The following is a 72,089-nucleotide window of genomic DNA, read 5'->3' as shown; positions in this document are numbered from 1 at the left end:
ATTTTGCTAGCTATAGGGTTCCTTTTATAGTGTTGTCATAATTAGGGTTTACACATGAATTCCCTTAATTGTCATGACTCTTCATTTATAATGATCCATGGGTTTGTAACTCCCATGAACTATCCATGGAGATCCAAATGGTTATAACCCAACTCCATGAACCGTGGATCATTAATCCACCATAAGAGATTAGATGATTGTCATAATCAATCCTCTATATTTAATTAGTCTCATTTTGATCACCAAATTAATACTAAATTAATACTTGATCAACACTAATGAAATAATGCTATTATTAATAAATAATAAGTTATATTATATTAATAATCACAAGTGTCCTTTCTCTTATTTTGTCTATCCAAGTATTGCAATGCCATGCAACCCAAATGGACCATGCTGAGTCGGGTCAAGTACATACCAAATAAAGTTATGGACTTAGACACTATATCCAACATTTCAGTGGGGCCCCAAGCAGCAGAGGGCATTTGAGACTCTCCGACAGCGATTATGCGAGACTCTAATCTTGACTCTCCCGGAGGGAGTGGAGGATTTTGTGGTTTTTTGTGATGCATCAATCACGGGAATAGGAGTTGTTCTTATATAGAGGGGACGGGTTATAGTGTATGTCTCGTGACAGTTGAAGCCGCATGAGACGAGATACCCTACTCATGATTTAGAGTTGGGAGCAGTGGTATTCGCTCTCAAGATCTGGAGGCATTACCTTTATGGGGTTCCCTGTAGTTTATATATGGACCACAAGAGTTTGAGACACATTGTGGATCACCCACCCTGAATATGAGGCAGCGTAGGTGTCTAGATGTAGTTAAGGACTACAATTGTAAGATCCTTTACCACCTGGGTAAAATGAATGTGGTTGCGGACGCTCTGAGCCGCAAATCAGCAGGACCTTCCTCTGTGGTGGCGTGTGTGGGGATAACAATGGATTCCCCACTTGTGAGTTTGCCAAGGGAATCTCAGGCAGATGGCATGCGTCGGGAAAATTGGAAGATAGAAAGGATTAAGGGTGAGAACACCCGGTTCGTGCAAGATAGTTGAGGGTTGTTGACCCGTTGTAGTCAGGTCTGGGTTCCGATGTCCGGCGGGGTTAGACAGGTTGTTCTGGAGGAGGCTCATAAGTCTCATTTCTCCATTCACCCGGGAGCCACCAAGGTGTATAAAGATTTGCGGTTGAGTTATTGGTGGCCATGTATGAAGCGAGAGATCGCATGGTATGTCGAGAGGTGCTTGACCTGCAGGATGGTCAAGGCCGAGCACCAAAGGTCGCATGGTAGATTGCAGCCTCTAGAGGTTCCCATGTGGAAATAGGAGCAGATCATGATGGATTTCATCACCAAGTTGCCGAGTACGGCCAGGGGTATCGATACTATATGGGTCATTGTGGATCGATTGACCAAAAGTGCCTACATTTTAGCTATATGGGAGAGTTCGTCGGCAGAGAAATTGGCCGAGGTATATATCTCCGAGATCATTGCTCGCCATAGGGTACCATATTCTATCGTTTCAAATCATGATGTTCGCTTCACCTCCCGTTTTTAGCAAAAGTTCCACGAGGAACTGGGCACAGGGCTGCACTTCGGTACAGCCTATCATCCGCAGATTGACGCCAGAGTGAGAGGACTATATAGAATCTCAATGATATGCTGAGGGCCTGCATTATTGACTTTGGTTGGAGCTGGGACTCCTACCTACCGCTTCCAGATTTTTCCTACAACAACAACTTCCACTCCAGCATAGGTGCCCCACCCTTTGAGCTGTTATATGGGTGGAGATGTCGCATCCCATTTTGTTTAGTTAAAGTTGGACATAGGGTGATGGGCCGAACAGAGGTGATTTTGCAGACCACTGAGAGGATTCAGTAGATTAGACAGCAGCTGCAGACCGCACAGAGTCGGCAAAAGAGCTACGCCGACCGGCACTGATCTGAGTTGGAATTTCAAGTTGGTGATATGGTACTCCTGAAGGTTTCACCCTAGAAGGGTGTCATCCGCTTCAGGAAGAGGGGGTAACTGGGTCCCCACTTCATTGGGCCATTCAGGGTTATTGCCAGGGTCGGAAAGGTGGCATATAGGTTGGAGGTCCCAAAGGAGCTTAGTTAGATCCACAACACCTTCCACATTTCACAATTACAGGAGTGCATCCTGGATGAGGATGCGATAGTTTCGTTGGATGACATTCAGGTCGATGAGTGCTTGAATAATGTGGAGAGACCGGTGGCCATTCTTGAGAGGAAGGGGGAGATCCTGCAAAATAAGGGAGTGCCTTTGGTAACGGTACAATGAGAGCAACAGAGGGGATCTGAGTGGACTTGGGAGCAGGAGTCCGAAATGAGAGAGCACTACCCGAATCTTTTCGCTGCATCCGACTTCGGGGACGAAGTCTAGGTCAACTGGGGGAGAGTTGTAACACCCCGAACCTTATAGGTATATCTGAAAACCCATCTTCCTCTTATTAGTTGTTATTATTGGTCCATGGAGTGGTTGTGTTGGGTCGTGAAATGTATAAGGACTAAAGTTGCAACTTTGGGACTGGAAGGAGTACGCCGAGCGTACATAAGGGTACGCTAAGCATACTAGGCGCGCCCTAGTACGTTGGGCGTACACTCATGTACACTGGGCTTACTTATGTCCAATGAAAACCCTAATATTCAGGGTTAGGAACTATATAAGCTTCCTTATGCCTTGTTCATTTGCTTACCCTCAGCCTCCATACCTCAGAAAGACGTCCTAAACCCTAGTGTGTGTGAGAAGTGTGAGTTGGTGTGCATTTTGAACCTAGGGAACTGAAGACATTACACCAAAGAGCTAGAGGAGGAAAGCAAGGCTATAGATCTGAGGTTGTTTTATGCCATTGAAGCTCTAGAAGGTAAAAATCTTGAAACTTTGTGCTTACTAGTTATAGATCTAAACATTTAGCTTTATGAAAGTCTTATTGTCCAAAGAATCCCCAAGATGGTGCATGTGATGTCTTAGACGAAATGAGTTGTCCTTTTAGACCTTAGGAGATCTCTTAAGTGATAAAAATAAGTTGCCAACAGTTAGGCTTGTCCCATGCATGAAGTGAGAAGGTCTTAATGGGTTAAGACCATGATTAAGGACTTTCTAGACGTCCAAAGTGATAATGTGTGGAACTTTATGGGCCCGTGGCATATTTGGTTGATGAATCTGGAAATTGGGCTTAAAAGCTTTAGCCGTTAAGCAATTATTAGAGTTTTGATAAAAGCCTGCGTACGCTCAGCGTATATTCTATATGCCCAGTGTACGGGGTCAACTATCCCGATGGCAGTCAACGTAGAGCAGCATTACGCCCAGCGTAACCAGAGAGGTATGCCCCGCGTACGCTCTATGTTGGGCTCATGGAAAATAGGTTTAGGGTTTATGGGCTGATGGTAATGGGCCTTTGTTGGACTCTTCAAATAGGATACTTTGGGCGAGGTTATGATAGTGGATCATGGGGTTAGGCCCAATAAGGAGTTTGGGCCTAATTTGGTAAATCGGGCCAATAATGGACTCTAGAGTATGGACCTTCTAGATAAGGACTTGGTGTTGGGCCTTGGCTCAACAAAAAGAAATGGACTTTATGAATTACATGGACACTTAGTCAATGGAGTGATGTCGGGTAATAACCTAGTAATTATTATGTATGTTAGCTCGGGATTTCCAGTGAGGCAGCGGATAGAATTTCAGCATTTCAGCACTACTAGTCAGGTGTGTTCTCCTCACTATACTCAAGGGGCTAAGGCACCAAGGCCAGCCCTTTGAATTTTTATTGGTTATGTTATACTAGTATGATCAGTTAGTTAGATATCCTAGAGGGTAGGATAATATTATATGTTATGTGGTATGATCCATTAGATCAGTTTGTTGTCTATAGATTGTTATGTGATTATCTGTTATATATGGACATGTTTGTTTATTGGTTGAGGCTTATCTGCATTGTGCGAAAGCCAATAGACCTGGGCATTCCAACCTGTTGGTTGTGGGCTTGGAATTTTTCATCCCGAGGATGACTGGACTCACAGTATGTGGGCATTCCAACATGTTGGTTGTTGGTCTGGGGTATTCCATCCCGAGGATGATTGGACCCATAGTATGTTGGCCTTCCAACCGAAAGCTTAAGGGCCTAGGGTATTCCAGCCCGATGGTTGATTGGACCCATAGTATGTTTGTCACACCCCGAAAACCGAAGGCGGAAAAACTTCCGGGGTTGACTCCACGTTGAGTATCAAATCCAATGTACATAGTAAGTAAAGTAAAACAACCATTACATTACATATATGAAAGTTTTACAATTGTTTCAAAAGCATAAGTTATACAAGTGATGCATATTATATATGAACAACACGAAACGAGTCTTCTGGGAACTCCATCTTCGTACAAGAGGATCTTCGGGTTCCTGTCTAACGTGGACCTGAGAATACAAGCGGTTTGAAAATCAGCATAAAGCTGGTGAGTTCACAAGCGATTAGTTTTTCTGAAAATGTACGAGTTCCTTTGATTTCCTGAAAAAGTGGTTATCCAAGAAAATCCCATATTTTCTTAAAAGTTGGTTACCAAATCCAAAAATTAATGTAAACGTTGTACAATGAAAACATGATTGTTCTTGTGAAGTGTAAGTTTAGTTATCTAACTTGTTACACTTTTCCGGTTACGTACTACAGTTACTCAGGAAAATCCTATATTTTCCTACATGTGTGTGTGAAATGTTACTGATTCTATGTGTACGAACTGTTACCGGTTTCGATTATGTTCAATGTTATCCCCAGGAAAACCCCATGTTCTCCTGAATGTGTGTGTACCGCTATCGATTCTGATTATATTCAATGTTATCCCTAGGAAAACCCCATGTTCTCCTGAATGTGTATGTGTGTAACATTACCGATTCTGATTATGTTCAATATTATCCCCAGGAAAATCCCATGTTCTCCTGAATGTGTGTGTGTACTGTTACCGATTCTGATTATGTTCAATGTTATCCCCAGGAAAACTTCATGTTCTCCTGAATGCGTGTGTGTGTACTGTTACCGGTTCTGATTATGCTCAATGTTATCCCCGGGAAAACCCCATGTTCTCTTGAATGTGTGTGTGTACTGCTACCGATTCTAATTATGTTCAATGTTATCCCCAGCAAAACCCCATGTTCTCATGAATGTGTGTGTGTGTACCGTTACCGATTCTGATTATGTTCAATGTTATCCCCAGGAAAATCCCATGTTCTCCTGAATGTGTGTGTGTACCGTTACCGATTCTGATTATGTTCAATGTTATCCCCAGGAAAACCCCATGTTCTCCTGAATGTGTGTGTGTACCGTTACCGATTCTGATTATGTTCAATGTTATCCCCAGGAAAACCCCATGTTCTCCTGAATGTGTGTACTGAAAGTTCGGTTATCCTTAAACGTACATTAGTTTTATTATGTACATAAAAATAATAATTATGTGTATAGTATTAATAATCTTGATTGCGAGTCCTTAACCATACTCAGACTAGATATGACTCGGGCCAGGGCCAGTATCCTTTTTATGACTTTCGTCACCCTTGAACCTTTCGGTTCGGCTGTAGCTAGCAGCCAGGTGCGGGATTGTTAGTCCCGTATAGATCTATACACTCAAGTCATGTTCCCATTCCTCGAGATTCTGGTTACAGGGTTAGTCCTCCACTCTCACGTGCCAAGGAAGTGTTACAGAGGACGTGTCTCCAATCTTTAAGATTACTCTTTACTTCTCGCCTAGGGAAGTAGTATCTACGACTAACTAAGTTCTAATGTGCCTGTCCTTTACACTCGAGCCTAGGTGTGTTATTAAGGACATTACAAATGTTCTATGTTATCTAATGATGACTGTCCTTTACACTCGAGCCTAGGTGTATTATTAAGGATGTTACAAATGTTCTATGTGTTATCTTATGGTGACTATCCTTTACACTCGAACCTAGGTGTATTATCAAGGACATTACATTTGATTTGTGCGTTATGATGGTGTTTGTCTTTTACAATCGAACCTATGTGTTTTATTACAGACATTTCAATGTTTTATGTGTTCTATCAATAGAAGTGTGAACAATCATATGTAAAGTATACAACATAACAGTGTATAATAAGAATTGAAAATCGGTTTTAAACAAACAATTCTGCAAGTTAAAATAGTTTGTTAAAAGGTTTTCAATTCTTAAAAATGTACAATTATGAAACCATTTAACTGAAATCATGAGTTTAAGTACAAGATATTCTTGTACTTTTGCTTGTATTCCCCCCCCCCCTGAAAACATTGAAAAACCATTGAAAAAGGGTAGGGGTATGAACTCACCGGACGAGAAATGTGACGATTTCGGATGCTAAACGCCGAATCTAGGCTTGATAACACACGAGGTTCCTATGTAATATGAAATGGCATACAAATATATCTAATTAGATTCACAAACTCTAATTAGATATGAAGTTACGCTCCAACGAACGAAAACACCTCAAAACGGGTGTTTGGAGTGACCCGGGTGACATCTACGGACGGGTATTGATGCGGGGGACATGGGATTTGAGTTTACTCTTCAAGAGTAAACTCCCAAATGAGTTTAAGGCCTTATACAATACTCACACATGAGTTCACGGCCGTGAACTCATTTTGGAAAGGGTTATGGAGCTTAATTGGCCAATAACACTTGGGAGGATTTGGAACAATTTTACCTAAGGCTTGGGATTGATTTAATTCATCAAATAACACCACTTAAGGGAGTTTACAGCCCTAGCATGGAGCTTACGGCCGTAAACTCCTATACCCCCCTTGAATGAGTGATTTAATGTCCCAAAATTAATCACATGTGATTCCAATAATTTTTACAAGTCTTGAAATGAATTTGGAGCACCAACAGACACACAATTAGGAGTTTATGGCCATGAAACACATGCTATGGCCGTAAACTCTCAAATGAAGAGTTTGGTTATGTTTAAGGTCCCCAAACTATTTTTGGTTGATTCTATGATTTATCCTAAGGCTTTTGGTGAAGTTATATGGCTTTCTATCATGTTGGAAATGAGTTTACTCTCATGTTTGAGGGGTTTACGGCCCAAGCACATGCCTTGGCCATAAACTCATGCAAATCCCTCAAAATGCACGTCTAAGGTGTTCTAAGTCCAATACTAATATTCTAGAAGTCATATCTAAGTCTTGTTTGTGTCTTGGAAGGGTTTAAGGGCTTAAAAACCCTTTACATATGTGTTTACGGCCTAAGCACCTTCCAGGGCCGTAAACTCATATACAATGCCCTAAATCATGCTTTAATCTCGAATTTGAAGGTCAAATATGATACACAATGAGTTAAGGAAGGTACCTTGGTGATTTGAAGCCTAATTTTGATGATTTTGGACCTTGAATCTAGTTTGAGGAGAGAGGTTGGAGATATGGTTCTCAAATGAAGCAAAAGCTTCAAATGAAAGCTTGGTTCACTTTAAATAGTGTCCATGTTCGGGACACGGTGGAATTCTACCCGATACCGGCGTTAAATGGGGCTTTTGGTCGCACCCGGCCAAATTGCCGTAACCCGATATGGCTGATTCTAGAAATGTTCCGATCATTAATATGAGATGTTAGAATGAGTTCTAAGGGTATTAGGACACTCATTAAGTCATAAAATAAAATCCACATTAATGACTTAATTAAATGTCGGTATTGGAAACGAAATTGGAAACGGCGATTGGATGATCGAAATGAGTCGCGAAAAGGGTTACAACCAGGGATATGAATTTTGGGTTGTTACATTATCCCCCCGTTAGAGGGAATTTCGTCCTGAAATTCAAAGATTCGAAAACAGATCATGAAGTGAAAAGATATGTGAGGATGAATCTACTGCTTCGGGTCTTCATGCTCCTAAGTGGAATCGGGTCTCCGTTTGACATTCCATCGAACCCTGACTGTCAGGATGTGGATTTGATACGCACGGTTAACCTCTCAATACATGATCTCAATTGACCCATCCATGAAGGTTCGGACTTTTTTTGGTTTTGATCTCATCAAAGGGGTGACTAAGGTTTTCGCCAGGTTAGCACTTCTTACAAACATTGATGTGGAATACCAGATGCTCGCTGCTGAGTTCTGAAGATAGCTCGGAGAGGGCAATGGAATTGATTCCTAACGAGGATCTCGAAGGGTCTAAGGTTCCACAAGTTAAGTTTTCCGCACATCCCAAGGCGTACTATGTCTTTCCAGAGTAAGACCTCCAACAAGTGGGTACATTTTCACATGGCCGAGTAACTAAGGGTCCGATGGTTCTAAGAGAAACTTCGACGTGAGTCTAAGATCATAGCCGGCGGGACCCAAGAATTGACGGGTTTCCATGGGTATTCCCGGTGCCGACTAATTCTTTATTGCCTTAGCTTTTGGAAAGGTTTACGAGTATGACTGCTCTGCTTATCTACATGACCAAGAAAATGGTTTGACCGAAGGGCACCACTACTACCTCGTAGTGATCGTATCAAGTCCTCATTGCTCACTGTCGTTTGGATGCGAGGTAATTCCAGGGATTAGGTCGATGCTAGACTTGACTATGCATTCGGAAAGAATTCTCAACAATTCTTCGGAAACAGTATCGGGAAAAGAATCGTAGACTTCTCGTTTCTCAATGATCACTCGGACGAGGAATACATGGGAAAACTTTTAACCTTTGATGCACGAAGATCATGAGAGTCGGGTCGGAGGAAAGTTAGAACGAATGGCTTTCTCGAAACCAGGCATAACAGCCTGAATGAGGCTCGGCCATTACATGCTAAAGGTGACATCAAAGTATTTCGCGAAAAGTTTTGCCATTAGATCGAACGAAAAAGAATAATTGTTCGGATTGAGGATACAATCTACGGATACGACATAAGCGTTCTCGTTCTCACGTGATAACCATCTCGACGGTATACATTTTCGGTTACTCGTGAATGACAGGGTTAGAAGATGTTCAAATGGATGGTTAACGAATTTCTTTCGGTGCTAGAATCGAAAAGAATCACAGGCATAAAAATTTAACGAGGGGAATTATACCTGTAGCAACGGAGGTATCTGTGGCTGTCTCCTCTTGTCCTATCGCTAGAACTCTTCCGGTGTTGCCAGGTGTTACAGCCTTGGGATAGTTTCGTTTGAGATGCCCAACTTCTCCACAACCATAGCAGGCCCGACCAATGCCAGCTCCGGAAGTTTGACTCGTTGATTGAATTGGTGTCTTACAGTTTTTCGCCATGTGACCCTTTATTCCACATTTTTTGCAAATTACCTATATACATGGACCGGAAGGAAGATAATGATAGTTTCACTTATCACAACTAGGAAGGGTTCTTGCATACCTACTGGTAGGTTTCCGAGTTGAGGATCCAACAACAGAAACAGTTACAGGGGAAGTGGCAGCGTGAACTGCCACCGTTTCCTGTCTCTTCGAAGACTCGTGCGACGTCTGACTTTTCTCTTTCTTCCCAATTCTCCTCTTCTCACCACTCCTCACTGTCGGCTCAGGAGTGGTAGCTGCCTCCTCAAGGTCTTCACTATGATCGATTAGGATTTGTGCTAAGCGTTTGGCGCTGTCGTATGTATCCGGCCTTGCAGCTATGACATTTCCTTTCGTTGGCTGGGTCAGCCCCCAGATGAATCTCTCTATCTTCTTACTCTCCGGGTTAACCATTCCCGGGCAGAGTAATGCCAAGTCATCGAACCTGGAAGTGTAAGCGGTGATATCAGAACCTTTCATCTTTAGGTTCCAAAGTTCGTGTTCTAACTTCTGCATTTCGTCCCGAGGGCAGTACTCAGCCAACAGAAGTTCCTTCATTGCTTCCCAACCTATGGCGTTGGCTACAGGTAAAGTTAGGGATTTGACTCGGCCATTCCACCAAGTCAGAGCTTTGTCGATGAAGGTGCAGGAGGCAAACTTCACCTTGTCTGAATCTGAACAGGCGCAAATTTCAAAGATGGATTCGATCTTCTCGAACCATCGGGTGAGGCAAATGACACCTCTAGTGCCATCAAAGGAAGTGGGTTTTGCGTTCATGGAATCCTTATAGGAACCCTCTTTCCGGTGTCCCTGACTGCTTTCTTGGTTTTGGGTTTGGGTACCACCTCCCGAAACACCGGAACCATCAGAGTTCCATTGAGACATGGCAGCTGCTACCGCGGCTGTAACAGCTGCCTGGAATACTACTGGATCAATTTGGGGAGGAGGTGGTGGCGGAGGGTTGTTGGAGCTGGGTCTTCTTCGGGGGGCATCTTGATCTAATAAGATCAAGAAAAAGAGGATGATAAGTCCTCTGAACTGAATCAAGAGACATGATAGATATATGCTGATTGAGCGATAAAGCAAGAAAATTATCGCTAAGGGAATAATCAAAGAACAATGCATGATCGAGGATTTCTACCAAGGATTAGCTCGAGAAATACTCCCATAGTATTTCATCATTCGATACGACACTGGCTCGATGTTTGTGGTATCAGGGTAAGTTTTAGGCATGCCGCATACCACAGTCACTCCCAAGCACATGTTGGCCATGTCTCGAATGAATATAGTTGGCCAGGCTATATTGATCCTAGACACGACTACATAATTGCCCAGGTTTAAACGCAGTACTCAAAACCCATTTACTTATGTTCTGTTCTACTTGTAGTTACGGATCTCGACGGTTCGGTATACTTATATACTTTCGAAAATACTTATAATTTGAAGGATACTTTTAGTTCAGAGCACTTAGGCCCCTTAATGTTTATAGTTTTATACCATGTAAGGTTTGGTATACTTCATTCACTATAAACAAGGGCTCTGATACCAATCTGTCACACCCCGAAAACCAAAGGAGGAAACATTTCTAGGGTTGACTCCACGTTAAGTATCAAATCCAATGTACATAGTAAGTAAAGTAAAACAACCATTACATTACATATATGAAAGTTTTACAATTGTTTCAAAGGCATAAGTTATACAAGTGATACATATTATATATGAACAACACGAAACGAGTCTTCTGGGAACTCCATCTTCGTACAAGAGGATCTTCGGGTTCCTGTCTAACGTGGACCTGAGAATAAAAGCGGTTTGAAAATCAGCATAAAGCTGGTGAGTTCATAAGTAGTTAGTTTTTCTGAAAATGTACGAGTTCCTTTGATTTCCTGAAAAAGTGGTTATCCAATAAAATCCCATATTTTCTTAAAAGTTGGTTACCAAATCCGAAAAGTAATGTAGACGATGTACAATGAAAACATGATTGTTCTGGTGAATTGTAAGTTTAGTTATCTAACTTGTTACACTTTTCCGGTTACGTACTACAGTTACTTAGGAAAATGCTATATTTTCCTACATGTGTGTGTGAAATGTTACTGATTCTATGTGTACGAGCTGTTACCGGTTCCGATTATGTTCAATGTTATCCCCAGGAAAACACCATGTTCTCCTAAATGTGTGTGTGTGTACCGCTACCGATTCTGATTATATTCAATGTTATCCCCAGGAAAACCCCATGTTCTCCTGAATGTGTGTGTGTGTACCGTTACTGGTTCTGATTATGTTCAATGTTATCCCCAAGAAAATCCCATGTTCTCCTGAATGTGTGTGTACCATTACCGATTCTGATTATGTTCAATGTTATCCCTAGGAAAACCCCATGTTCTCCTGAATGTGTGTGTGTACCGCTACCGATTCTGATTATGTTCAATGTTATCCCCAGGAAAACCCCATGTTCTCCTAAATGTATGTGTGTGTACCGTTACCGATTCTGATTATGTTCAATGTTATCCCCAGGAAAATCCCATGTTCTCCTGAATGTGTGTGTGTACCGTTACCGATTCTGATTATGTTCAATGTTATCCCCAAGAAAACCCCATGTTCTCCTTAATGTCTGTGTGTGTACCGTTACCGATTCTGATTATGTTCAATTTTATCCCCAGGAAAACCCCATGTTCTCCTGAATGTGTGTACTGAAAGTCCGGTTATCCTTAAACGTACATTAGTTTTATTACGTACATAAAACTAATAATTATGTGTATAGTATTAATAATCTTGATTGCGAGTCCTTAACCATACTCAGACTAGATATGACTCGGGCCAGGTCCAGTATCCTTTCTATGAATTTCGCACCCTTGAACCTTTCGGTTCGGCTGTAGCAAGCAGCCAGGTGCGGGATTGTCAGTCTCGTATAGATCTATACACTCAAGTCACGTTCTCCTTCCTCGAGATTCTGGTTACAGGGTTAGTCCTCCACTCTCACGTGCCAAGGAAATGTTACAGAGGACGTGTCTCCAATCTTTAGGATTACTCTTTACTTCTCGCCTAGGTAAGTAGTATCTACGACTAACTAAGTTCTAATGTGCCTGTCCTTTACACTCGAGCCTAGGTGTGTTATTAAGGACATTACAAATGTTCTATGTTATCTAATGATGACTGTCCTTTACACTCGAGCCTAGGTGAATTATTAAGGACGTTACAAATGTTCTATGTGTTATCTTATGGTGACTATCATTTACACTCGAGCCTAAGTGTATTATCAAGGACATTACATTTGATTTTTGCGTTATGATGGTGTTTGTCTTTTACACTCGAACCTAAGTGTTTTATTACAGACATTTCAATGTTTTATGTGTTCTATCAATAGAAGTGTGAACAATCATATGTAAAGTATACAACATAACAGTGTATAATAAGAATTGAAAATCGGTTTTAAACAAACAATTCTGCAAGTTAACACAGTTTTTTAAAAGGTTTTCAATTCTTAAAAATGTACAATTATGAAACCATTTAACTGAAATCATGAGTTTAAGTACAAGATATTCTTGTACTTTTGCTTGTATTCCCCCCCTGAAAACATTGAAAAACCATTGAAAAAGGGTAGGGGTATGAACTCACCGGACGAGAAATGTGACGATTTCGGATGCTAAACATCGAATCGAGGCTTGATAACATGTGAGGTTCCTATGTAATATGAAATGGCATACAAATATATCTAATTAGATTCACAAACTCTAATTAGATATGAAGTTACACTCCAACGAACGAAAACACCTCAAAACGGGTGTTTGGAGTGACCCGAGTGACATCTACGGACGTGTATTGATACAGGGGACTTGGGATTTGAGTTTACTCTTCACGAGTAAACTCCCAAATGAGTTTAAGGCCTTATACAATACTCACACATGATTTCACGGCCTTGAACTCATGTTGGAAAGGGTTATGGAGCTTAATTGGCCAATAACACTTGGGAGGATTTGGAACAATTTTACCTAAGGCTTGGGATTGATTTAATTCATCAAATAACACCACTTAAGGGATTTTACGGCCCTTGCATGGAGCTTACGGCTGTAAACTCCTATACCCCCCTTGAATGAGTGATTTAATGTCCCAAAATTAATCACATGTGATTCCAATAATTTTTACAAGCCTTGAAATGAATTTGGAGCACCAAAAGACACACAATTAGGAGTTTACGGCCATGAAACACATGCTATGGCCGTAAACTCTCAAATGAAGAGTTTGGTTATGTTTAAGGTCCCCAAACTATTTTTGGTTGATTCTATGATTTATCCTAAGGCTTTTGGTGAAGTTATATGGCTTTCTATCATGTTGGAAATGAGTTTACTCTCATGTTTGAGGGGTTTACGGCCCAAGCACATGCATTGGCCGTAAACTCATGCAAATCCCTCAAAATCCATGTCTAAGGTGTTCTAAGTCCAATACCAATATTCTAGAAGTCATATCTAAGTCTTGTTTGTGTCTTGGAAGGGTTTAAGGGCTTAAAAACCCTTTAAATATGTGTTTACGGCCTAAGCACCTTCCAGGGCCGTAAACTCATATACAAGGCCCTAAATCATGCTTTAATCTCGAATTTGAAGGTCAAATATGATACACAATGAGTTAAGGAAGGTACCTTGGTGATTTGAAGCCTAATTTTGATGATTTTGGACCTTGAATCTAGTTTGAGGAGAGAGGTTGGAGAGATGGTTGTCAAATGAAGCAAAAGCTTCAAATGAAAGCTTGGTTCACTTTAAATAGTGTCCATGTTCGGGACACGGTGGAATTCTACCCGATACCGGCGTTAGACGGGGCTTTTGGTCGCACCCGGCCAAATTGCCGTAACCCGATATGGCTGATTCTAGAAATGTTTCGATCATTAATCCGAGATGTTAGAATGAGTTCTAAGGGTATTAGGACACTCATTAAGTCATAAAATAAAATCCACATTAATGACTTAATTAAATGTCGGAATTGGAAACGAAATTGGAAACGGCGATTGGATGATCGAAATGAGTCGCGAAAAGGGTTACAACCAGGGATATGAATTTCGGGTTGTTACAATGTTGTTTATGGTTATATATGTATTGTGTGAGTATGGGTATTTTGGGGGAACTCACTAAGCTTTCGGGCTTACAGTTTCAGTTTATTGTTTCAGGTACATCAGTGGATCGCGGCAAGGCAAAGGCATGATCTTACACCTTCTCACATTTTGCTTATGTTTCTGGGAAAACTCTGATAAAGACTATTTTGAACAAAAAGATATTTAATAACTCTTGGATTTTAAATATTTTGAAAAGTTAAAATTCGGTTTAAATTTTATGGGTGTTACAGAAGCGGTGGGTGAGAGTTGACACCAATTAAACTGCCATTTTATATGCAGTAACCTTATATCCCGCTTATAGATTGGGTTCGTGAATGAGGCCTACTAACGGTAAGACTAGCATTTATCTTATAAATATATAATAATTATTCTTATAATATTATAATAGTATAGGGGTCAATTTTAAACTTGTAAAATTCTAGGGTTTGGAAATTATTTACTTAAAAATTAAGCTTTTAATCAAAATTTTAAATTCCAAAACTTGAGGAAAAGTGTTGAAACATTTCAAAATTTTCTAGATCAAAATTCAAATAATATAATTAAACAATTGATTAGTGATTTTCTAATTTTGACGTAATCCAATTTCATGCAAGATAATTGATCAAATAATTAAGGTTATCAAAATAAGGCAATAATTATCTAATTAATTGATAAATACTTCTATTTTGACTAAGATAAACACATGGAATCAATAAAATTCGGATTTTATTAATCAAAAACATTTTTGGTAATTATCCCAAGTCAAAATAAGCCAAAATCCTGAAATCCATCTGTCTGACAGCCCGACTCGCCGAGTCCCTCACATAACTCGTCGAGTTCATCTTGGGACTCACTGAGTCTGTCAGGCAGATGGCAAAAAAAATGATTTTAAGTAGTGGACAAACATACAATGCATCAAATACAATAGAAACCAAGCAAGGTTCTGATACCACTGATGGGTTTTGAGCAAAAGAACATTCCTATGTGCACATGCAAAACCCTAAAGCTTTAGATCTAGGTTTCTCTATTGTACATGTAAATTTATCCAATGCTTGTAAACCCTAATCTAGGATACTATAAAATCGAAATTTCCAACTAATACAAGTTTAGATGTTTACCTTTTGATAGTAGCAAGAATCTTCAACTTCAAGATCTTAGTATCACAAGTGTAATACCTCTAATGGCTTACAAACACCAAGGCAAGAAGATGATCAAGAAGAGAGGGAATGAAGGCACAATTTCAGCTCTTAGAACTCTAGGGTTTCTTGGGTTAGCCGAAATATGAAGCCCTAGGGGTCATTAAATAGCTGAGCTGTTTGGGTGTCAGTTAAAACCCTAATTGGATGACTTAGGCCTTAAGTAGTCCAAAGAACCTTCTGGAATAAGGCCATGGACGAAATCATAGTGGGCTTCCATTCTAATTTCCGTCCCCCTCAAATACATAAGGATCTACAACCTAAAATCCAATTATCTTATAATTGCAATTCAAGTCCCCTTAGTTCAATTAATCTTTTTTTTATCACCAAATCAATTTCCTAATTAACTCTTGATCAATACTAATAAACTAATATGATATCTCTTTTAATATATTATTCATATAATATATTAATAAATCATGATATCCTCTCTCTCCATAAATAATCCTCTCAAGTTGCTTTGATGAATGTAACCCAAAAGGACCATACTCAAACCGGGTCAAGTACATACCAAACATAGTTATGGACTTAGACACTAATCTAACAAGTATTCCTTTGGAGATTGTTACAAGACAATTCCATGGAGATAAAGTCTCAAATTTGAAGTACATTCCTTTGAACACCCTTCTTGCAAAAAAGTTTCTAACTCCTATTATGGAAAGATTTCTATATTTTCCATATGACAATTGCTTATTAATGGAATCCTATCTATTGATAATAATATCAATATGGTCCATTCATTACTTTACTTCCAGCTACAAGCAAACAATCCTTGGCGAATCTTAGATTATCCTTGACAGTTGTTTAACCACTTTAGTCATATCCGGTTCTAGTCCCTTTTCCCTTTTAATTCCCCATGCATTTGGAAAATTAGAACACATGAACATTATAGCATATGCAATCGATCCTATATCCGAAGCATATGGGATACAATTCATAATGTCTTACATAAACACAGGATACTTGACCAGTCTTTTGCTATAATATTTCCATATAGAATTTCAAATTTTGAAGCATTCCAACATGGTAATTATATATGTCCATGACTAAGTTTAATTAATATTTCAATCTAAGCTTTTAGATTTGAAATGAAGTATGAGTTCCTCACCCTTAATTATAGCAAAACAACTTTTCAATCTCTGCGACTTTGCGAATTGAAACTTTTTTTTCTATAATTAATATTGCTAACTCGCAACACTTAACGTAATAATTGTGCTCCTACTAGCATAATACTTACATTCTTATTAGCATAACACGTATGCTCCCACTAACTTTGATACTCAAAAATCAGCTGGACTTCTAGAAATCAATACTTATTGACTTCCTTACCAAAGTTCTGATTTTAGATACGAGATGCTTTGATAAGCCTTTATCTAAGCTCATATACCTTTTATAATAAAGATCGCATGTGTGTCTAAACTATTTCAGAACTTATAGCAATAAGTTTCGAATGTTTAGACTATTTGCCATTTCTTACAATTCGAACTATGAAGAGGGATGTCATAATCATAATCGAATATGAGAATGCAATTAACACAACTACTATCTTCTCAAAATTTACTTAGTGAAAGCGTTTCATCACAATAATTTTCATGAATTGGATAGAAACCTTATGACACTTAGGTTTTATGGTGTATGTTTTCCTATCCACGTGAATTTTTTATTTCCACCCAATATTATAAGATAAGGTATATGACAAATTCAAACTCATGTGGACTAAACTTTTTCAATCTTAATTTCTTGCCACTGGGTAGCACAAAGGCCTACCATGTCTTCCAGGTTGTTCAGCAGATCACCCTTACTGATAAATGAACTTTCACTGATCAAGGTGCTTTGCCTTATGCAAACAACTGGGAACTCATAGAACTCACATGCATAGCGAACTTCTACTGGAATGGGCACAAAAACAAGAATATGTCAACACGATAGGTTACAAACCTCAAGACCTGTGCTACTGATAAATGATAGGTTTATTCTTGATTAGTCCTTGAAACTATCTAAGACCATTTAGGCTCCTACTGACTTCTTGACGTATAAGATTCTCTGTCAATAAACATTCATTGACAAACAAATATCCAAGAGTTAGTGCGGATTCATATCAAGAATGACACTTCATATAATTGGTCTTAGTTGGTCTTTGTCTTAGCTAAAACATCACAACTACCAATTTGATATATGCAAGAGTAAGAAAATATTTTCTACTCCACATTTCATGATGTGTTATAAACCTACTTAAGACATGTCACTCAAGTCACAATCTTGGATAATGACTCTAAGACTTGATTTTGGAACGAAGTATGTCTCACCTTAATTGATTTAACCATTTCAATAATTCCCGATTCCTCATATTAGCCATACAAGTGCACTAAGATTTCCTTAGAGGATCAATTTGTTGGGTTTGAGCCATAAGAACATTCCTATGTGCACCTACAAACCCTAATGCTTGGATCTATGTTTCTCTAATTAAACATGCAATGTATCCAAGACTTTGATTGATAGATCTAACGAAAACATTCAAATCATAACACATGAAATCAGATTTGAAAGATTACCTTTGATTACTTGCTTGAATCTTCTTGTCCTTAGAGCTTAGAGTCACAATTATCACTCCTCTAATGGCTTACAAACACCAACTAGCAAGAGGATGATAATAGAGAGAAAGAGAGGAGGGTGAGAAATCGGCCAGGGTTTCTTCAATACCAAGGGTGTCGATTTCTCCAACCCTATGGGTTTATTTATACTAGTGAGCTTCCTAGGGTTTCACCCTTAAAACCCTAACTGGATAACTTAGGCCCTAAGCAATCCAATATCCCTTATTGATAAGCCTTGGACAATTTCTAGGCTCTTCCAAACCCTAAAATCGTCCACCCCCTTATTCATAAGGAATCATAGCCCAAAGTACAACTATCGTACAATTGACAGTTTATGCCCTTTTATTTAATTAATCTCTTTAAGTCACCAAATTAATTCCTAATTAATTTATGAAATATATTAATCAAATAACAATATTATTATTCCTTATATTATTCTCATAATATATTAATAATATTTTTTCTCTCATTATAAATCATATTGTCAAGTTGCTATGGTGAAGGCAACCCAAAAGGACCATGCACAACCGGGTCAAATACTTGCCAAATATAGTTGCAGACTTAAACACTATTCCAATAGTCTCCCACTTGGATAAGTCTAGTAACTATATATACAAGCATAATCCGATTAGCAATCGTATCTCTCAAAGACGCTGTCAAACTCTGATCTCATCAGTCCTGTCCTTAAGATAAGGGATCGTATAGTCCTCTGTTCAGACATCACGCAGACACAATCATTGTCCAGCGTTTAGTTTCTCGATCTTAGATTTATTCGACATAGAACTTAATCGAACACATCAATTTAGTTATGACCGGGCTCGGCACATAAGTCAAATCAAATCATCGAGTGGCCGAGATATCGCTTTTATCCTCTTAGAATAAAAGTAACAGATAAACTTCGACTTATATGCATTTACTTATTCACTAATCAATTATACACAACAATGTGTTTTATAACATCAATTTACTGATGCGGTTTCACATCGTCAATGTACAACCAATTAACAAATAACAAACCATATATCTAGGTTTTAAGACCATATGATATTATCATCTTGCGATCACTTACAATATATATATATATATACCTCAAAGTGATTCCAGCATGTACGGGTTTGTTCCAATGCTCAAAACTAGTTCATAAGCACTCATGAACATTTCAACAAACTTTTGCTATGTCTAATACCATTTAGACAATCTACATACCAATTCATGACAATCTTCATTCATACCTACTTCCAACATATGAATGATTGTGGACTGTTTGAATAATTCGATTATTCTTAATAACTCAATTATTCAGGAAGTCAAAACATGCAAAGTGAAACAATAGTTAAACAATTAACATATGACAGTAACTTTACTCATAAATAATACTCCTTTATTTAATCATCAAATGTCAATTACATTTATCTATTACAAGTTTCTAAAACTATCTACTCTAAACTAACATCATCCTTCAGCCCAATGCTCCTAGCATGCTGCAAATGCGTAACCCTACTCAGTCCCTTCATAAGCGGATCTGCTGGGTTATCTTCCGATGATATCCTCTTAACCACGAGGTGTCCTTCTTCTACTCGATGTCTAATAAAGTGATATTTTCTGTCGATATGACGAGATCTACCATGATCCCTCGGTTCCTTGGTTAAGCCAACCGCTCCTTCATTATCACAGAAAATTTCCATAGGCTCCTTTATGGAAAGTACAACTCCAAGATCACCAATGAAGTTCTTCAACCATATTGCCTCCTTCGACGCTTCGCTCGCTGCAATGTACTCTGATTCGCACGTTGAATCAGCTACGGTTTCCTGCTTGGAACTTTTCCAAGTTACTGCTCCTCCATTAAGGGTAAAGACCCAGCCTGACTGCAAACGATAGTTGTCCCTGTCGGTCTGGAAGCTGGCGTCACTATACCCTTGCACCTTTAAGTCATCACTCCCCCCGAGGACTAAAAACCATTCCTTCGTCCTCCGAAGGTACTTAAGTATATTCTTGACCGCAATCCAATGGGCTCTGCCAGGGTTCCCTTGATATCTACTGACCATGCTCAAAGAAAAGGCTACATCAGGGCGAGTACAAGTCATAGCATACATGATTGAGCCAACTGCGGAAGCATATGGTACTCGGCTCATTTCTGCTATCTCGGCTTCAGTACTCGGACTTTGAGTCTTACTCAACTTAGCATTACTTTGTATCGGTAATTCTCCCTTCTTCGAATTTTCCATACTAAAACGTTTTAGTACTTTATCTAAGTAAGTGTTCTGACTAAGTCCTATTAGTCTCTTACTTCGTTCTCTTACTATCCTTATTCCCAAAATATAAGAAGCCTCTCCGAGGTCCTTCATAGCGAAACACTTCCCGAGCCAGGACTTAACTTCCTGCAGTGTCGGGACGTCATTTCCTATGAGTAGTATGTCATCGACATACAAAACGAGGAAGCTAACTATACTCCTACTGGCTTTGACATATACACATGATTCATCTTCGCTTCGTACAAATCCAAACTCTTTGACTTTCTCATCGAAGCAAAGATTCCATCTGTGAGATGCTTGCTTAAGCCCATAAATGGACTTCTCAAGCTTACACACTCTATTGGGATGCTTCGTATCAACAAAACCCTCTGGCTGAGCCATGTAAACATCCTCAGCCAACTTCCCATTAAGGAAAGCGGTCTTGACATCCATCTGCCATCTCTCATAATCATGAAATGCAGCAATGGCTAGCATCACCCTAATAGACTTTATTTTCGCAACTGGTGAGAAGGTCTCATCATAGTCAACTCCGGGAGTTTGAGTAAAGCCCTTCGCAACCAATCGTGCCTTATATGTGTGTACATTTCCATCCATGTCGGTCTTCTTCTTGAAGATCCATTTGCACCCAACAGTCTTACGTCCAGGCACATTATCAACCAAATTCCAAACTTGGTTATCATACATGGATTGAATCTCGCTGTCCATCGCCTCTTTCCATTTCACAGACTCCGGGCCTGCCATGGCTTCCTTATAGCTATTAGGTTCATCTGAATTAATTAGTGTACCATCACTAATATACGTGTCCCCTTCGGTAGTAATATGAAAACCATATAACTGGGGTTGAACTCTAACTCTTTCGGAACGTCTTAGAGGTAAGGACATGTCAATTGGTTCAACCGGAGTTTCCTCCTCGGGTTGAGTGTCAGCGGTAGAGGTTCCTTCATCACTCGATTCTTGAATCTCTTCAATCTCGATCTGCCTCCCGCTGTCTCCTTGGCTTATGAGTTCTCACTCTCGGAAAACCCCTTTCCTCGCAACGAAGACTACATTGTTATTCAGTCTATAGAAGAGATATCCAAAGGATTTCTGCGGATAGCCGATGAAAATACATCGCTCACTTCGAGGTTCGAGCTTGTCATGAGTATCTTGTCTTACAAAAGCCTCACAACCCCAAACCTTGATGTGTGCCAACGAGGGAGCTTTCCCTGTCCACATCTCGTGAGGTTTTTTGGCAACCTTCTTTGTAGGGACTCGGTTAAGGATATGGGCGGCAGTCTCTAAGGCATACCCCCATAATGAGATAGGTAGTGAAGCACGACTCATCATAGAACGAACCATATCCAACAAGGTTCGATTACGCCTTTCTACCACACCATTCAACTGCGGTGACCTAGGTGGCGTCAATTGTGAAACGATTCTGCATTCTTTGAGATAGTCGTGGAATTCAAGACTTAGGTACTCTCCTCCTCGATTGGATCGAAGCATCTTGATTGTCCTGCCCAATTGATTATCCACTTCATGTTTGAATTCTTTGAACTTTTCAAACGTTTCTGACTTTTGCTTGATTAAGTAAATATACCCATATCTACTATAATCATCGGTGAAAGTCACATAAAAGCGGTTCGCATCCTTTATGGTGGATCTAAAGGGTCCACATACATCGGTATGTATGAGATCCAAAAAACCCTCACCCTCTCACAAGAACCAGTGAAGGGTGACTTGGTTATCTTTCCAAGTAAACAAGATTCACGCGTATCATCTTCCCTAAGTGCGAATGACTCCAACACTCCATCCTTTTGGAGTTCGGCTATGCGCTTCTTGTTGACATGTCCAAGACGACAATGCCAAAAACATGATTTATCCATACCATTGGAAGAATCCATGCATAAAACATCATTTCCTAGGTTATCTGCAATCATAACAGTTTCATATATTCCATTACAAGGCATTGCTTCAAAAGATAAGACACCATTTAGATAAGCATAAATCGAACCATTCTCATTATTAAAAGAAAATCTAAATCCTTGTCTAAACAAACCATGAAACGAAATGATGTTTCTTGCCATATCTGGCAAGTAGCAACAATTATTCAAATCTAAACTTAATCCATTACTAAGCACTAAAGAATACACTCCAATCTTGGTCAAAGGCGGCGATCTTCTGTTCCCCATGATTAGATTTATTCTTACATGCTCCACATCCCTATTTCTTCTTAGCCCCTGCAATTTAGAACAAATGTGGTAACCACACCCGGTATCAAGAACCCAAGAAATAGCATGAGATGAATCATTAGATTTAATTGTATAAATACCTGCGAAAGACGGCTTGATCTTTCCTTCCTTGATGGCTTGCAGGTATTCTGGTCAGCTTCTCTTCCAATGCCCTATTTTGTGGCAATGGTGGCACTCTGCCTCCTTTGGGTTAGGATTAGGTTTATCAGGATCAACCTTGGTCCCACTAGAAGAGGAACCATCTCGGGACTTTCCCTTGCGGTGGCTTTTTGACGCAGCCTTCCTCTTCTTTCCTCTTCCTTGCCCAATAGCCAAAACAGGAGCAGCGGGTGGATTGGGAGTTGGTGCAACAGACTTGTCCTTGAGGTTGCTCTCAGCAACCCTCAGGAGACCTTGGTGTTTGCATAGGGTGACCTCTTCCTTGTTCATATGGTAGGTCATCCTAAATTGGTTGTAACACAGAGGCAAGGAATGAAGTACCATGTCGATAGCCAAATCTTCCCCAAAGTCGACATTCAACTTGCGAAGACGATTGAAATACCTTTGCATCTTTTGCAAGTGTACGGTTAGAGAATCTCCATGTCCCACTTTAGTGGTGATCATGTTAGTAAAGATCTCGTAACGTTCCTGCCTCGCGTTTTGATGGTATCTCTCAAATAAGTCTTGGTGCATCTCGTACGGATACATGTCCTCATAGGACTTTTGGAATTTGGCGTTCATTGTGGCTATCATGATGTAATGAACCTTCATTGCATCACGTTCATGCGTCTCAAAAGCAATCATTTCAGCCGGAGTAGCGATTTCTGGATTGATCTTCTCGAGCTTCTCGTCAAGGACATACTCCTTGTCCTCGTAGCGAGCAATCATGCGAATGTATCTTATACATTCTCTAAAGTTCGTTCCATCGAAAGTTACCTTTTGGCAAAGGCTCATTAGCGTGAATGAGCTAGCAACAGCGTTCTTCGTGTTCGGCATATACAAATAGAAAGGACAAAGTTTGATTAGAATTGAATCCCTAATTATCACCCAATATGAAAAATTAGGGCTAGGATCCAACAACATTATTTACACATTAGAAAAGGGATGCCATAATCCAACATGCAAACAATTTGAAGGTAAGTGAATGACGATTCACTAATTCTCCACCATGAAAAAATAACCTTAAGTTCTAAATGTATTGAGAATTCCTAGGTTTCGATGAGATTCATTGAACTTTTCAATGGCATGTTTAAATCTCGATATGCCCCTCTCTTTTGTGACTGGGATGCCGAGGATCACAAAGTGGGTGTGAATAACCATGCAAATCTACACGGTGCCTTCATTGTAACAATCACCTATTCGATGTGCCGGTAAACCACACACGCTCCACCAAACTATGATAAACAATGAATCACCCTTTGCCACCTTTGCTTAGAACCAATTAGTATGCCGGTAAACCACACACGCTCCACTAACTTCTTAGCAAGGGTGCAAAGTGTAATTTCATGGGATTACATCAATTCACTTTTCCTAAAGTAACTAGGATTCGGAATTTGAAAAACATGTAGTTACTTTGTATTTAACATTATACTTTTAATGAGGAGATAGAGTTGCCCTATCCTACCCGTTCGGCTAACGACCCTCCACCGGTCAAGCAAGCGGTAGGTGTGAGTGTACACCCATTAAGCGCAATTTTATAGGCCGCAACCTTATACCCACCTTATAGATCGGCTTTGTGAATGAGGCCTACTAACGGTAAGACTAGCGTTTTAGTTATACATACATACATATATATATATATATATATATATATATATTATTCTTGTAATATTATATTAGTATAGGGTTGAATTTTAAACTTGTAAAATTCTAGGGTTTGAAATTTAAGTTGTTCAAATTAAACTTTTAATCACAAAACTAAATTTCAAAACATGAGGATTTCTTTTAAACTTTTCAAAATGCAAGGGATCAAACAACAAATAATTTAAATTAACCATTTCATCTCATAATTATCCATATTTGATTTATTTAAATGTTTCTTGCAAAACAATTCACCAATTCAAATAAAATAATCAATTAATTATCATATAAGGAAATCATTATTTAATTAATTGGTAAATATGCTTTGTTAGGTCAAGGATATACTCAAATATATGTTAAAATCAGATTTATATTGACCCGTAAAGATAAAGGCAAGTTTCCATAAGATAAACAGCAAGAAATCCCGAAAATAGCTCCATCTGACGCTCGAACTCGCCGAGTACCACACTGGACTCGCCGAGTTGAGGCCTACTCGCCGAGTCCACTATGGAACTCTCCGAGTTCATCAAGCAGATGGACAAAATTCGAATTTTGCAATCACAATCAATCAACCAATGCATCAATTCAATAGAAACCAATCAAGGCTCTGATACCATTGTTGGGTTTGAGCCATAAGAACTTTCCTATGTGCATATACAAACCCTAATGCTTGGATCTAGGTTTCTCTATTTAAACATGTAATGTATCCAAGACTTTGATTGATAGATCTAATGAAAACATTCAAATCATAACACATGAAATCAGATCTGAAAGATTACCTTTGATTACTTGCTTGAATCTTCTTGTCCTTAGAGCTTAGAGTCACAATTGTCACTCCTCTAATGGCTTACAAACCCCAACTAGCAAGAGGATGATAATAGAGAGTAAGAGGAGGGTGAGAAATTGGCCAGGGTTTCTTCAATACCAAGGGTGTCGATTTCTCCAACCCTATGGGTTTATTTATACTAGTGAGCTTCCTACGGTTTCACCCTTAAAACCCTAATTGGATAACTGAGTCCCTAAGCAATCCAATATCCCTTATTGATAAGCCTTGGACGATTTCTAGGCTCTTCCAAACCCTAAAATCTTCCACCCCCTTATTCATAAGGAATCATAGCCCAAAGTACAACTATCATACAATTGACAGTTTATGCCCTTTTATTTAATTAATCTCTTTATGTCACCAAATTAATTCCTAATTAATTTATGACATAAATTAATCAAATAACAATATTATTATTCCTTATATTATTCTCATAATATATTAATAATATTTCTTCTCTCATTATAAATCATCCTGTCAAGTTGCTATGGTGAGTGCAACCCAAAAGGACCATGCACAACCGGGTCAAATACTTGTCAATTATAGTTGCAGCCTTAGACACTATTCCAGCACAATTGTGATATGGTTTTCATCATAATTAAGATGATCATAAGACACAATACAAACGTACTCTCCTTTCCTTTCAGATTGGAGAAACTTTTATCTTTTTGCCTAATTGATTCTTCTTATTCGCTCCGCTATACATTGAAACTTTTTCAATGATTTATAATTAGACTTAATCTTGTAAGAATAACCATATTTACTAAACTTTAGTAAATCATGACGAATAGTCTTATCGTTCTTTATGGTAGACCTGACCAGTGCACAACCAAGTGTACCTGATCCCCTAGTCCTTCACTTGACTCATATATACATATGAACAAGGAATTAGTCTTAATTTCCCAAAGACGAAATTCTCATTCACCATACAATATAACTTACATGATTCCAAGTTTCTTTCCAGTTGAAACTTAAGTGATGAGAATCTTTCCTTATTTGGTAAATTTTGACACTACCACAAATGAAAGAATCAAATCCATTATCCAACATTGCTAGAATCTGAACATCAATTTTCATAAATTCCATTGCAAGGAAATATAAAATAAGATAAATTCAAATTTTTATTTATTTATAAAATGTGCAAAAACTTTTCCTTACAATGCAATTACATATGAAAACTATGTTACAAAATATTTCCTAAGCAATCTATCATAACTCCTAAGCAGCAGCTCAAAATCCGATCATCAAATCAGGCGATCAAAATCCATCTCTTCGCGATCAGATTCAACTTACTCTTCTTTCAAGCTTCCTTTCTTTTCTTCGATCCTACAAAACATCAAAATGTGATTACATTACATCATGTATTAAGAATCTCCAAATAAGAACTTAATAGAGTTATATTGTGGACTTACCTGAAGCAGAGTCAAACATTTTGACATTACCATCCTTGTGGTCCTTCAGCTAGATACGGCAGCTTCGCAACCAATGTCCCTTCTCTTGGCTATAGAAGCAAACAGATTCTCTTGGAATGGCACAAGGGACAATCTCAGAATTAGCCTTTCCCTTTCCCTTGGAAAGCGAAATCTTTTCTGGACTTCCAATGTTTCCATTGTCAATGTCCATGGAAGTTTGAGAAGTAGATCTTCCAATCAAATTTTCTTTACCAGTGTGCCAAATCATTTCTGATTCGGCAGCAATTAGCAAATAGGTAAGATTGATGAGGGTCACGTCGATGTCTGTCATATAGTAATCTTTAATGAACTCACTATATGAATAAGGAAGTGATTAAAGAACCAAGTCAATAGCCAACTTCCTCGAGACATCGACTCCTAACATTCCCAGCCTGTTAATACGTGACTTCATCTCCAAGACATGTGCACACACAGACCTTCAATCTTGGTGTTTTCTTGCCAATAGGGCCTGAGTGACCTTGAACTTTTCAAGTCGAAGAACATATGGGTCAGGGAGACTTATTGTAGGAGATGGAGGAAATGAAACATGATTTACATCTCCACGACCCAATTGTGGGACATGATCTTCATGAGGAAAGCTTTTTCCAAAAGATTTGGGAAGACCATAGTTGTCTGTACTAGACATCTACAAGGGAGAAATTCAAGTTTAGTTGATTTAAGTCATTAATATAACACCCAAAGTGAAATATTAAGGCTAGGAGCAAACACAATAATTTACAATTCGGAAGAGAGATGTCGTAATCCAATTGCAAACTATTTGTTAGTAGTTAAATGACGATTTATCAATTCCACCACGAAAATGAAATTATTATTTAAATGAATTAAGTTTTAAATGGAACTCCTAGATCTTTTGAGATTCATTGAACTTTTCAATGACCTGTTTAATCTCGATTATGCACTTCAAGTTTGTAACTGGGATACCGAGGATCACAAACAAGGTGTGAATGACCATGCAAATTATCTTGGTGCTCTCGATGTCATTTATCACCTAATCAATATGTCATTTAACCACACACGCTCCATTGATCTATGAAAAACATTGAGCTACCCTTTTCCACCCTTACTTGTTCAATGTCAGTGTGTCGGTTAACCACACACACTCCACTAACGACTTAGCAAGGTGCAAAGTGTAATCTCATTTATTAGAATCAAATTGACATTTTTCCTAATTAACTAAGATTGGGAATTTATAAAATATTTAGTTGCTTGGCATTTCATTATACTTTTAATGAGAGTTTGTGTCTTATCCTACCCGTTCGGCTAACGACCCTCTACTAGTCAAGAGTACGGTGGGTAAGTGTGGATATCCATTCAATCGCCATTTTATAGGCAATTTCCTTAAACATCCTTTAGACCAGCTTCGTGAATGAGGCCTACTAACGGTAAGACTAACTTTTTACTTATACATATATAATATATTAAACTTTTAATTTTATATAGTATAAGGGTGTATTTTAAACTTTTAAAATACTAGGTGGTTTAATCAATTAATAAATTAGACTTTTAATTTAATTAATTTAAACCATATCATTATGGATTTATTAATTCTCTTTTAATTAAACACATCAGTTAATTAAATACATTCCATAAAGATGTACTATGAACTATTCAAAGCATCAAGGTTCAAAATTAAAAAACTATTTAATTAATTTTTAACTTACGAACCTAAGAGTTGCATCTTTTAATTATAAGAGTTTAAAGAATTTAATGTTTCTTAATTTGAGACTTTTCAAATACCAAAACTTGAGGGCAAGTTTTGTAACTCTTGAAAACTTTTGGTTTCCATAACATATGGATTTAATCATGTTACTCCTAAAAAAACTATTGAGTTCCAAAAATTGATGGCAAGTTTTGTAACTCCTAAAAATATTTAGATCCAAATTTAAAACCAATAAAATCATCATAATTTTATCTTTTACAAATTTGACATAATGCAACTCTTATATCAAGATAACTTCAAATCAGTTTTTACAAACATTTAGCTTATCATATAAACTAGTAAAAATTTCAAGATTTGACAATTTATCTTTTAATTAGATGGGGATAGACACTACGATATCAAAAAAAATTAGATTTTATAACATAAAACATTTCATGGTAATGATCCTAATCCAATTCTGGCCAAAAAAACCCAAAAAACTGCAAACAGCTGCTGAACTCGTCGATTCAGCTTATGGACTCGTCAAGTTCATCATGAACTTGTCGAGTTCATCATTGGACTGATCGAGTCCCACTATTCAGACAACAGTTTTTCAGTTTTTCAAGCTTTGAACGATTAACCAAGCAACAATATAACAGAAAACTACTCATGGCTTTGATACAACTGATGGGTTTTACGTACTAGAACATTCATATGGTGCACATACAACCCTAAATACTTTGGATCTAAGTTTTCTGTGGTTATACATGCAACAAAAATTATCCAAAGCATGAAGCCTACAACTAGCAAACAATCATTTGTTTGAACATAAAAAAAACAATCGGATGATTTACTTCTTTATGTAGTTTGTAGAACTTCTTGTATTTGGCCTTTTAGAACTTAGCACCCTAAGTCTGATGCCTCAAACGGTTCACAACACACCATGAGCAAAAGAGGACTTGAGAGAGAGGTTATATACACCAAAATCGACCATATGAACTCCAAGAACACTAGTGTGCATACTTTTAGGCTATAGGGAGACATATATATATATATATATATATATATATATATATATATAGTGTATGAATCCAAGGATCATGGGTAAACCCTAATTCATACACTTAGGTTATGATCGATTACTCATGTGGGCTAACACTTTATGGATTCTTAACTAAACTTAGTCCATTATGGATCAATAGCCCAACCATATATATTATTGATTTACATAATCAGTCCCTTTAATTTAATTAGTCTCTTTTGATCACCAAATTAATTCTTGATCAATACTAGTTAAATCATATGATTTCATATTAATATATTAATAAATCATAAATAACCTCTTTCTCAAATACCATCCTATCTGATTGTTCTAATGAAGGCAACCCAAATAGACCATCCTACTCTCGGGTCAAGTACATACCAATTATAGTTATGGGCTTAGACACCAAATCCAACAATATCATGGTCTGAGGTTGAGTTATTTGTGGTCGTGTATGAAGAGAGAGATCGTGTGGTATGTCGAGAGGTGTTTGACATGTACGATGGTCAAGGTCGGGCATCAGAGGCCGCATGTCCAAGCTGCAACCTCTGGAGGTTCCCATGTGCAAATGGGAGCAGATCACCATGGATTTTATCAACAAGTTTCCGAGAATGGAAAAGGGTTTTGATGTTATATGGGTCATCGTTGATCAATTAACCAAGAGCGCCAATTTTCTGGAAATTCGGGAGAGTTCTTCGACCGAAAGTTTGGCCAATGTGTACATCCACTAGATCGTTTCTCGCTATCGGGTTCCGGTCTCTATTGTTTCAGAACATGATATTTAGTTTACCTCCCGTTTCAGGCAGACGTTCCATGAGGAACTGGGCACGAGACAACATTTCAGCATCGCTTATCATCCGTAGACCGATGTCCAGAGTGATTGGACCATTCAGACCCTCGAGGATATGTTGCGGGTATGCGTTATTGAATATGGTGGGAGTTGGGAATCCTACCTACCTGTTGTAGAGTTCTCCTACAATAACAACTTTCATTCCAACATTGGTGCTCTGCTTTTTGAGTTGTTGTATGGGTGGCGGTGTCGTACCCCAATCTATTAGGGCATGGTTGCATACCGGGTCATGGTTCGGACCGAGGTGGTTCTGCAGACTATTGAGATGATTCAGTAGATCAGATAGCGATTGCAGAATACCGAGATGATTCAGCAGATCGACAAAAGAGTTACGCCAACCAGCGTCGATCTGAGTTGGAGTTTCAAGTCAGTGACATGGTGTTGCTAAAGGTCTCACCCTGGAAGGGTGTGATCCATTTCAGGAAGAAGGGAAAGTTAGGTCCCCGATTTATTGGGCCATTTCGCATTATTGCCATGGTTGGCAAGGTGGCGGATAGATTGGATCTTCCGGAGGAGCTCAGTCAGATTCATAGTACTTTCCACGTTTTGCAGTTGCGAAAGTGCGTATTGGATGAGGATGTCATGGTATCATTAGACGACATTCATGTTGATGAAAATTTGAACTATGTTGAGAGGCCGGTGGCTACTCTGGAAAGGAGGGTAAAGTTCCTACACAACAAGGAGATACCTCTGATAAAGGTACAGTGGCAGCATCGATAGGATCCGAATGGACCTGGGAGACGGAGGCTGAGATGTGGGTGCATTATCCAGATTTGTTCACTGCAGCAACCATCGAGGACAAAGCCTAGTTCAAGTAGGGGAGAGTTGTAACATCTCAATTCCCAAGTATGAAATTTTAAGGATTTATTGCTTTTTCATTTTAGTACTCGATGAGTTGGAAGGCTCCAAATCGTCGTGTAGAAACCAATATGGCTACGTACTCTTCAAGATCTAATCGACGAGTTGGAAGGCCCCAACTCGACGAGTTGAAAGAACAATATAAAACCCTAATTTTTAGGGTTTTCCACACTATTTAAAGAACTTAAGTCTCACCGTTGGCCTCCCTTATTGCCTCCTTGTCCAGAAAAAAAACCCTAGTTAATGTATTCTCTCTCATTTTGTGTGTGAGTGATCCTTGAGAGTGAGTTTTTGGCAATCTTTTGAAGGAGCTTGGAGTTTGAATAGATTGGATTGAGAGGAAGGCTATAGATATGGCATCTTCTCTATTGTAGCAACCATTTTGAGGTATAAAGTCGATACCTTGGCCTTTATTACCTAGATCTTCCCCTAAGGAAGTATATTGTCATTAGGATCTGGACATCTCATGGCCTCTTTGGACTTAAAGTTGCCAACTTTATCAAGCCTTCGCCCTCCTCCATATTCTAAGTCCTTTAATAAGCCTCTTTTGAGTGTTTTAGCCTCTTGGTGTTATGCATGGAAGTAAAGTTAGAAAATTTACGTGGATTATCAGTTCATGGGCCCCAGATCTACACTCTTGAGCTTTAGGAGGAAGGAAAAAGGATTGAATGTGTTAAGACTAGGAAAACTTGACGAGTTGCCTTGCTAACTCGACAAGTTGGTTCAGGTTTTTCCCGCTTTCTCGATGCTGTAGAAACTCAACGAGTTGTTCTGGTAACTCGACAAGTTGTCTCGAGTTTTCCCCGTTTCTCTGAGTACTTAAGGAACTCAACGATTTGGATCAACATGGACTCTTGACCTTGACTATTGACTTTGACTAAGTTTGACTTCAAGGGTATTTTAGGTATCTCGGGACTTTGATGGAGTTAGTTGCTTGGTGGTGTAGGAAGTTGAGTTCAGAGTTATGATTCGGAAGTTAAGTTCACCCTCAGACAGATGATAATAATGAGCATACTATTTAGTCTCTCAAGGATATGTTGAGGGCTTATTTCATTAATTTTGGTGGGATTTGGGATTCCTACCACCCTGTAGCTGAGTTTTCTTACAACAACAACTATTATTCTAGTATTAGTGCACCATCTTATGAGCTTTTATATGGGACGAAATGTCGTACTCCAGTTTGTTAGGGAGAGGTCGTCCATAGGGTCATGGGGAGGACTAAAATGGTACTCCAAATGATAAAATTATTTGGCAGATCAGATAGTGGTTTCAGACAGCACATAGCCAACATAGAGTTACGCTGACAGGAGAATGTCTAAGTTGGAGTTTCGGGTTGGGGATATGGTTTTGCTGAAGGTATCACCCTAGAATGGTGTTATACACTTACGGAAGTGAGGCAAGTTAGGCCCTTGATTTACCGGGCGATTTTGAGTGGTGGCTAGGGTAAGCAAGGTGGTCTACTGATTGGACCTACCTAAGGAGCTTAGTAAGATTCATAACAACTTCCATGTTTCTCAGCTTTAGAAGTGCTTGGTTGATGATACAGAGGTGATCCTATTAGAAAATATTTAGGTCGATGAGCGCATGATTTTTGTAGAGGGGTCGGTGGCTATTCTAGATTGCCAGATGAAGTCCTTGCACAACATGGTAGTACCCTTAGTCAAGGTTCAATGGCACATCGGAGGGGTTCCGAGTGGACTTGGAAGCCCAATTCTGATGATGGGTAAGGACAAAGCGAAAACGATGACATATTGTTCAAATGCATCAAGATTCAACGAAGTAAAAGAAATGCATAAAATGACAGTAAGCTTCGAACAATATAATTTAAATTTCATCGAACATTGGACATTTGAAAAAAATGGCCAAAAAAGAAAAGGATTACAAGGAAAAGCAAAAGATGTGTGACAAATAAAAACGCCTCAAAGATATGAAATTTTTTATACACTTTTATTATTTTAATTCATGGTTTTTTTTTCAAGTGTGTACTTTTTTCCAAATACTGAAATATTTTTATTTTTATTAATTTATGTTTATTAATCATTTTTCTAATTAATTTTATTTATTTATTGAATTATAGATTTTAAATTATAGTAAGATTTTATTTGTAAAAAATAAAGTTAAGTTAAAAGTTATTGTTGTTGGATCTTAAAGAATAAGTAGGAAATTAAAAGAAAGCGAAAGAAAAATAAAATGACGCTAAATATCACGTAAATTGTGACGGACAGTGAGACGCACTCCAATTCCTTAGTCTTCTATATCATCAATTATTGGTTTCACACATCAATTATTGGTTTCACATGTACATGGGTCATCGACACCACCAAATGTGGTTGTTATGATGATATAATTTACATGTTGACTTCCCTTGACCTATACAAGTGTCCGATAAATAACGTATATGTGAAAAACATGCGATATTAATTGCAACAACCAGTGTTCAGTGCAGGGAAAATTGGGTTCAGAGCTTCCTCGGATTGACAGGTGAGATCTTTATTATGAGTGCATTTATTTTTTCTTTTGAACGGCATTTTTTATGGATGCATATATGATTAAAGTTATGCCTTCGTTATGTTATTTCAGTTTTTGTTTATTATCGATATGATAGTGTAACAAGCATTTTTTTTGTATTATTGACCAATAATGATTTTTTAATCTATCAAATAAATGTACTTATACGTCAACTGATCAATATATTATTTCTTTCTAAGATTTGTGCTTATTTCAGTTTTGTTATATACGCTTATAGCCATTTTTGTTATCATTCTCTCGAAGATAAAACATAAACTTCTTGTTCCACTAGTATGATTAATTTGAGATTGTTTAGTGTGCCGGTTTTGGGTGTTCTGGACTCGATTCTTTGACGTTTGAGATAAAACTTAAACTTTTTTTTTTAGTAATTTATGTGGGATTACATGCGCTGGCATATGATTTACCCCTCATATATTTAGTATGTAACATTAAAAAATATATAGTTCTACAATAATTTATCAAAGTTTTAAAATATGAGATGATTAGTAGTCCTACTAATTTATCAATGTTACTCATTTCTAGATCAGTTTTTTTGCTTTATACTGTTGCCGTCATTTTAGTTACTTGATGATCGAGTGACTTTTAATATATAAATTTGTCGTTTCCAAAACAAATTTGTAGTTACACTTGTTCAAAAGTTTCCCTTTCCAACATTTCTTCATTGTTAATTAATAATTTGTAATAAATCCTAAAGTTCTGATTGAAAAGATTTGTTTTCCTATTTTTCTGTTTTACAACTGATGCTACTGTATAGACCATTAAGTTTATAAATCTGGCCCTTCTAAATAATTATCTTTTTCAAATAATATTTAATAAAACATAATAGTTAAATAATTATCATTACTTTAATTTGTCATAATTCGTATTTGTGACGCTTAATTGATATTGGGTTTGAGAAAAAAATAAATTTATTATTTTTATAGCGTTTTTTAAAGCTAACCGGAAGTTACAAAACATACGAAGAGTCATACTTCATTTCCCTTGGTTTCTTATTTTCTTTAAAAAAATTATTGTATACGAGTATTATATTTTATTCCAAAAAATTAAAAATCCTAAATTTTATTTTTCTTTTATAATTACAGTATATATATATATATATATATATATATATATATATATATATATATATATATATATATATATATATATATATATATATATATATATATATATATATATACACCTCTCCGTCTCAATATTATTGTCTACAGACAAAAAACACACAGATTAAGAAAAGCATTAATTACCACTAACTTTATATAATAAAATGACAGTTTTGTCCTTATTGTGCATTTAATGTTCCATTAAATGCTTAGTTGGTTAAGTAATAATGAGGGGTATTTTGGTAAAAATGTTATTTATTTTTAGAAGTGGACTATTATTTTGGGACAAACCAAAAAGGAAAGATGGACTATAATTTTGGGACGGAGGGAGTACATTATAAAAAAGCTGATCTTCCTATCATAATAAATGAATAATTTTTCTTTTTTTTTTTCATAATGTCGCTTCTCCAAAAATACTTCCAACCATAAACTTATCTTTTGGAAACCGCGAATAATTATATAGAAAAAAACCCAAAACAGCAAAAGATAGCTGAGCAAGGAAGCATCAAAGCAAACCGGAGAGAAAAAGCAAACAACACTACAACATTTTGCTAACATTTTAAACTAAAGGGTAAATTACACCAATCGTCCCTCGTCCAAGTGCCGAAAAACACGTTTAGTCCCTATTTTTGAAAATTAACTCGGACCATCCCTCGTTTGTTGTAAATGTGCATGCTTCGTCCCTAATATGCGACTTTATCGTGACTTTAGTCCTTACCCATATTTGAAATGACCATAATGCCCTTTATGTATTTTTTTATAATTAAATTTATGTTATTGTTATTATTATTAATTAAAAAATAAAAAGAAAAAAAAATATGGTCCCACTTCATATCCAAACCCATCTCCCCACCCAACCCACCTTCCCATTACTGTCTTTCTTCTCTAAAGTTTTCAAAAAACCATACAACCATTCATCCTTAAGCCACCACCGGTGGATAATCTCTCCGATGAACCCTCTCTGCATCCATCACCATCTCCGGTGAACCCTCTCTTTCTGTCTATTGTTTGAAGAACACTTAATCACCACCATCAATGAAATTTAACACCACCACGGCCTGAACCACCACAGGGAGACTACAAAACCACCAGAAACTTACCTTCCTCAGCCTTGCAACTCTTCACACTCGTACACTTCCACAACTTATCTGTCCCACAAAACCCCTTTGTAAACTGAATAAAATTTGTTCCTCCCTAACAAATTCGACACGAAAACCTCAGGTAATACTCCAGCGAAACGTACATCAGATCTAGGGTTTGGAACTGAGGTGGAGGTGGAACTAGGGTTTAAAATCAAAGATGAAGGCAGAAAATAGCAGATTTATTGTTCCTTTTGTATCGGTGAGGGTGAGGGAGATCACAGTAACAGTGGTGCGGAGAAGAAGGGTTTGGTCGGAGTGTAGATGAAGGGTGGTACTTCAGGCGTCGCCGGAAGTGCAAATGAAATGTAGTGACATATCTAGCTTTCAGTAACACCATCACCGCCACCTCTTAGGATTTCAAACAGACATATGAGTCGTGGAGATGAAGGTGATAGGTGATGGTTTTGAGATCGATGATGCTAAGACCGATCTCCTTCTTCACCTGTGTTCATATTGATTTTCGACAGGTGTAAAGTTTTCAGATTATGTTTTAGTGTAAGGAGGTATTGGAGGTGATAGATGGTTATGCCAGAGGAGATGAAGGTGATAGGTGGTGGTGCCGGAGGAGATGACGATGACAGGTGGTGGTGTCGAAGGTGCAAGCGGTGATAGGTGGTGGTGGGTTATTTGTGGAGAACCTTGTTGCAGAGATGGGGAAATGGAAGAGAAGAGGGGATATTTGATTTATTTTTTTATTTCTTAAATTTAAAACTGATAAATAAATAAAAGAAAATGAAAAAGAAATTACTAAGGGTAAAATAGTCATTTCATGTCAATAGGGACCAAGCACGCAAGAAAAAAGGAAACTCAGGGACGGTCCGAGTTAATTTTTATAAATAGGGACCAAACGTGCTTTCTGGCATGTGCACGAGGGACGATTGGTGTAATTTACCCTAAACTAAAAAAGAGAAAATGGAGAGCAACCCCATTCCGTCCAACTTTCCATTCCATTCATCCTATATTTGTTCCATTCTATAATGAAATATACAATCTTGGTATGATTTACTCCAATCTTTTTAAAAATTATATCATTCTTGGTCAGTCTTATGTCCCAAATGGTAGAGTATACTCTCATGCTCATTCAATTTGATATCCTAAAAATCACTAACAAACACATAGTAATCACAAATTTTATTTAAAAGTACATTAAAATTTAATTATTAAAACATTAAGCAAAAATCAAGCCGTTTACTTGATTTGTTTTTATTTCTTTTATATAAAATTATGAGTTCTAAAAAATTGTCGAAGCTCAATGAAATCTACAAACAAACAATTAGAATATTACTTTGTAATAGATATTTTATAACTACTATAATAACGTATTACATGCGGGGACTACTCTTGAAACTTAAATATAAAAAGTATTTTTCTGTATCTGTATATTTGACTGTATGTATGTGTTCGTAAGTATATGTTTGACAATATATATGTTTTCAATTGCATGTATATACATGTAAACATAAACAATATTAAAAAAATAAATTAAAAAAAACTTTGTAAATGTATGTTGTGTGTAATATGGAAATGTTTCAATAATATGTAAAGTAACAAAAAATGCAAATGTTTTTGAAAACTAATAATGGTTCACTTTAGCCATTGTAATTTAAAAGTTTGATGTTTTGTGTTTTGTGTGTATAATGAAAATGCCAAAATGGCATGGGACAAAAATAATACAAATATTTTTCCCTTTAGCCTTTGTAATTTGAAAACATGTATCTTAAATCATTTTACATATTAATTTGAATCAATCTTCTAATTTCATAAATTAAAAATTGTTTTAAACCATTGATTAATGATTTTGTTTTTGAAATACCAATATTGTTCTAATTTTTTAACCATGATTTCCATGGTTATTAATCTTATTTTATATATACTCATCAATTGTTTGTTGTATCCTCCATATGTGTGAGTGTTTGAGTCTGTGTTTCCTCTACATGTTCGAAATTTTATGTGAATCATGGCTATAAATAATAACATTTGTTATAAGAATATATATATATATATATATATATATATATATATATATATATATATATATATATATATATATATATATATATTAGGTAGAGAGAGAGAGAGAGGGAGAGAATATGTGAGTTGATGGAGAACGGTGTGGGGAAACATTTATCCTGTCATACTCATTGAAGATGTAACAATGTATACCTTATAACTAGATAATGACTTTTTGCTTTAGAAGATGTTTGGGATTGCTTTTCAAATGACTTCTTGATTTTTTTTTTTTTAAGTCAAAAGAATTCAAAAAGGTGTTTGGTAATTAAAAAAATCCTTTTTGAAGCTAACTTTTTGCCAATAAGAAAATAATGGTTTTTAAAAGTCAATAAATATTGTTATTTTGCAACTTTTATCCATTAAAAAGATAAATTACATTTAGAAGTCTAAAATGATAAGGCAAACAGTTTTTTAAAACAATTTTGGTTTTTGTTCCATAAAAACTAAAGTTAAAAAAATGTTTTACAAAAATGACTTTTGAGGTCATCAAACACATCTTAATGTTCAAAATTTAAATCATTTTTACTTTTTGACCGAATGTTCACCGTCTAGATTTTTTTCAGCCATTTATTCTTTATTTTCCAACCTTTTAATCCATTTTAATTTACTCGTCTATCTATCTGTTAACTACTAATTTTATTCATAAACGCGCTATGGAAAAAAAAATCAAATTATTTTAATTTATTTGCATATAAATAATACAAAGAATATACAAAACTGTTTTATTTAATATATTTTATTTTATAGATTTGAACTTAATCAATCCTTACTTTTATTGTATAATACTATTATATAGAAAACGGTTTATGATTTAAAAAAAATAATAAATAAATAAATAAATCTTTATCACTATTTCATAACTAATTAATAATTCTATTAATAATTATAGGTAATAAATAAAATTATTGTATAATAATACTTAGTAATTATTGATAAAAAGTAATTCTTATTTAATTGTTATAGTTGTTTAGTGAAGAAAACTGTAATCATTAGAGGGTCCAAATAAAAATTTAAAAGGGATCAAAGTAGATGAATATACTCCTTGCTTGGTAATTAAAAGTATAGGCTTAAGTTCCAGTGAATCAATGGGCAGTTTCAAGTACAAGAATTGTTTTAAAGGAGCTCGAGTGTAAGATTGATTCCTTGGTTGGTAATTTCAAGGGTGCAAAGGCATATCGGAGATTGCCAAATATGTCTCAATTAAAAGTTTTTGGTTATTCTTGGTTGGGTCATTATAGTATAATGTTACAATCTGTAGTTATTTTGAGTTGCAGAAGGAAATTATAGGAGTATGTTTAATTTCTAAATTATTTATTCACGTGTATCTGTTTTATTTATTTATATTATCCTAAAGATTTTTCACCTTGTATTTTGATGGTTAATATTTTACTAATAAACTTCTTTATTGAAATTAGATGATATATTTTATCTTAAGTTATTTATAAACATATTATTGTAATACGAGTAACTTGTTTTTCTTCACATCTCGAAAAAAAATTAAGTTTTTCTTGGAGAAGCACTCTGGAAATTTTAACTAACTTTTCTGTTTTAATGTATACCACCATCTATGACTCAATAATGTGATTTAAAGTCATTTGTGTTATAAATTTATTTTAAAAAATGATAATGTGCCAAACACATTCAAATAATATACTTTTTTATGACACTTTCTTACGATTGATTATTAACTATCAAAATCAAATACACATCCAGACTCATCAATCCATTAACCTTTATAATATGAATGTAATAACTTTAACAAACCAAATAAATCATGCGTGACCTAATAGTGATTCGATACGTGGGCTTTCTTAATTTAATTGATTGCACGTTTAATTGGCAGATCTTGTGTTACGTTATGATGGAAAAAGAACAATACCTAAAGATGCCACTCAAGAGGATAATGCTAGCTATAATTTTGTATGTTCCGTTTTGTATGGCTTCTCTCGGAGTTTCACAGGTTGGATTATGGGGAACTAAATCTAATGAAGGTCCCCAAAATCGTTGGGCTTTCTTATTTGAAAAAGATCATAAACTGAAGTACATAACTATTGATCATGGTGATCTAATATACTCTCTTGTGTTTACTACTGAATCAAAGGGTGTTCAGTACACTTCACACAAGGTTGGTGGTTGGAATGGTGGCGACAGAGTTTCTAAGGTAAATTTCGAGCTTCTTCACAAATATAACTGTTTGCTCCTGTGTTTATATTATTGAACTTGGTAATAGTTAAACATAACCATTTGCTTGTCCAGGTTGTTTTTGAAGATGACGAGGAAATAACTGGCATTGATGGAACAGTTGGGGTATCGACCGGGGAATATGCTGGTTACACAATAATTTCGTCACTATCTTTTATTACGAACAAGAAGATTCATGGACCTTTTGGTCGAAAAACACATACTCCTTTCACTGTACCATGGGTAAAAGGAAGTTTTGGTGGATTTTATGGCCTTGCAGGCTACTATATTGATGCAATCGGTGTCTACATCACGACTTCATCTGACAAAATTGCACGAGTTGGAATTTGGGGAACAAAATCTCCTGGAGGTCCCCAAAACAAGTGGTCCTTTCAACTTGAGAGAAATCATCATCTGAAGAAGATAACCATTGATCATGGTGATCTCATATACTCCCTCATGTTTACTACCAAATTTAAGGGTGTAGAGAAAACTTCTACCAAGGCGGGTGGCTGGAACGGTGGAGACATAGTCTCTGAGGTGCAAACTTGACTCATTGAATCTATAGTCATTTTTATTATATTAGTTATTTATTTTTCCTTTTCGGTTTAGGTTACATTTGCTCCCGACGAGGAAATTATTGCTATCAATGGAACAATTGGCCTCTCAAGGGGAAGTTATGCTGGTTATACAATAATATCTTCACTTACATTCATCACAAACAAACAAACCCATGGACCTTATGGTAATGTTAGAGGGACACCTTTCAACGTACCATGGGAGAAAGAATCGTTTGCTGGATTTTATGGTCTTGCGGGCTATTATATTGATGGCATCGGTGTATATCTGAAGCCTACTATATATAACTAACCCTCTTAAGCTAAGGGTATGGAGGAATAAAAGGCTATGTGTGCTATCACATGTGGGGATCCTTACACTTACACATTATCCTTGTCATGAATGAGCTAATTTAGTTGTTGGTGTAACTTGTGATATCTACAATGTACTTCACTACTTGCACCATATTATTAATTTTCATGGTTACATCGTTCTATTTTAAACCATTTTTTCTATTAGATTTGTCGTAACATCTTGATATTCAGGTATTTCCATTTATGCTCTTGGTAGGTAAATTTGATTGCAAGTTGGTCCTTTGTAGTATTTTAGAGGAAACGTGTTTCATCATGTACGTTGGGCGTACTTCTCGTACGCTAGGCATACGTAGCCTGGAACAACCCTAATATTTAGTGTTTGTGCACTATTTAAACAACTTTATAGCCTCAATACCCTTTCATTCATCAACATCCATCCCTCATATCGACCCTTGCAAATCCTAATCCATTTTAAGAGCATTCTTGAGCCATTAGTGTGTGTTTTGGTGTTCTTAGAGGAAGAAGAAAGAAAGGAAATCATCTTGGAAGCTTGAAGAATTTTGGATCCAGAAACACATCATCATTTTGCACCACTTGGAGGTAAAAAGCTTTGATCTTGATCGAGTTTTCCTTAGATCTTGATTAGCCATGGATTGCGTTCATTTTTGTCCCATAAGCTTGATTTATTTGAGTATGGGTTAATCTAACTCATTTGAGTTGTCCTTTCAATCGTTTTGGAGTGTTTAGAATCATAAAATGCAATCTTGGTCCAAATTTTTCCCTTCCATGCATGGAATAGGATGTCCTAATGAGTTAAGAAGTTAGGATTTTTGTTTTTGGCACTTAATAGCCATACAAGATCATAAAGTTGGAAACTTTATGATTATGGACATCAATTGAGGATTAGATCTGGATTTTGGACGAAAGAGCTTAAGGTATTAAGCTGTTAATAGAAGAAAAGTGGCAGGAGAATACGTTGGTCGTACATTAGCGTACGTTGGGCATACGTGGTCAAAGGCCCGTCTTTTGGTCAATGCGCTTGTACATCGTGCATATAAGCAGGGTACGCTAGGTGTACTCAGCTAAGTTGACTCAGTTGAAATTTGACTTTAATCAGGATTGGATCAAGTTTGACCTAAGGGTATTTTGGGTATTCTCAGGTGTAGTATGAGTTTTGGTCACTATTATTTGTAAAGGTGACCGGTAGAGTTGGTTTTCTGAGCAGCATGTTGTTTCAACTATTTTGTCTGTCTATGATGTGAGTCTCCTCACTGTATCCATGGGTCAAAGGCACCAATGTCGGCCGCTTATCTTGTTGTATGGAATGCTAATTGTTATGTGATTGTTATATACATGTCTGTATGATCGAGTTGAAATAAACCCCAGGATGGGGCCCACTTTTGTATGATCAGGTTGAAATAAACCCCAGGGCGGGGCCCCTATTAATATGAAAATAGAACACGGTGGATAGAATAATACAAGTATTTTTAGATTAGGAAAAGACGGTGAATATGTCTGCAAACCCTTTATTTCTTGTTTAATTTTTATGGACGAGAACTCAATAAACATCTTATGGAATAAACACCATGCCCAAGAAGGTGATCATTCTTCTTTTGAAAGATAGACTGAATACGAAATGAAAAAAGAGCTACATTGATAAGTGCTTAATTATAACATCATACTTTAAGAAAAGCACAAAGCTATATTGAATATGAAATGAAAAAAAGTGTTACATTGATAAGTGCTTAGTTTTAACTTCATAGTTTAAGAAAAGTACAATGTTATATTGAATATATATGAAAAAAGTGGTACATTGATAAGTGCTTAATTATAATATCATACTTTAAGAAAAGTACAATGTTATAATTGAATATGAAATGAAAAAAGTGTTACATTGATAAGTGCTTTATTATAACATCATACTTTAAGAAAAGTACAATGCTATAATTGAATATGAAATGAAAAAAGTGTTACATTGACAAGTGCTTAATTATGACATCAAACTTTAAGAAAAGTACAATGTTATAATTGAATATTAATATGAAAAAAGTTCAATGCTATAATTGAAAAAAAAACAATATAATTTTCAATAATGAAACAACAATGATGGTCGATAAAAGTTAGATTAGTAAGAATCGAACGTCTTCAAAATACTTGGCTTATTATAACTTGAAAAATGATAAGAACCATGCCATATTGAGGGTTGCAGATAGATGTGCTTTAAAGAAGGTCGGGATTAGTGTACACCGCAAGTAGAAGTAGATTGGGTAAGTAATAAACAAAATTAATACGTTATTTGATAAATATGTTATTATTATTATTATTATTATTATTATTATTATTATTATTATTATTATTATTATTATTATTATTATAGTTTCGTAAGGTATATTTTATTATTTTAGTGTTGAAATTTAATTATTTGTTTTAATTAATGTATGTTTATTGTTTTCTTTATTTTAGGAAAAGATTCAAGGGGAGAAGAGGAAGATGCAAGAAGAGCCCGGGAAGGGCGAACCCTTAAATGAAGAACATTGTATCGTACGTGCCATCGATGAGTGAAGTGGACATGTTTGCGGGGTTGGAAGGAAACCAAGCATCAACAATCATTTAATTTCAAATCAACATTCCAAATCCAAATATTAAATACGGATAATTCCCAAGTTACCGTTGGATTAGGTGTCTAAGCCCATAACTATAATTGGTATGTACTTGACCTAGTAGTAGCATGGTCCTTTTAGGTTGCCTTCACCATAGCACCTTGACTAGATGAATAATGGAGAAAGAGGTTAATTGTGATTTATTAATATATTATAAGAATAATATATTAATTAAGAAAACATATTATTTAATTAGTATTGATCAAGAATAAATTTAGTGATCAAAAGAGTCTGATTAAATTAAGAGGACTAATATTGCTATTATATGATAACTGAAAGTTGGGCTTGTGGATCCTTAGGAAGAGGTCGACTAAATCCTATATGTGGCCCACATAAATTTCGTCTAAGAAGGTCTTTTGGAAGGACCTATTGGACTGCTTAAGGCCTAAGCAATCTGATTAGGGTTTTACTTGAAACCCTAGTAGCTTAGCTATATAGGGAACCCCTATCACTCCCAAAATCGGCCCTATGCTTCTAAAAAAGGAACCCTAGCTGATTTTAAGTGTTCCTCACCTCTACCTCATATTCCTCCATTGATTTTGGTGTTTGTAACTTATTAGAGGTGCCACATTTGAGGTATTAGGGTCTTGAAGGTCAAAGTCTACAAGCTACAACACATAGGTATTCATCTAACTTAGTTTTATGTTGTAAATATCAAAAATTGTATGCTAGTTAGGGTTCATGCTATGGATAATCAATATTGAATGTATAACTTGAGAAAAACCTAGATCTAAAGCATTAGGTTTGCATGTAAAGCATAGGAATTTGGTGTGCTCAAAACCTATCGATGGTATCGAAGACTGGTTGTTTTTCTGTTGTATTAGATGTCATGGCTAATTATTCAAAGCTGAAGCAAGTCGAAATCTGGACTCTGCCAGATGTACTCGACGAGCCCATTATGGGACTCGACGAGTCCATTGCTTGACTCGACGAGTTGGCTCGTCTGTTGGTAGATTTTTTGGGATTTTGGCCAGAATTAGATTAAGATTATTACCATAAATTGTTGTGACTGATAAAATTCATTTTTTCTGATATGATAATGATTATCCTTATCTAATTACAAGATAATTATCAAATTTTAAGATAATTACTAGATTATATGATAAAGTAATTATTTGTAGAATTTGATTTGAATTATCTTACCATATAAATTTGGATTAGGTCAAATTATGTGATAAAGATAAATTATAGGATTAATTTAATTGTTTTCAAATTTGATCTAAAAGTTTTGAAAAGTTTCAAAATTTGCCCTCAAGTTTTGAACTAGAAAATTTGATTAAAAAGTTTTTAATTTTGAAATATTTAAATTCTAAACCCCAGAGTTTTAAAACTTTAAAATTTTAAATTTCAACCCTTATACTATTATATTATTAAAAGCTTAATTTATATATATATATATATATATATATATATATATATATATATATATATATATATATATATATATGTATAAGACGAGTCAGTCTTACCGTTAGTAGACCTCATTCACGAAGCTGGTCTATAGGGGGGGGGGGGGGTATAAGGAAATTACTTATAAATGGTGATTGAATGGGTGTCCACTCTCATCCACCACTTCTTGACTAGTGGAGGGTCCTTAGCCGAGTGGGTAGGATAGGACATTAAACCTCATTAATTAAGTATAATGATAAATATAAAACAATTAAGTGTTTTTCTAAATTCTCAATCTTAGTTTCTTTAGGGAAAATGTGAATATGTTGCTATTCCATGAAATTGCACTTTGTACCTTGCCAAGTCATTAGTGGAGCGTGTGTGGTTAACCGACACACTAATCTGAGATTAGCAAAGGGAGCAAAGGGTAGCTTTATGTTTATTATAGATCAATGGAGCGTGTGTGATTTACCGGTACATTGATTAGGTGGTAAATGACATCGAGAGTGTCACACATATTTGCATGGTTATTCACACATTGTTTGTGAACATCGGTATCCTAGTCACAAACTTGAAGGGCATAATCAAGATTTAAACATGCCATTGAAAAATTCGATTAGGAATTTCATTTTATAAAACTTAATTCTTTTAAATTTCATTTTTGGTGATGAAATTGGTAAATCGTCATTTACCTACCTTCATATTATTTGCAATTAGATTACGACATCCCTATCCTAAATTGTAAATAATTGTGTTGGATCCTAGCCATAATATTACATTTAGGTGTTATATTGTGGATTTTTAACTAATAAAACTTGTTCTTCTTCATTTCAGATGTCTGGATCAAACAACGTATCCAACTCAAACTCCAATTCCTCAAGCTCCTTTTCACTCATGAACATTTGTTCAAGGGTCAATTCCGATTCATCCAAATTCAATGACTGTATTCACAACATTCGAATGGACTTGCGGTATGATGAGAAGTATTACGTTCTCGACAAGCAACTCAATGAGATCGATGAAACAAAAGCCACTCCTGAACAATAGCTGAGTTCTCACGATAAAGAGGCGACCAAAGTGGCGTGTATTATAGTGGCCACTATGACTCCTGAGCTGCAGAAGTTCTACGAGGACTACTGGCATTATGAGATGCACCATGATTTGATGGAAAAGTACCATCAAAGTGCATGTCAAGAAAGGTACGAGATTGTTGCCTCGTTAATCACAGTCAAGATGAAGGATGGAGAGTCTATCACGACCCACTTGTAAAGGTATGTGGATCGTTTGCTCAACTTGAATGTCAAGTTCAATGAAGAGTTGACAATTGATATTATCCTCCACTCTTTACCTCCTTTTTATGAGTAGTTCAAAAAGACTTATCATTTGAACAATGATGAGGTGACCTTGAGCAAACTTCAAGGGTTGTTGAGAACTACTGAAACTGGCTTGAAAGGCAAATATGTCGCCACCATTCCTATTGCTGCTGCCCTAGTATTGGCGATTGGTCATGGAAAGGGGAAGAAGAGGTAGGATCCTTCTAAGAACCATAAGGAAAAGTCCCATGATGGATCCTCTTCTAGTGGGACCAAAGGTGGTTCTGCTGCTCCTTCTTTTAATCCAAAGGATGCAGAGTTCTTCTACTGTCACGACAAAGGGCGTTGGAAACGAAGCTGCCCGAAGTATCTGCAAGACATCAATGATGGGAAGATAAAGCCCAACTTCACAAGTATTTACATTATTCAATCTAATAACTCATTACATGCTAGTTCTTGGGTCCTTGATACAGGATGTGGTTTTCACATTTGTTCTGATTTGCAAGGTCTAAAACGAAGTAGGGATGTGGAGCATGGGAAGATGAACTTGGTCATGGGGAATATGAGAGTGTCACCTATCACCAAGATTGGAATTTATTCTTTAGTTCTTAGTTGTGGGTTAGGGTTAGATTTGAACAATTTTTGCTACTATTCAGAAATGGCGAGAAATATTATTTCTTTTCTTGGTTTGTATAGACAAGGTTTTAGATTTTCATTTAATAATGAATTTGGTTATATTAATGCTTTCTATAATGGTAATTTTTATTCTGAAGCGTTGCCTTGTATTGGTATATATGAAACTGTGATGGTTGTAGACAACTTAGGAAATAATGTATTGCATATTGATTCGTCCAATGGTTTAGACAAAGCTTGCTTGATGCATTGTCATCTTGGACATGTCAACAAGAAGCGCATAGCCCAACTCCAAAAGGATGGAGTCTTGGAGTAATTTGACCATAGGTTAGATGACACGTGCGAGTTTGATTTACTTGAAATATAACCAAGTCACCCTTCACTGGTTCTTGTGAAAGGGGTGAAGGATTGTTGGATCTCATACACACAAATGTGTGTGGGCCCTTCAGATCCACCACAAGGGATGTGAATCGCTTCTATGTGAATTTTACTAAGGATTATAGCAGATGTGGTTATATCTACTTAATTAAGCATAAGCTAGAAACTTTTGAAAAGTTCAAAGAGTTTAAGCAAGAAGTGGAGAATCAACTAGGCAGGAAGATAAAGATGATCTACTCCGATCGAGGTGGTGAGTATCTTAGTATAGAGTTCCAAGACTATCTTAAGGAATGTGGAATTTTTTCACAATTGACGCCACCTAGGACACCACAACTTAATGGTGTGGTAGAAAGACGCAATCGAACCTTGTTGGACATGGTTCGTTCCATAATGAATCGAGCTTCATTACCAATCTTATTCTAGGGGTATGCCTTAGAAACTGCTGCCCATATCCTTAATCTATTCCCAACTAAGAAGGTTGCCAAAACACCTCACGAAATATGGACAGGGAAAGTTCCTTCGTTGGCACATATCAAGGTTTAGGGTTGCGAGGGTTTCGTAAGACGAGAGACTCATGACAAGCTCTAACCTCGTAGTAAGCGATGTATTTTCATCGGCTACCCGCAAAAGTCTTTTGGATATCTCTACTACAGACCAAGTGAGAATGTTGTCTTCGTTGAGAGGAGAGGGGTTATCCGCAAAAGAGAACTCGTATGCCAAGAGGACAGTGGGAGCCAAATTGATCTTGATGAGCTTCAAGAATCAAGCAATGAAGGAGCCTCTAACACTAGCGCTCAACCCGAGGAGAAAAATCATATGGAACTGATTGACGAGTCCTTACCTCTAATACATTCCAATAGAGTTAGTGTTCCACCCGTATTATATGGTTTTCATATAAGTACTGAGGGTGATACGTTTGTTAGTGATAGCACTCTAATAAATATGGATGAACCTAACAACTATAAGGAAGCCATGACGGGCCCAGAGTCTTCCAAGTGGAAAGAGGTAATGGATAGCGAGATTTAGTTCATGTATGATAATCAAGTTTAGAGCTTGGTTGAAAATGTGCCAGGTCGTAAGATGGTCAGGTGCAAATGGATCTTCAAGAAGAAGACCGACATGGATGGGAAAGTGCACACTTTTAAGGAACAACTTGTTACGAAGGGTTTCACTCAAACTATGGGAGTCGACTATGACGAGACCTTCTCACCAGTGGCCAAGATCAAGTCTATAAGGGTTATGTTGGCCATAGTTGCATTTCATGATTATGAAATATGACAGATAGACGTCAAAACCGCTTTCCTTAATGGAATGTTGGTTGAGGATGTTTACATGAATCAGCTATAGGGTTTTGTTGATGCGAAGTACCCGAATAAAGTGTGCAAGCTTGAGAAATCCATCTATGGACTGAAACAGGCATCTCGCATATGGAATCTTTATTTCGATGACAAAGTCAAAGAGTTTGGTTTTTCTCAAGAAGCGAGGATGAGTCTTGTGTATATGTCAAAGCTAGTGGGAGTATATAGTTAGCTTCCTCGTACTGTATGTCGATGACATACTACTCATGGGAAACGACATCCCAACATTGCAGGGAGTTAAGTCCTGGCTTGGGAATTGCTTCACTATGAAGGACCTCGAAGAAGCTGCTTATATTTTAGGGATAAGGATATTGAGAAATAGGAGTAAGAGACTAATAGAACTTAGTCAAAGTACATACCTGGATAAAGTGTTGAAATGTTTCAACATGGAAAATTCTAAGAAAAGAGAGAGTTGCCTATCCAGAGCAATGCCAAACAGAGTAAGATTCAGAGTCCGAGTACTGATGTTGTGATAGCAGAAATGAGTCCAGGACCTTATGATTTCGTCGTTGGCTCGATCATGTATGCTATCACTTGTACTCACCCTGATTTGACCTTTACTTTGAGCATGGTTAGTCGATATCAATGGAACCCTGGTAGAGCCCACTGGATAGCCATAAAGAACATTCTTAAGTATCTGCGAAGGACGAGGACTGGGTCCTTGTACTTGGTAGAAGTGAAGACTTGAGAGTGACAGAGTATAGTGACACCAGTTTTCAGACAGACAGAGACAACTTTAGGTCTCAATCGGGCTGGTTTTTTACCCTAAATGGAGGAGCAGTGACTTGGAAAATTTCCAGGCAGGAGACAGTAGCTGATACAATGTGCGAATTAGAGTATATAACAGCGAGCGAAGTGTCGAAGGAAGCAATATCGTTGAAGAACTTCATCGGAGACCTTGGAGTTGTACCGACCATAAAGGAGCCTATGGTGCAATGTTTTAAAACCTAGGTTGACCCGGCCGGTTCAACTGGTTGGACCGTGACCCGGGGTAGAAAGCGGATCAATTAAGACCGGTTTTTTTGTAAAAATATGAACCGGATCGAATCGGCCGGGTTTCCCCTAAACCGCGGTTCAACCGCTTATGTCGAACCGGTTAAAACCGGATTGATCCATTTTAATAGGGTTTGGATAGTTGGATACAAGTAGTGAACGCCAAAACAACGAGCATTTGCGGTTTCTTTAATGTTTTTTGATGTTTAAACTTTGTGGAAATCAAATTATTGGTTTTATGTGTTAATGCATTATGCATGAAAGTAAAAATATATAAAAAAATATAGAAAAAGACCATAAACCGGGTTGACCCAGCGGTTGAACCGGTTGACTCGTGAACCGGTCATCACACCGGGTCAATAAAAACCCGAGTTTTAAAGCATTGATATGGAGATTTTCTACGATAACGAAGGTGCGGTCGCTTTGACCAAGGAACTGAGGGATCATGGCAGATCCAGACATATCGATAGAAAATATCACTTCATCAGACATGGGGTAGAAGAAGGACTCCTTGTACTCAAGAGGGTATCATCGGAGGAGAACCCAACAGATCCCCTTACAAAGGGACTGAGTAGGTAAGCATTTGCAGCATGCAAGGAGCATTTGATGGGTTTTGAGCAATACATAAATCCTATGGTGCACATGCAAAACCCCAAAGCTTTGGATCTAGGTTTCTCTAATTGTACATGCAAATCATCCAAAGCTTATGAACCCTAATTCTAGCATACAAAATCCAAAATCAACATAAATAAACTAGTAAGAATGTTACCTTGATTGTCGCTTGAAGATCTTTAGCTTATGAGAACCTAGCACCTCAAATGAGATGCCTATAATGAATCATAAACTCCAAGGCAACAAGGATGATCTTGGATAGAGGGGAAGGATGCTCAAAATCAGCTCTAGATTTATAGGCTATTACTGGTAGCCTACTTCTGAAGCCCTAAGGTTCCTTTTATAGGTGAGCTGCTAGGGTTTTAGTAAAAAACCTAATTGCTTTTCAAATGTTTCTAACTATTTCTTGATTAAGTAGATATACCCATATCTTCTATAATCATTGGTAAAATTCACATAGAAGCAACAAGCATCCCTTGTTGTGGATCTAAAAGGCCCACATACATCTGTATGTATGATATCCAATAAAACCTTACCCCTCGCACAAGTGCCAGTGAAGGGTGACTTGACCATCTTTCCAAGTAAACAGGACTCATACGTGTCATCGTCCCTAAGGTCGCATGACTCCAACACACCATCCTTTTGGAGTTGGGCTATGAGCTTCTTGTTGACATGTCGAAGACGACAATGCCACATACATGCCTTATCCACACCATTGGATGAATCGATTTGCAATACATTATTTCCTAAGTCATCTACAACCATCACAGTTTCATATATTGAATTACAAGGTAATGCTTCAAAATAGAAAACACCATTCAAATAAGCATTAATAGATCCAAATTCATTAGTGAATGAAAATCTAAATCCTTATCTATGTAAACCATGAAAAGAAATAATGTTTCTCGCCATATCAAACGAGTAGTAACAATTATCCAAATCTAATCCTAACCCATTACTAAGCACTAAAGAATAAACTCCAATCTTGGAAACAGGTGGCCATCTTCTATTCCCCATGATCATGTTCATTTTCCCGTGTTCCATATCCCTACTTCTTTTAAGGCCCTACAAATCAGAACAAATGTGAAAACCACATCCTGTATCGAGAACCGGCGAACTAGCATGTGATGAATTATTAGGTTGAATAGTATAAATACCTAAGAAGGTGGGCTTTATCTTCCCATCCTTGATCTCATGCATGTACTTCGGGCAGCTTTGTCTCCAATTCCCTTTCTCATGGCAGTGGAAGCACTCTGCATCCTTAGGTTTGGCAGAGGGAGTGGCAGAACCATCTTTGGTCCCACTAGAACATGAGCCATCATGGGACTTTCCCTTGAAGCACTTGTGAAGAGCCTTCCTCTTCTTCCCTTTACCTTGCCCAATAGCCAAGACAGGGCCAGTAGTAGTAGCAGTAGGAGTTGATGCAATAGATTTGTCCTTGAGATGGCTCTCAGCAGTCCTTAGCAGGCTTGAAGCTTGCTTAGGGTAACCTCCTGCTTGTTCATATGATAGGTCATACGAAACTGGTTGTAGCAAGGAGGTAAGGAGTGGAGAATGATGTCAATCGCCAACTCCTCGTTGAAGTTAACATTTAACTTCAGCAAGCGGTCCACAAATCTCTGCATCTTTTGCAGGTGGGCTGTGATGGACTCTCCATCCTTCATTTTGGTAGTGATCACCAAAGTGATGATCTTGTACCTTTCATGCCTCGCACTTTGGTGGTACCTATCGATAAAATCTTGGTGCATCTCGTAGGGATAAAAGTTCTCGTAGGACTTTTCGAGTTCAACAGTCATAGTTGCAAGCATGATGCAATGGACTTTTGTAGCATCTCGCTCATGAGCCTCGAACACAGCAATCTGCTCAGGAGTAGCAGTATTACGGTTGATTTACTTTAGATACTTGTCAAGGACATAATCTTTGTCCTCATATCGATTCACCATTCGTATGTTATGAATCCAGTCGTTAAAGTTGGTGCCATCCAAAATCACTCTCTCACAAATATTCATAAGAGATAATGAGCCAGAATGGTTTGAGCCAGAAGCGTTGTCGTTTGGAGTAGACATCTGAAAAAGAAAAGGAACAAAGTTTAGATTAGATAAAGACCCCAATTAAACACCCAACACAATTATTTACAATTCAGAAGAGGGATGCCATAATCTAAGTGCAAATAGTTTGAAGGTAAGTGAATGACAATTCACTAATTTCCACCATGAAAAATAAAAAAGATGTATAAGTCTTAAATAAATTGAAAATCCTAGATCTGTTGAGATTCATTGAGCTTTTCAATGGCATGTTTAAATATCGATTATGCCCTTCAAGTTTGTGACTGGGATACCGAGGATCACAAACAAGGTGTGAATAACCATGCAAATGTACATGGTGCACTTGTTGTCATTAACACCTAATCAATGTGCCGGTTAGCCATACACACTCGATTGATCTATGACAAACATCAAGACACCCTTCGCCACCCTTTCCAATCCCAAATTAGTATGCCGGTTAACCACGCATGGTTCACTAATGTCTCGGCAAGGTGCAAAGTGTAATTTCATGGATTAATATACAATTTCACATTTTTCCTTAAGTAACTAAGATTGGGAATTTGTAAAAACATTTAGTTACTTTGAAATATTCATTATACTTATAATGAGGAATTAGTTTCCCTATCCTACCCGTTTGGCTAACGACCATCCACCAATCAAGGAAGCGGTGGGTGTGAGTGAACACACATTAAACTGGCATTTTATAGGCAACAACCTTATACCCCCCATTATAGATCGGCTTCGTGACACTACTAGCAAAACAACCTTTTATGACACTCATTGCACGTCATAAAAGGCTCAGACGACGCGCAAATGCGCGTCAAGGAAGGCCATGTCATAAAGAGAGACGATGCACTTTTACACGTCGTCTATAGACGATGCGCATTACGCGCAATTACGATGCGCGTTTACGACACGAAATGCGTATCAAGGAAGGCCCTATCATAAAGGAAGACGACGCACGTGTTAATGACATGCAATGCGTATCAAGAAAGCCCCTGTCAAGAAAGGCCATGTCATAAATGAAGATGACGCACATTTTTGCGTATCATAACTTTAAATGTTTAAAAAAAATATTATTTTATTGATTTACTAATTTTCAAATTAAATAATACATTAAAAATCTCATAATACAAAATAAAATACCATAAATAACAAAGATAATTCATTTCACTAATATGTTAAATACAAATAATTATTCTAATATTGAGTAATTGTAATAAAAGAAATGAACTCAAGAGAAGCAGAATTTATATACAATTGCATTATCTAGCTTACTATGTGCCAACAACTCCCTGTGTGTTTGCTTTTGCTTGAGTCTTGTTTCCTCCAAAGCTTCTAGCCATGCCAAAGTATGAGTCTTGCTTTTGCTTGAGTCTTGTTCATGTCCAAATCAAGTAAAACATTGCTAGCTTATATTCATCAAGTCCTTGCCGTGAAGTCTTAGATAGATGCTTAACTATAATATCCAATCCTTCTAGTAGGCCCTACAGATCATTATTGGCCATGTAGCAGGATCAACCTGCTAAAATAGTAAACCAAATTAATCAGAAGCTGAGATGTTACCTATAGGACAATCCGAAAACACAGTAAATCCATGGACTTACTGTGGATCAATAATTACATACACCAAAGTAATGAAAAAAAATGTTTGTTGGCCACACAACACACATAACAAATGTAGCTAAAATGGCACATACCTTCCTGGAACTGAATTGAAGTCACCACAGACTAACATTGGAATATCTGCAATTGCAACTATCTTTTCCAATCCTTTTAACAGTGTGTGAACCTTCAATTTTCACAATTATATAGTTTTTAAGTTATTAAACAAGAAGAAAAAGTGTATATATACAAAAAACAAGTGATACTTATCTTCTTTGTTGTCATTTCTCTTCGACAAAATCTACACTAAAAGAAATGTGCCCATGTATGTTAATGTCAAAATTTCTATGAGGGAAAATGGTCATAATAATGCAGAACAATCCAAAAGAGTATTTTTGTCTGAGTGGAAAGTGAATCTTGATTTATATATATATATATATATATATATATATATATATATATATATATATATATATATAGACACGCACACACACAACACAACACAATATCAATGTATGTCAGTGTATGTGTCTTCAAAGTTCACACCTGGATTTGCTCGAGTCATCTGAATCTTGATTTTGCTTGGCAGGTGGCTTATTAGATATATTTTCCTTCTCCTTCTCCTTCACAACCCCATTTTTAACAAGTTCTTGCTCTTCCAAGGTTGTTTTCTTTGAATTTTGATCCTTAATTTCCACCTTTGATTCAAGTTCCTTTCGTGACAGATCTGGTAAACTTTTCCTCACTACATATTACATAACAAGATTTGTAAGCATCTATCTCACTAACAGTTGAGTAAGGAAAACTGAAATTTGCTTTGTACTTTATTTTTTACCCATAGCAGCAACCTACTTACATATGTACGTCTCTTTACCAATAATAGCAATGTATTTGATTATTATTTTTTACTTATAATCACACCTATAAGTTATACCTACCATAATAGCAATGTACTTTATCTTTACCCAAAATGGCAATGTTGCATTTTCTACATATATATACGATCATTTTAAGTTATCTACTACATAATACTACTATCTGTAATGAAAATATAAGTTTGTTGCCACCATGAGTGACATATTGCTATTATTGGTAAATAAATGTAAGGACGTTGCTATTGTTGGAGCACAGACCTTCAATACTCCTTCACAAACCAAAGAAACTTCTTGTCTTAATGTTTGAGAAGTATATAGAGGAAGGAAGAAGTAACAGTAACTCAAAAAAACTGCACTCAAAGCTTCTTATTTCATTCAAGTAAAAGGTGATTATTTATATAGCCAACACATGCTAACTCTAGTAGGAAACAGTAAACCCAGGTTCCATTTTTCCAGGTGAAATCCAACTCTCTACTACTCCTTAATACTCGGTCCTACATGACTCATTCAACTTACAATCTACTATCGTTTATTTAACTCACCAAAATAAAATAAATACTAAATTACTACTAAAAACAAGCTATCAAGATTAAAATCCAACATTGCTATATTGTTATTATGGGTAAAAGTACAGTACAATGCTTATATTGGTAGAAAGAGTATAGTATGTTGTTATTTCCTACAATATGCCCTTAAAAAGAAGGGAAAAAAGGACAGCAGAAGTACTTGGAGGTCAATTCTTGGCCTTTGCAACACGTCGATTTGCTTTTCCATCATCAGAACTGCTACTTCCACTTTCTGTTTCACTTGAACTCCCAGAACTCCTAAAGTAAGTCCACTTTTACAAGTTACAAATACAATATTATATGAAAAGAGATTTAAGTTATATATATATATATATATATATATATATATATATATATATATATATATCAAAAGCAACTATTTGGACCTTCTCTTTGATCTTTTGCCAGGCAACCTTCTCTTTTCTTTCCGTTTGTTCTTACACTGTCATACGTGTCTCCAGATAAATAGTGTCTATTACATTCAGAGGGAGGGGTTGTGGTACTTGATAATGGCCTGACATAACCACATGTTGCTGTGGAATCTGAGGGATTTGGTAGTTCATCCACTGTGCTTCTGGTGGATCAAGATTCTGCTCATGGTTTTTCTTACGAGGAGAAGAAGATTCAAAAAATAGTATAATATTAATTATATTATAAACAATTGAAAATGACAAGTATTTAATATATAGGGTGTGGATTACCTTATCTTTCATGTTCCATTGTCCCATTTGAGGTAAAAATTCCTTCTGTTTTCCACTGTCGTGGTACTTCAACTGATGATACATGCATACGTTTAAATATCTATACATTTTTAATATCACCAATGAGAGAGAGAGAGAGAGACATTACCAACATTCACATCAAGAGGAGGCCTTTGGTTCAACCAACGAGATGGTGGTTGCTGTATAGAAAATAAAACTTTAATGTATAACCTCTACAACTTCAATCACAAAAGAAATTAGATCTGATAAATTTTTGTTTTGAATGGGGGCATGTAGAGTACCCATATAATCATCTCAAATGAAAATGAAGATACCAATGTAATATAATAATGGGGTGATGCTACACAAAGCAATGAAGAGGATAAGAAAGATGACCTTGCCATGTATGTGTTAGGCCTCCCAGATTTTCCATCTGAGAAACTCCATTCTCATTTATAAAAGGATAATCACTTGGGGTAATGGGGGTACCTCCAGTAGGTATATTGTAATTGTCCATGGTCCCTAGTAAAGGTGTTGGAGTTGTTCCTGGTAATGGTGTTTGAACAAGCAAAGGTGTTTGCATTGGAGTCTGCAACGGTGTCTGCAGATAACAACATACTTAAGGAAACAAACCATGAAAGTATGAACAATAAATGAAATAAAGACAGCCCAATATTTCATGATAAATACATTTGGTTGACCCCCGAATTTCGGATGTGTAAGCAATTTTACTTCTTTACTCTCAACAAAGTTGCTCTCTTTCGCATAACTAAGATACACAATTATAACCAGGAAATGTATACTCATTCGGAGATTCTTTATATACTCATCTACCCTAGGTGAATCTGAAAGCAACAAAGGTCTAACTTCTATATGCTGCAAATTTCTAAGAGCAATGAATTAGCATGAACAATTTCATGGTATCCACTTATGAAGAAGTCCAAGCATCCAGTACATGTAGGTATAATTTTTCGTATAATTTATGAGCTAAAAGATACTTACCGGAGGGAAAAGTAAATCAGTGGTGGGAGTTTATACTCTTTCGGCCCTTCACATGGAACATTAAGACCATGAACAATGTTCGATGTAGCTCCAGGGGCAATCGACTTGGCGACAACAGATCTGTCAATCGGACCCACTATAGCCCCAACTTGCATCATCTTCAACACCCATAACTAACCAAAATACCTGAACCACCAAAACAGTAAACAAACGGTACGAATTTCACAATAACAGATCCAAATAAACATCACAGCAACGAAATCCAAACCCCATAAAACTAGATCTATACTAGAAAAAATCTACCAATTTAGTCGACATCGAAAAAAAAACACTCACTCCTTGAAGTTTGCTGAGGACGCCTTCCCCAGGACCACCATTGTTAATGAATTCTTCTTGGACTTTGTTGATGACGTGTTTTTTAAGAGACGAAAACGTACCAAATTCAAACTTGGTGAATGCATCGATTAGGGAGAAAACAAACTCAGAGAGTGGAGTGAAGTCAGATTTAAGTGAAGTTGTACCAGTTTTAGGGAGAAATCGAACCAGTTGGTCTTTGTTGTTGATCTTCTTTGCCGCGATTACTGGCTCATGAATACAGAGAAAGGTTAGGGTTTCTTGATTGAGAGAACGGTTAGGATTGATAGAATTTATGAGAAAGATCTTGCGGAAGGAGTTGATAAACCCGAGGTTGTGATGATGACCATATGAGATAACGAATGGCTGACTCCGGCGCAGGTGCAATATGTGTGCATTGATGATTTTTCTGAGTTATAAAATGGGGAGGTTCTTGATTGAGAGAACCTGAACTAATTCCAAGTTGAATTCACAGTTTTTGATCTAGGCACCGTTTCTCAATAATTAGGGTTCTTAATATATAGGGATTTATGATTTAGGGTGATTTGGGGAGTCGTAGTAGGTGGGATGTTTAATTTTTTTTGGAAATGGAAAATTGTTATGAATGATTTAGGGTTCTTAGCAAAGGATTTTAGAAGGACAAGAAGGAGTATCAGGCGGGGTATTTAATTTTTTTGGGATTTCATTTCTCAAAAAAAATACCGAGAACGTGCCTTCTTAAAAAAATATAAAGCGACACCTTCACATGATGCGCTTTTATGATAGGTGCCCTCCGTATTTTTTTTTCTTTTCTAACATTAATTTCAGGGCACGCATAAATGTGTGTCTTCTATCCTTCAAATTTAAGAAGAGATGACGTTATTTTTAAGGCGCATGCTTTTGCGTATCGTAAATCACTGCGTGTCATTGTTTGCGCGTCATTAAAGGGCTATTTTCTAGTAGTGTAAATGAGGTCAACTAATGGTAAGACTAGCATTATTCTTACACACACACACACACACACACATATATATATATATATATATATAATTATTATTCTTATAGTATTATAATAGTATAAAGGTTGAATTTTAAACTTGTAAAATTCTAGGGTTTAGAATTTAAATATTTCAAACTTTAATCAAAATTTTAAATTCCAAAACTTGAGGGCTAGTTTTGAAACTTTTGAAAACTTTCTAGATCAAATTGAAAATAATTTAATTAAACAATTAATTAGTGATTATCTAAATTTGACGTAATCCAATTTCATGGCAAGAAAATTCAATCAAATAATTCAAATAATTAAAGTTATCATATAAGGCAATGATTATCCAATTAATTGACAATTATATTTATTTTGATAAGCATAGTCACATCATATTGATAAAAATCAGATTTAATCAATCAAAAATGTTTTTGGCAATTATCGTAACTCAAAATAGGTCAAAATCCCAAAATATCTGCCTCTGACACTCCGACTCACCGAGTTGCCATCTGGACTCGCCGGGTTCATCTGACTCGTCGAGTTCATCAGGTGACTCGACGAGTTTGACAGGCAGAAAGCAGAAATTTCGATTTTAAGCAAAGAATGATCATACAAAGCATCAAATTAAATAGAAACCAATCAAGGCTCTGATACCACTAATGGGTTTTGAGCAATACATCAGTCCTATGGTGCACATGCAAACCCTAAAGCTTTGGATCTAGGTTTCTCTAACTGTACATGCAAATCATCCAAAGCTTATGAACCCTAATTCTAGCATACAAAATTTGAAATCAACATAAATAAACAAGTATGAATGTTACCTTGATTGTTGCTTGAAGATCTTTAGCTTATGAGAACCTAGCACCTCAAATGCGATGCCTCTAATGAATCAGAAACACCAAGGAAAGAAGGATGATCTTGGAGAGAGGGGAAGGATGCTCAAAATCAGCTCTAGATCTCTAGGGTATTACTAGTAGCCGATTTCTGAAGCCCTAGGGTTCCTTTTATAGGTGAGCTGCTAGGGTTTCAGTCAAAACCCTAATTGGATAACTTAGCCACCAAGCAGTCCAAAGGAACCTTTTGGAATAAGGCCTTGGATGAATTCAAGGTGGGCTTCTGCCTTAATTTCGTCCATCCCTTTATCCAAAGGATCCACATCCCAAAATCCAATTATCTTATAATTGCAATTCCAGTCCTCTTTATTTAATTAATCTCTTTTAGCCACAAAATTAATTCCAAATTAATTCTTGACTAATATTAATTAAATAATATATTATTCTTAAAATATATTAATAAACCATAATATCCTCTTTCTCCACTAATCATCCAGTCAAGGTTCTTTGGTGAAGGCAACCCAAAAGGACCTTTCTACAATCGGGTCAAGTACATACCAAATATAGTTATGGACTTAGACACTAATCCAACAACATTGGGCAGAAGGACGATATTAGTTTTAGTGATTAGATAGTAATTAAAAACTTATAATAGATAAAATGTAGTTGACGTTTGATGATTAATTAATGGGGATTTATTTGTGAGTAAAGTTACTATCTTGTGTCCATTGTTTACTATTGTTTCACTTTTGCATGTTTTGACTTGCAGAATAATAGGATTATTCGAATTATCCACAGTCGATCATACTTTGGAAGTCAGCTATGAGGTTAGAATTTCATGAATTGGTTTGTAGATTTGTCTAAGTGTTTAGACATAGCAAATGTTTGCTGCAACGTTCTTGAGTGCTCTTGAAATAAGAATTTGAGTATTAGATTAAACCCACGCTCATCTGAATCACTTCATGGAATTAATCATGAGTGATTGTGCGACAATAATATCGTATAGTCTTTAAACCGAGATATATGAGATGTTGTTTATGATTTAGTTGTGCATTGATAATATGTTAACGCATCAATAACTTGATGTTACAAAATGCATTATTGTGTACGTTTTAATGAGTAAATAGTACAAGCATATAAGTCAAAGTTTATCTATTCATTTTATCCTAGGAGGATTAAAAATGATATCTTAGGCCCCTCGATGATTTGGTGTTGACTTATGTGCCGAGCCCGGTCAGGACTGAATTGATGTGTTCAATTAAGTTTTATGTCAAACAAATCAAAAATCGGGAAACAAACTGTTGTACATTGGGTATGATTATGTTCCATGTGTTTGTCCACTTGATATCTTGAGAATGGAGGATTACATGAACCGTTATCTATAGGACGTGTCATTGAATAGGTCAGAGTTCGACAACGGCTTTTGAGAGCTATGATTGTCAATCAGAATTTGAAGTTACATTGGCAATTAAAGTTATTAGACTTATCCAAGTGGGAGACTGTTGAATTAGGTTTCTAAGCCCATAACTATAATTGGTATGTACTTGACCCGATAGTAGCATGGTCCTTTTGGGTTGCCTTCACCATAGCATCTTGACTGGATCAATAATGGAGAAAGAGGCTAATTGTGAATTATTAATATAATATAAAAATAATATATTAATTAAGAAATCATATTATTTAGTTAGTATTGATCAAGAATTAATTTGAAATTAATTTAGTGATCAAAAGAGACTGATCAAATTAAGGGGTCTGATATTGAAATTATATGATAATTGAAAGTTGGGCTTATGGATCCTTAGGAAGAGGTGGACGAAATCCTATGTGTAACCCACATAGATTTCGTCGAAGGAGGTCTTCTGGAAGGATCTATTGGACTGCTCAAGGCCTAAGCAATCAGATTAGGGTTTTACCTGAAACCCTAGTAGCTCAACTATATAAGGAACCCCTAGCACTCCCAATATCGAACCTATACTGCTAAAAAAAGAAACCCTAGCTGATTTTAAGTGTTCCTCACCTCTCTATCATATTACTCCATTTCTTTTGGTGTTTGTGACCAACTAGAGGTGCCACATTTTAGGTACTAAGCTCTTGAAGGTCAAGGTCTACAAGCTACAATAAAGAGGTATTCATCTAATTTGGTTTTATGTTATAAATATCGAATATTGTATGCTAGTTGGGGTTCATGCTTTGGATAATCAATATTGCATGTATAAATTAAGAAAAACCTAGTGCCAAAGAATTAGGGTTACATGTACACCGTAGGAATGTTGTAGTGCTCAAAACCCACTAGTTGCTACATTAATCCAATAAATGCAAATTCAAATGCAACAAGATTATAATAACTCATTCACATCTGTAATTCCTAACTTCCAACCACCAACAATGCCACAATTTCCATTCAATCCCAATATAGTTCAACAATTTACCCCCAAACCAACCAACAAGACCGAGGAGACTGATAAGAGCAATGAAGATTGTGATTAATCTTATATGTTATTTTAAACAATGTTTGTTGAAGACTTTATTTTATTTTTATTTTATTATATAGTAGATCTTGAATTTGAACTTTGATGGTTTGCTTTGTTTATTTCGTGTTTGACATTATGTTGCATATATAATTTCTGGATTTGTTTTTAAAAACAGGTTTGGTAGATAGAACAAATTCTCTGCAAAACATTAAAAGAAAAAAAAAGTTTTACGGACTATATATATATATATATATATATATACATATATATATATATATATATATATATATATATATATATATATATATATATATATATATATATATATACTAAGAAAATCCCACTTATGTTATTGATTATTTTTGGTAGCACATGTTATTGGTTGTTTATGTTAGTAACTGTTGTATATTAAAATTGTTACCAAATGTTTACACTATATTACCATATACTTGTTGCCGATATATTACTAAATGTTGGTGTTATATTTTTTTACCAATTTCACCATAATATTTTGACCAAATGTTAGCAATATAGACTTAATTCTATAAAATCTCTTAAGTTTTCAAGAAATGTTTGGTTTTACCCTTTGATGACTTTTAAATTCATTAAAAGTCAATATAGACTTAAAATTGTTATTGATTATTTTTGTTAGCACATGTTATTGGTTGTTTATGTTAGTAACTGTTGTATATTAAAATTGTTACCAAATGTTTACACTATATTACCATATACTTGTCGCCGATATATTACTAAATGTTGGTGTTCATTTTTTTACCAACTTCACCATAATATTTTGACCAAATGTTAGCAATATAGACTTAATTCTATAAAATCCCTTAAGTTTTCAAGAAATGTTTGGTTTTACCCTTTGATGACTTTTAAGTTCATTAAAAATGTAAATTTTGTGTTTGAGTCCTTTTAACAAGTTTACAGGTCACCGGCCGATTACATGCATATGTAGCGGGCGGACGCGGTGCTCATTGGTCATTTTGTTAAAATTAAGTCATAATGCTCAGAAAATGGAGCCAAAAGAGTCGAACAATTGCCTTCTACAAACACAAAGAAACACCAAACAACTACGTTGTGTCGCTTCATGTGAATTATTGTCTGACATTTTATATATAATAACTAATAGGGATTACTACTATTATTTATTACAACTTTATTATTACTATTATTATTATTATTATTACATATTTCATGAATGTATAAATATATTTTTAATTTTTAAAGTTAAAAATATGTTTTTAAATATATAAATATATTTTAAAGGTATTAATATGTTTAAAAAGATACTTATATATTTAAATACGTATTTATATATTTAAATAATTATATTTATATGTATTTAATATATATTTATTTGTATTTAACTTGAATAATTTTTTATTTATTACATATAAAACTATAATATACACATAAATCTGAAAGTACGTATTAATATGGTTATATTCTATAAACCACATATATCAACAGTATAAAAACTTTTCAACGCGTATTTATTTAGGTTTAAAATATATTTATACATTTGTTGGGTTTAGAATGTTGCCTCATATGCGTTTAATGTTAATATTTTGATTACCCGGTTTGGGCTTGTCCAACCGTGGTATAAGCATTAGGGTTAGCTTATATATTATGCATGCATGTATAGCATTAAGGTTAACGTTCTCATTAATAGCTTTTGCATTGTAACCCTAAGCACACCTCTACAGTCGAAGTTCTTCATCGAGCTCTTCTGAGGTGTGAGATATTACTCATTCGACATCTTTTGATTCATTCTTGTGTTCTTTTATTGCTTCATTCTTGTTTATCTTATTAGAATCTATCGATCTAATAGCGCAATAATCTCATCAATTGGAATCAGACCAAGAAACTGTGTAATATATACGCATCTCTTATGTTTGAAAAATCCCTTAGGGTTTCTGCTTTTATCGAATATATAGAAGCCGTCTTCTTCTTGTAGATGGTGTATCTGGTGTTCGATAAAACCCTAGTTTCAACTTTACAAGTCTGATTCGAGCAGATTAAAGAAGAAGTTTTTCATCATGTCTCAAGTCAATCCAATCAACATCTCCAACAGTATAGAATCCACTACGAGGGTTCCCATTCTCTATACTCAAGATTATGAAGTATGGGCGCATCACTTCGAAGACTACGTTGTTGGATCTGAAGACAATGACTATCTTATCTGGGAAGCAATAACATTGGGTTTGTTTGTTTACTCTGGAATGAACATAACGATCAAGACTCAAAAGGAGTATAACCAACTCTTGGTGGACGTAGAGAAGATCCCTTAAGACGAAAAAGACAAGGTGTTATGCAATGTTAAAGCTATGAAAATGATCAGATTTTATTTGCAAGCCGATACTTTCCGTTTAGTAAGTTCATGCACTATAGATAAAGAAATATGGGATAGGTTGAAAGAATTATATTCAACTGATGAGGATCTGGAACACTCGATCCAAACCCTATTTCTCTTTGAGTTCGGTGCTTTCGAACTAAAACCTAAAGAGAAAATCATTTAGACATTCGATTGTTTTAACCATCTGCTTAGCAAGATGATGAAGCATGGTATTGAAAGGAAGGTGATCGAACAAAAGGTCACATTCATGAATGGCTTAAGACCTGAATGGATGGCAGTGGTCTCGACTATGAAGACACTTGAGCAATTTTAGTCCTACTCGCTGGCGAAACTAATGGGTATGGCAGACGAAGAGGAAGAATCTGATATGTCAGAGTGCGATCTAACTAATGGATAATATGAAATGATGGTTACAAACCCAAACAAGTTTACTCGTAAGAAGTTCCCTGTCAACAAGAACCGAAACTGGCAGGGAAGATATAGCTCTGAAAAGACAAAAGAGGAGAGCAAGAACACTACTCAAAAGGACGATGAGAAGAAGGATAGCAAGCTTGTAGGAGATTCAGGATATGACTGCAACTACTGTCATGGCAAGAACCACTTTGCTAAGGATTGCATGCTGAGAAAGATGTCTGAGAAAAAGGATGAAGAAGATGACGAAGCTTACCACATTCGAAAGTTGGAGGAGATAAAGAAGAAGAAAGAAACTAAGATTTCTATGAATGCTATAATTATGCAGGAACATGTTATTGATGATGAGTTTGGTGGAGTAGAAGTTTGGTCTACAGACTCTGAAGATGAAGAGGTACGCAGACCCTCGCGTTGAAGAGCTTATGTGGCGAGAGAAAGAGTTACTGAGTCGGTTGGGCGATGCTTAATGGTGACAGTTGGAGTGTCACAAATTAGAGGATATACAACCGAATGTAAGCATGAGGAAGCGAAGCTTAAGAAAGACAAATGTTTCGCTGCCAAGCCTTTGAGTGAAAAGATCAACGATTGTGATCAGTTGATCAAAAAGGTACAATTTATCCTAGAATCACTTAAAATACCAGTAAAAAACTACGAAAAACAATTAAATGAATTAAAATTCAAGTTTTCTAACTGAAGTGGCAGTCTTATGCAAACTCGCTTAGCAAATTCTAACCTAACTGGCCAACTCAGCAGGGAGTCTTCCAAGAGTGAGTAGAGAAGAATGTGGATACAACAGAAGGAGTCAGAGTTAGTTAGGGCTAGGGATGAACTTATTTATTTGCAACGAGACAATTTGAAGTTTTTAAAACAAAGAAATGTTTTCTGGTTGATTGCTAAACGCTTATATACTAATATCACCCAGTTGCATTTAGATTGTAAGATAGGTAAAAAGATTCATAAAATGATTCTGCCTTTCCTTGAATTTAAGGAAGACGAAGTCATTGCTGAATATGAATCTATAATGTCCTCAGATGAGATTTCAATGACCTACAAATATGGACTAGACAAAATTAAGGCTTTTATTAAGTCCAAAGAACATAAATGTATGTTAAAGAATTTGATGGACGGAAATGATAAATTAAAAATAAAAACCGAGACCATATAGAAGTTTGACTCATCCAATGCCAAATTAAGTTCTAAAAATAAAATGAATTTAGAAACCACTGCTGAGTTTGATGAGGAAAGTGAAATGAGCGAAATTTCAGTACAGGACGAGATTGACTGTTCAGAATTTCTCAAGAGCGAATCCGAAATGACAAAATCACTTGTATCTGAAAATTCTGTTCAGTTCGCTCGCATTTCTAAGGATAAGTCCAAGGTCCTCAAAGAAAAGGAGGTATTTTATCAAAAAGTACAAACAGTGCTGAACCAAGTATACGTCGTTGAAGGAATAACTAAGAAACAAATGACAGAGTTGACCTCCTTGGTTGATAAAGATAACGCTGAAGGTTTTGACAACTACTTCTGGTCTGAACCCATAGACAATGCAGATGAAACGATTGGTCTGTCGGAGCCAACCTCATGGAGAGTCAACGGTAGATACGTGGTTGAACCCATCAACAAACCATCAAGTTTTGATAAGCCAAATTCAAGCGGCACGAAAGAAATACCAAATGAACCAATGAAAGCATCCAACATATCTTCAACAAAAACCGAAGAACATGAGGAGAAACCGAAACCAAGAGAAAATATTCATAAATCTCAAGAGTAACTTGCTGAACAGAAATGCCAGAGGAACAAAATATACACGAAGAACCTCAATGAGAGAAAACAGTTTTGGCAGTCCCAAAAACCTAATTATGTTTACTCTAAAAAAGGAGTCCAATCCCAAAGCAAATGACAAATCAAGGGACAAATATCCTTCATGCAATCATCGCCACACATGTAGTCAGAAAAACCGAAAAGGAAGTTTCGGTCCTAACTCTTACTACGCCAAGAACCGAAAGTCAAGTTTCGTTCCTAAATCTCATTCTCCTCACTCGCAACCAAAACTAGACCCGGTGAAGGATATCAAAGGAAAGGGAATGGTTGTCTCTAATAATGAAGCTCAAGTTAAGAAAAAGTAAGCTAACCTTGGGGCTCGAAAGAAAAACTCAACTAAAAAACCAACTAACAATAACACACCCCAATTGAAGCAAGATAAAATCAAAATTTACACCATCAAACGAAAAGATGAAACCACATTAATAAAAAGAACATATTTGGTTGATCTTTCAGTTACAATTCTCTATTCTGTAAAAGACTCACCAGGGCCCAAGAGACTTTGGGTTCCTAAATCTGATTAATTTTGCAGGTTATCAGTGACGAGCAGTTTAACAACGAATGCTATATTGATAGTGGTTGCTCTCGTCGCATGACAGGAAGGAGAGAAGAGCTTAGGGAGTTTCGGTCCCTTAAGGATGGTGCATGTGTAAAATATGGAAACAACTCATATGGCACGATCAAAGGATATGGGATGATTAAAAACGACGAATTTTCAATTCGTAAAGTAGCTTACGTGGAAGGATTGCAACATAATCTAATCAGCGTCTCTCAACTAGTTGTGGGAAATCGATTAAAGGTTTCGCTCGATGACGAGGGTTCAGAGATCATTGAGAAGAATACTAAGAAAGCTTTGTTGAAGTCCATGCGCAAAGGTGAGATGTATCCTCTGAATCTCAACCCAATAAGAGGAAAGTCAATTGTATGCCTGCTGACAAAGGCGAACTCAGATGAAAGTTAGTTGTGGCACCAAAGACTCTCGCACTTGAACTTCAAAGATATTAATAAACTGGTGCCTGGGGATCAAGTGCGCGGACTTTCTGTTCTCAAATTTGACAAGGAACATCAGCGCACTGCATGCGAGATGGGCAAGCAAAGCCGAAAGAGTCAACCTTCTCGTATAAATAAAAAGGTCATCAAACCTCTTGAACTAATGCACATTGACCTATGTGGCCCTTCGGCTATCGAAAGCATCAATGGTAGTAGTTTTATACTTATAATTGTAGATGATTTTTCACGCTTCACCTGGGTTTTCTTTCTTAAACAGAATTCAGAGGCCACTCCCAAGCAGAAGGTTTTTATCAAGCAAGTAGAATTGCAGTTGCGAAAGGTGGTAAGAAACATAAGAAGCGATATTGGTCTAGAGTTCAAAACTAAAGACTTTGAAGAGTTTCTGGCTGAAAAGGGAGTAACTCACAACTTCTTTCCTGCCTACACCCCACAACAGAATGGGATCATTGACAGACGAAACCATTCATTGTGTTAAGCCGCCCGAACCATGCTGAGTTTCGCTTCTCTTCCATTATACTTCTGGGCAGATGCTATAGCTGCTGCTTGTTACACACAGAACCCGTCCTTCCTCAAAATGCAATTTTCCATCACTCCATATGAGATTTTGAATAATCGCAAGCCCAATGTAAAGTTTCTTCATGTGTTTGGTTCAAGATGATTTATTTTTAACTCCAAAGAGAACGAAAACAAGTTTGGTGTAAAGGCAGACGAAGGGATCTTTGTTGGCTATTCGTTTACTTCAAAGGCATATATGGTTCTGAATAAACGCTCAAGGAAAATTGAAGAAACCTACTATGTAACTTTTGATGATAATTACATGAAGAAGATTCAAGCAAGCGAAGGTCCAACAGAGGAAATCTTTCCGGAATTAGGTCAAGTCTCTATTGCCATTTCCAATCTGTTTGAAGAGTACATGCTGCTTTATGATGAACCAGAGAAGGCGATCCACTCAGAAGCAAAAGCACCAGATAAAAAAATAGATACCTTGAAGAAGATCATCGACGAAGCTGCTAAGGATATGGAAAGCGAACCTCAACATCCAACTGAGAAGCAGACTCAAAGCGAACCACTTGCATCAGGTGATCATCCAGCTTCTAATAACCCTCCTAGAGAAAGCTCTATACTCCAGGGGGAGGGTTCGTCTACACCAAAAACAACCGAATTTCCTTACCAGGGGGTGAATCCATCACAAAACCCAACCGATGAAGGTCCATTCGAGGGGGAGAATCTAGATTCTAACATGGGATATGCTTTTCCATTTGAGTGGGAGAATGAGAATACAAATGACGAAGGAGATCAATCAGAACTTGAAGTAGAAGTAAATGTTGAGTTGGATCCTGCCTATGATCCAAATTACCCTCCTCTTATAAGATGGGCAAAGGATCATCCTGAAACTCAAATCATTGGTGAATCATTTGAGGGAGTTATCACACGCTCTCAACTGAAAGTGATGCAAGCTGCTTTATTCTCTCAAATAGAATTCTGCATGTTTAATTCATTGTCTCCAAAATTGAACCAAAAATGGTAAATGCTGCTCTTGATCACTCTGATTAGGCGCAAGCTATGAAAGACGAACTCCATGAGTTTGAACGAAATCATGTTTGGAGGCTAATTCCCACACTAAAGGATGCACATGTAGTCGGTTTAAAATGGGTTTTTAGAAATAAGTTAGATAAAGAAGGCAACGTCATTCGCAACAAAGCAAGGCTCTTGGTGAAAGGATATTGTCAGGAAGAAGGAATAGATTATGAAGAGACCTTCGCTCCTATAGCAAGGTTGGAATCAGTGAGAATATTTTTGGCATATGCTACACATAAAAATTTAGAAGTTTTCTAAATGGATGTAGAATGTGCTTTCTTGAATAAAGAACTAGAAGAAACAGTATATGTTGAACAACCACTCGGATTTCTGAACGAGAAGTATCCTGATCATTGATACGTACTAGATAAACCAGTCTATGGTTTCAAGCAAGCCCCAAGAGCCTGGTATGAAACTCTAACACCTTTTCTCAAAATGTCAAAATTCAAACAAGGTTCGGTTGACCCAACCTTCTTTCGCAAGAAAGAGGGAGAACACTTAATGATATTTCAGATTTATGTCGATGGCATCATCTTCGGTTCCATGAATCCTAGCTTGACAGTTGAATTCAAGAAGTTGATGGAGACTAAATTTGAGATGAGTGTAATGGGTCCGATTTTAATTTTTCCTTGGATTAAATATAAGACAGGGACCAGAAGGAATCTTCACTAATCAGGAAGTTTACACGAAGAGTCTATTGGCAAAGTTCGACATGACGGGAGATTCCAAAGTGAAGGTTCCAATGGCATTTGGCACGAAGCTGACTCTGTGACATCCCCAAAATCTCGGCCAGAAAAGACCGATTTCATATATGCTTTTTAAAACATTTTCAGAGTAAATCCGTTTGATTTTAAAAGAGATGCGAAAATTGTTCCCAAAAACAAAACATGATAAAATAAATATTTATCAAAACATTTCATATAAAAATATGATTTCATTTCAAAAATCAGAAGTCGGGATGTCATGTTCCGATACAGATCACAAAGCATAAACGATAACATTACAAGTCGTTCAACAAATATATACATACACAGACTTGTAAACAAAACAACTTGATGATTCGCCCATCTTAAGCTCTTGCGCCACTTCCTGTAATACAATTAAACTGAGTGGGTCAGGCTTGGGAGCCTGGTGAGCATATAGGGTTTTCAAACCCATAATAATTATATTTAATTACAACAATCAACAATAAACCCGATTACCCATTCCCGTTATCCTCACCTTACGTTCCTAAAAATAACGTCTATTATAAGGAACTTATTTCAGGATTTTCATCGGGACGGACATTACTGCAGAGGGGCTTCCTCGACAATAAGTGTCCTATAGGCAACCATGTGGGGGATAGAGTACACCGGTGAACACGTCGTTCACAACACCTACAGGTAATGAGCCTGCTAGTGTTCCACAGGACAGTCTAGAATAGTCCGTGGTCGTCATCCATACTCTGCTGAATGACTAGAATAACACCAATAACACCGAGGCCTCTCATCTGTTTATTTCACACCAATTATCTACCCATGTTCTACCCAACATATTAGTAGATAAAAATATACATTTTTATACATTGTTTATAAAACCTGTATAGCATGCTTTAATCAATACATATTCCACATAACAGATGAGGCATACACACATAACACGTATTTCATAGAGAATATATCAGATCTATGAGATAGAAGAGAGTGAATATACATTCACACATATAACCACAAAATATTTACACGTTGCACGTATTTTATATTAAATACTTCATAATATTGCGTTGGAAAGAAAATAACTACACACTCACTTGATCAGAAGATGATCCGACAGCACTACGGCTTATAGAAGTAGCGTCTCTCCGTAGATCTGGAAGATCTTCACAAAAACCGGCTCCTCGCGGGCAGGGCTTCGACTCGGGAATAACGCTCTTCGGGATCCTCGGGGCTCGGGAATAATACCGGGGCTTCGGGGTATAATCGGCACGCAAATCGAGGCAAAAGATGAGAGAAGATGAAGAATTTGTAAAAGAAAACTCGGCTGCTTCGGACCTCCTTTTATAGGTGTTGAACCCACGCACGTACGCGGGGCGTACGAGGCTATGCGGGGCATACGCCTCGGTGGTCGTCAGCGCTTACATCATCGGTCCATCTACGTCATTGCATACGGCTCACTACTCCGTAGAACTCGAGTGCCCTACGCTGTACGCGGGGCGTACAGCAGTACGCGCTGCGTACTTCGGATAGACCGCCTCATCCATCTCTTCGGATAATATCGGAGTTAAATTAAAATAAATATTAAATATTTATTAAAACTTCAAAAATTCATATCTCCTTCATACGAACTCCGTTTTCGACGTTCTTTATATCCACGCGAAGGTGAGACTACGCTCTACAACTTTCGTTTAGACTCCGTTGGCTAATTTTGACTTTTATTTTTATTAATTATTTTTAGAAGGCTCGGACAGGAAAACTTCGTTATTAAATCATAACTTCTTCGTCCGACGTCCGTTCTCGCCTATCTTTCCATCGTTTCGCTACTAACAACGAGATCTTCGATTCTCATTTAGATTGTTTTGGCTAGAAATCGCTCGATCTCAAATCGAGTATTCGGGCTGCATACTGCCACGTCGAAACTTCAGAAAATCATAACTTCATCATACGAAGTCAGATTTGGGCGTTCCTTATATCTCCGAAATCCTTGTTTCAACCACTACAACTTTATGCAAAGATATCGGGCTTATCTCACACTTAAATTTTGACGCTTATTTTATTCTTAATTCATTAAATAAGAAAATAAACACATAAATCACATAATTCACATAATTCACAAATAATACATTTTATTATTTCAAATTGGGGTTACAATGGTTAACCTAGACTATTACATTGCTAAAATGGCAAGCCTAGAAACACGGGCGTTACAATTCTCTCCACCTTAGAATGATTCCGTCCCTGGAATCACACACCAGCAAACAAATGCGGATAGCGACTCATCATGTCACTCTCCGTCTCCCAGGTGAGATTTGGCCCATTCGTGTGTTTCCATCGGACAAGCACTAACTCAACCATCTTACGTCGCAACTTCTTAGTCTTTCGGTCAACGATTGCCTCCGGTTCCTCAATCAACCTTTTGTTCTCACCGATCCTCAACTCCGAAAGTGGAATTATGTTGGGAACTTCTCCCGTGAACTTCCTCAAGTAACACACATGAAAAGTGTTATGAATTCCATTCAGTTCTTCTGGTAGTTCGAGCTTGTAAGCTTGGTTCCCA

General features: G+C 36.6%; 1 protein-coding gene and 1 long non-coding RNA gene across 8 annotated transcripts; one reads left to right on the top strand and one right to left on the bottom strand.

Annotated features, from left to right (window-relative positions):
* The first annotated feature begins 33,415 nt into the window (after positions 1-33,415).
* On the top strand, positions 33,416-41,091 carry LOC145070722 (mannose/glucose-specific lectin-like). 2 transcript variants are annotated; one of them, XM_079017677.1, is made up of 5 exons: positions 33,416-33,546; positions 39,693-39,809; positions 39,951-40,010; positions 40,106-40,570; positions 40,643-41,091. In XM_079017677.1, the coding sequence occupies exons 2-5, from the start codon at positions 39,708-39,710 to the stop codon at positions 40,898-40,900; spliced, it is 885 nt and encodes a 294-aa protein (XP_078873803.1). In that variant the 5' UTR covers positions 33,416-33,546; positions 39,693-39,707; the 3' UTR covers positions 40,901-41,091. The 2 variants fall into 2 exon arrangements, with proteins under 2 accessions (XP_078873803.1, XP_078873801.1); XM_079017675.1 differs by having other exon boundaries at positions 39,693-40,010.
* A 12,320-nt stretch (positions 41,092-53,411) lies between these two features.
* On the bottom strand, positions 53,412-58,094 carry LOC145070554 (uncharacterized). Of its 6 annotated transcripts, XR_013689992.1 has the most exons (11): positions 57,554-58,094; positions 57,369-57,430; positions 57,033-57,218; positions 56,427-56,631; positions 56,179-56,230; positions 56,031-56,102; positions 55,716-55,934; positions 55,490-55,587; positions 54,435-54,633; positions 53,984-54,194; positions 53,412-53,805 (listed from the first exon to the last, which is right to left on the bottom strand). It is a non-coding gene; the product is annotated as an uncharacterized LOC145070554 (long non-coding RNA). The 6 variants fall into 6 exon arrangements; XR_013689988.1 differs by having other exon boundaries at positions 53,984-54,233; positions 57,369-58,094; XR_013689991.1 differs by having other exon boundaries at positions 53,412-53,808; positions 57,369-58,094.
* Positions 58,095-72,089: the final 13,995 nt, after the last annotated feature.

This window comes from Lactuca serriola, chromosome 8, assembly GCF_051521515.1.
Source record: "Lactuca serriola cultivar US96UC23 chromosome 8, Lser_US96UC23_V15, whole genome shotgun sequence".
Classification (NCBI taxonomy): domain Eukaryota; kingdom Viridiplantae; phylum Streptophyta; class Magnoliopsida; order Asterales; family Asteraceae; genus Lactuca; species Lactuca serriola.
This window is presented reverse-complemented; position numbering and strand designations above follow the sequence as displayed.

Coding starts and splice junctions, on each gene's coding strand:
- LOC145070722 (XM_079017675.1), top strand. CDS start 39,708: ATGATGGAAAAAGAACAATACCTAAAGATGCCACTCAAGAGGATAATG. Junction 40,011..40,105: donor GTGGCGACAGAGTTTCTAAG/GTAAATTTCGAG, acceptor TTGCTTGTCCAG/GTTGTTTTTGAAGATGACGA. Junction 40,571..40,642: donor GTGGAGACATAGTCTCTGAG/GTGCAAACTTGA, acceptor TTTTCGGTTTAG/GTTACATTTGCTCCCGACGA.